The sequence below is a fragment of the Theobroma cacao genome, chromosome 1, assembly GCF_000208745.1.
Source record: "Theobroma cacao cultivar B97-61/B2 chromosome 1, Criollo_cocoa_genome_V2, whole genome shotgun sequence".
Taxonomy (NCBI): Eukaryota; Viridiplantae; Streptophyta; class Magnoliopsida; order Malvales; family Malvaceae; genus Theobroma; species Theobroma cacao.
This window is the reverse complement of record NC_030850.1, coordinates 1917504-1987552: the sequence shown is the minus strand read 5'-3', so window position 1 is coordinate 1987552 and position 70049 is coordinate 1917504. Positions and strand designations below refer to the sequence as shown.

At 34.9% G+C, this 70049-nt stretch overlaps 11 protein-coding genes across 20 annotated transcripts in view; 4 read left to right on the top strand and 7 right to left on the bottom strand.

The window, feature by feature from the left end:
* The window catches only part of LOC18611010 (BEL1-like homeodomain protein 2), a 7129-nt gene extending 6944 nt beyond the window's left edge, over window positions 1-185 (bottom strand). Inside the window, exon 1 of the mRNA XM_007047008.2 lies at window positions 1-185. This exon is cut by the window's left edge and continues 220 nt beyond it. The gene's annotated coding sequence lies outside the window, so the exon portion shown is untranslated.
* On the top strand, window positions 22783-28319 carry LOC18611006 (protein DA1-related 1). Of its 6 annotated transcripts, none has more exons than XM_018114013.1 (13): window positions 22815-22897; window positions 23103-23269; window positions 23910-24052; window positions 24289-24379; window positions 25113-25434; window positions 25911-26031; window positions 26165-26248; window positions 26630-26749; window positions 26874-27086; window positions 27185-27247; window positions 27358-27476; window positions 27555-27613; window positions 27703-28319. In XM_018114013.1, the coding sequence occupies exons 3-13, from the start codon at window positions 23951-23953 to the stop codon at window positions 28050-28052; spliced, it is 1644 nt and encodes a 547-aa protein (XP_017969502.1). In that variant the 5' UTR covers window positions 22815-22897; window positions 23103-23269; window positions 23910-23950; the 3' UTR covers window positions 28053-28319. The 6 variants fall into 6 exon arrangements, with proteins under 6 accessions (XP_007047062.2, XP_017969502.1, XP_007047058.2 ...); XM_007046996.2 differs by adding an exon at window positions 23374-23522 and having other exon boundaries at window positions 22815-23269; XM_007047000.2 differs by lacking the exon at window positions 23103-23269 and having other exon boundaries at window positions 22783-22897.
* LOC18611005 (pentatricopeptide repeat-containing protein At5g66631) lies at window positions 28695-31159 on the top strand. The gene has a single exon (XM_007046993.2). The coding sequence runs from the start codon at window positions 29007-29009 to the stop codon at window positions 30954-30956; it is 1950 nt and encodes a 649-aa protein (XP_007047055.2). The 5' UTR covers window positions 28695-29006; the 3' UTR covers window positions 30957-31159.
* On the top strand, window positions 32275-34592 carry LOC18611004 (serine/threonine receptor-like kinase NFP). The gene has a single exon (XM_018114238.1). The coding sequence runs from the start codon at window positions 32447-32449 to the stop codon at window positions 34358-34360; it is 1914 nt and encodes a 637-aa protein (XP_017969727.1). The 5' UTR covers window positions 32275-32446; the 3' UTR covers window positions 34361-34592.
* On the bottom strand, window positions 34581-36620 carry LOC18611003 (lysM domain receptor-like kinase 4). The gene has a single exon (XM_018114239.1). The coding sequence runs from the start codon at window positions 36513-36515 to the stop codon at window positions 34611-34613; it is 1905 nt and encodes a 634-aa protein (XP_017969728.1). The 5' UTR covers window positions 36516-36620; the 3' UTR covers window positions 34581-34610.
* LOC18611002 (lysM domain receptor-like kinase 4) lies at window positions 37392-39640 on the bottom strand. The gene has a single exon (XM_007046990.2). It carries the CDS (start codon window positions 39527-39529, stop codon window positions 37589-37591), a length of 1941 nt encoding a protein of 646 aa, XP_007047052.2. The 5' UTR covers window positions 39530-39640; the 3' UTR covers window positions 37392-37588.
* Window positions 40425-42768, bottom strand: LOC18611001 (cold-regulated 413 plasma membrane protein 4). The gene is made up of 4 exons (XM_007046987.2): window positions 42308-42768; window positions 41017-41124; window positions 40856-40926; window positions 40425-40749 (listed from the first exon to the last, which is right to left on the bottom strand). Exons 1-4 carry the CDS (start codon window positions 42400-42402, stop codon window positions 40523-40525), a joined length of 501 nt encoding a protein of 166 aa, XP_007047049.1. The 5' UTR covers window positions 42403-42768; the 3' UTR covers window positions 40425-40522.
* Window positions 44501-45632, bottom strand: LOC18611000 (probable calcium-binding protein CML41). The gene has a single exon (XM_018113995.1). It carries the CDS (start codon window positions 45454-45456, stop codon window positions 44911-44913), a length of 546 nt encoding a protein of 181 aa, XP_017969484.1. The 5' UTR covers window positions 45457-45632; the 3' UTR covers window positions 44501-44910.
* Window positions 51155-55205, top strand: LOC18610999 (probable vacuolar amino acid transporter YPQ3). Of its 5 annotated transcripts, none has more exons than XM_018114604.1 (12): window positions 51156-51455; window positions 51582-51624; window positions 51873-51899; window positions 53183-53281; window positions 53392-53495; window positions 53597-53768; window positions 54011-54115; window positions 54205-54294; window positions 54407-54427; window positions 54506-54564; window positions 54656-54746; window positions 54863-55205. In XM_018114604.1, the coding sequence occupies exons 1-12, from the start codon at window positions 51232-51234 to the stop codon at window positions 54965-54967; spliced, it is 1140 nt and encodes a 379-aa protein (XP_017970093.1). In that variant the 5' UTR covers window positions 51156-51231; the 3' UTR covers window positions 54968-55205. The 5 variants fall into 5 exon arrangements, 3 of the variants coding, with proteins under 3 accessions (XP_017970093.1, XP_007047037.2, XP_007047042.2); XM_007046975.2 differs by having other exon boundaries at window positions 54199-54294; XR_001926331.1 differs by lacking the exon at window positions 54506-54564 and having other exon boundaries at window positions 51155-51455; window positions 54631-54746.
* Window positions 59097-60657, bottom strand: LOC18610998 (probable galacturonosyltransferase-like 1). The gene has a single exon (XM_018113864.1). It carries the CDS (start codon window positions 60386-60388, stop codon window positions 59324-59326), a length of 1065 nt encoding a protein of 354 aa, XP_017969353.1. The 5' UTR covers window positions 60389-60657; the 3' UTR covers window positions 59097-59323.
* On the bottom strand, window positions 66288-67812 carry LOC18610997 (E3 ubiquitin-protein ligase RNF185). Its single transcript, XM_007046973.2, has 2 exons — window positions 67627-67812; window positions 66288-67181 (listed from the first exon to the last, which is right to left on the bottom strand). The coding sequence occupies exon 2, from the start codon at window positions 67168-67170 to the stop codon at window positions 66493-66495; it is 678 nt and encodes a 225-aa protein (XP_007047035.1). The 5' UTR covers window positions 67171-67181; window positions 67627-67812; the 3' UTR covers window positions 66288-66492.

Here is a 70049-nt window from a genome sequence, read left to right as displayed (position 1 = left end):
GTTTTTTTCTTTCTTTTTTTTTTTTTTTTTTTTTTGTAATCACTCTTGTTGCAAGGAAAGGTGAAATATAATGAAGGAATAACAATAATTAACCAAAAAAAAGAAAAATAAATTTAAAATGGAAGTGGGGAAGGAAAATGGAGGCTGAGACAACAACTGATATCTCTCCCCCCAAAGAGAGGAGGGCAAAAAACAGAAAAGGAGAAGAGGTCGCTATTCTTTCTTCTTCACCACTTTTTACTCTCCAATATTTTATTATTATTATTATTACTATAATTTTGTTCTTCAAATGGACGACAAGGAAGTTAAAAAAGGGTGTTAAATTAAAATGTGACATTTGGTAATAATATAATATTAAGTTGAGGAAAAAAAAAACAAAGACTTGAGTTTCAATTTTTTTTAATTATTGGGAGAAGGTGGGTTTGAATTTTACTTCTTAGATAAGAAATTATGTATCAATTAATGAGATAAATATTTTTTATTTAAAAAATTTAGATTAGGGGTATATTTTGAATTTTTTTTAAATTAGATGTAAAATAACCTTCAAATAAAAAAAATAAAAATTTTATGTTGGAAAAAGTCGGCTATTATTGTAATTTTAATAGACGTCCTTTGGAAACCAACGCAAACTACGGAATAAAATAAAGATAAGGGTCAGTACAAAGTCATCTCAATGATCCAAACTACCACCATCCCTTTTATATGTTCAATTTACCAAAATACCCTAACTAATCATTATATATATTCATTGATATCAATAGTTGGTAAGGGCAAATAGGTCATTTTGAGATGCTTTTTTATTTTTTGCATTAATATCAGAAACAAAGCTCAGAGAGAGAGAGAGAGAGAGGATGAGAAAGAAATAAAAAAATATAGGGAGAAAGGAATGGAGATTTTTTTAAGAGTTTTTATTTGATACATTGTGAGTATATAGATTTTATGTATTATCAGCAAATCAAATTTAAAAATTCAGTATTTTTAAAAATATTTATTAAAAAAAATAAAAAAGGTTACAGGCCGAGGATGGGTGGCACGTGCCGAAGGGCTGGGGCTGAAGACAAGTTAGGTTTATGTGGGGGGGTTCGTAAGGTCTGAAAAGCACACGTAACTGCTTTCTGGTTTGGCGATGGGCATGTTTTGAGTAACCTTTTACTCATGTTTTTTGATTTCTACTTATGTTTTTTTGTTTTCTTTTTCTCTTTCAGTCCCGTGAGTTTTAATTATCTNGTAGTTTAATTATCTCTTCTACTTCCTTTCTCATATATATATATATATATATATATATATAAGTAGAGTACCCTAATTTATGATAGACAATCATTTTATTTTAATTTTGTCCTCGTTCGTCAATAAGATTTACATTTTATTATGATAGTATTTGAATTAGAGACCACTTTGATCATTTAATTACATCGATTTACTCCTCTCTTGCATGGTTGTAACTACAAAACGTTTTTATTTCTTTTCGTATTATTTATTACTGATTTTTCATTTCAATGTCATGGAATAAATGGTTGATTCTAACGTATTTGGGGGTATGGTAGGGCTATAAACAATATGGGACTCGTATCATGGAAGATGATAATCTTGCACTCATTTATGAGATAATAATGATGCTATTAATTGATTATCAAGAAAAAGACATTTGTTTTTCCCGTTAACACCAAGTTATTATATTTTTTATCTAAAAATATTTCAAAGTAAAATTTTTAATACACCATGGGAGAGTATGTCTTTTAAGATCATCTTAAAAAGAGATTAAACTAAATAGAATATGAAAATACCCTTGATTATATTACGAAAAATGAAGTTATTAGTACTTCATATTTATCACTTCTTACAACAAAAGCTATGAATATGTTTCTTTTCTTTATAATTACATTTTTTTTCTATTATCCCTCCAAATTCATCTTTCTATATATACCAAAGGGATATTTACCTTTTAACAAGGGAAAAAAAAAAGAAAAGAAAAAGTCGGCAAAAACTTATCGTAGAGATTTTCCATCATGTGAGAAATGCTATTTGTCTAATATTAGTTCTATTTCTAAACAAAACTATTATTATATAACACATAAATATTTAGTTCATTAGTTGATTTATGATTTATTTACTTAAAAAGTAAGGTTCAAATCTCTCTTTTTTTCAATTTAAAAAAAAACTATTACTATATATACCTCTTAGCTAATAATTAATGATAACCAAGTAACTTTAATTTGCCATTTTTCTTGTTTCACATGTATGGGCATTCATGTTATTTTGATTTACCATTTTTCTTGTATCACATGTGTGGGCATTCATATTATTTTGGAGGGATATGGAGAGAGAGAGAGAGAAGAGGTGGAGATAATAATTGATGAACAATGAATAACCTCCCATGTTGGTTTTCCAGCCTATTCTATATTTACAATTTAAGGATATATATAATAATTAACCCCCTTTTCTATTTAACAGCAATATATATATTCTAGAATATCAGTACATGTAAGTATAAAAATTTAATTCACGTAGGCCAGGATATAGGTGACTTGGAAGTATTAATAAATACAATGGCCATGCTCCCCAACCTTTCAGTCCCAACTTGGGGTCTCTCTTTTTGTTTCTTTAAAATAATTTTCCCCCAAATGTTTGGCATCTACTGTTTCTATATAGTGTCAGATTTCATGCATTAGTTTTAAACTTTAAAGTGGTATATGATCTCATGCAGCATTTTGGGTTTCTTTTTCTCTTCTTTTTAAATATATATATATATTAGCTAGGTTTGGTGATTTGCCATGAGAGAGAGGAGACATATCCAGTTTCTGGTTGAGAGATTCCAATGCAAAGCAGCACTATGTTTGTCCACCCTGTAATCAACTATGGACTAAGCTGTCTATTAAAACCTACAAGCCTTTTTTGTCAGGATATTTCGACTACCATCATATACCCAAATGCATATGGAAGTTTGGGTCTTAGTCAATCTGTGACATGAAATTTTGTACCTAAAAATAGAACCATTTATTCCATAATTATTAGAGTGACAAAAATGGATGCTTCACAATTCCATATAATGCCAAATCTAATTTATTCCATAAGCTAGAGGAGCCAAAAAAAATTAAAAAAAAAAGAAGAAAAATGTTGTCGTGAAGGTTTATGACATATTAATTGTTTATATGTTTGAGAAACAAGAATATATATACCATGGGTCAAATTTCAATCTCTATCCAAACTCCTATTCCTCTCTTATTACTTGAGCTTGGTTTATAATACATTATTGATTATATCACCCAAAAAAAGAAGGAATTGATTTAGATATGAAAGATCTTTAACTTATTGGCATACATTATAAGTAATTAATAATTCACATCACATTCAAATAAGTGGAGATGTAGAATTATATTAAAAGACAGATCTAAGCATCATCATAATTTTGACAATTATAGGAAAGCAATATTATTATAAAATTTGCATAAAACTACTAATTATTGTGTCGTAAAAGAAGTAAACTGAATCGGTTTATTGATCGTGAAAGATCTTTAGCTTAGTGGCTAAATAACGTCGTGCTCAAATAAATAGTTGTAAGTTTAGACACAAGTATATAAATATAAGCTTTGATGTCGTGAGATAGTAGAATCTATTTAATAAGAAATAAATGACAATAGATAACATGATAGGGTTTTTTTTTTAATAGACGAAAGAGAGAAAATGTTACTTCTTGGAATCAAATACTTGTAATCATAGTTTAAAACAAATTGAAATTGAATTTTTTATATTATTTTTGTTAAAATTTTCAATGGAAATAAACAAATTGATACAAAGTTAATAATTTAAATATAAGACTTATTTCTATTAAACAATATATCATTGGAAGTATACAGATGAAACAACCTTTACCTAAATTTCATTTGAAAAAAAGAAAAAAAAAACCAAGACAAAGAAAGCAATCGTGAAGCATGGAGGACCATTTGCATCAATTCAAACATGAATAAATTATAATGTATAATGAAAAATCTATGACGTGCTGGTATTGAAGTCAAGGAAGCTGCAAGGTAAAATGATATTTGACTTTCAAAATAAAAGAAAAATATAGTAACAGGTCTAGGCAGTTTCTTCTTTGTATGGCTAACCAGTCTTCTTGTCACCATCCCTTTTACATTTAATTATATTATCGGAACAAGGTTTCTTCTCAATAATTTCATGGAAATTTTCACATATATAATAATTATTAGTCTATGGTTTCACCAACAAAATACAATACATTGTTTTCTTTCAAAACAAGCATGACTTTAAATTAAAAAATTGGAGAGAGAAAAAAATCATAAAAAGTGAGAAAATGTTCTTTTTCTCTCCTAGTTCATTTGCCACTCAAGACTTAACATTCAATCGAAAATTAAAAAATTAAAAAATTAAAAAACAAAACCCATTTTCATTTTGGGTTTTGCTTTGTTTATTCAACTGCAAACCAGATTGAATGTTGACAGGCCAACTTTCTTTTCTTTTTTCTTTTTTTTTTAATATATATATATATATATATTTTCCATCTATAAAATCTGTCGTCTTTTTGGGGGAAGGGTCACGTGAATCCCACCCCTCCGATCACACGCTTGACAGCCCTCCACTTTTTCATGATTGATGAAAAATCAGATCAATCTCATCTGCCCCAACTCACGTGTGAAAGTCGGCTCCACGCACGTGTCCCTCTCTTTGCAAATTTAATGTTACCATGCAGCTCCAAAAGGGAAAAATTTTCCTTCCCAAAACTTTTGTTGTCCTTGCTTAACTTTATTATTCTCATGTACACGTCCCCTTTGCCTGGCAAGAGGAAAGCTACAGAAAGATAGCAGCAAGCTATCTCAGCTCGCATCGATTGAGGGGCTCAAAATCCTGAAATGAAAATATCAAGCAAAGCACCCATCAAACAATTACAGATTGCTATTTTGCATCAATTTGTGTTTCATTATTGTACATTTTGCCCCCAAAAATGTGGCATGCAGAGCAAGGTTTCATCATGCTGTCTCAGGAAAACTTTAGTTCTGATCGAGTACCCTGCACCTTCAGGCGTGTAAACTGTATCTCAGACAAGCTTGGAATGGAAATGGTTTGATGATTTTGAACTTGGTCGAACAGTGGGAAAGAGCCATCAAAACTTCAAAAAGATATATGTGTACATGTTTTTTATTTTTCTGAATTTATGGACCTAAAGATGGCAACGTCAATTGAGAATCTCATAATCTATAGCAGACAAAAAACCATGTGATCAGATATTAAAATCTTTATCTACTTATACGGGACCGAATGAGATTGATGTGAACTCTCCATTTAAGCTCCTTGTTGTGGAAACAGTACGGTCTAAATTGTTTGCACCCAGTTCAATCAGGCTAGCTCTCTGTGGTTGGCTTGCATCAAATTTATTGTTTCCATTCTAATATTTTCACAAGGATTAATGATGAAGGAGAGATGGGGAATCCCACAAGTTAATCGTGCCAACATTTTCCCCTTCAATTTGATGAACGAAGCCAACATCAAACTCATTATGTCGTAATAAAACACACAGTGATTGGAGGGACGTACGCCCCCCATGATTCGATCCGTGATTTATCGTCCCTGCAATGTTTTATTATTTTCCACTGATAAATGATTGTAACAGAAATTCGACATTCTCTTCACATTTTTTGCTTTTCTGTTGAGTCAGATACTGAGCATCAGATCAGAAGAAAACTGGCCGGTATGGTACTGCATATGGTTCAATAATGCATGCATATATATGGTTATCATCGATGTGATTTTCATTTAACGTGGCAGTTGTTTTCGCCGCACTTGTTTTGCAACTAGTACAGTACGTTTTCAGCGTCATAACTTGTTCATAGCAAAGGTTTAGGTAGCTGTTAGGGGTTGATGAAATGGAGAGATCATTCATCGATCATGGTGATCTGCTATTTACAATTTTGTTTCAAAAGCACCACCATGAACTACCATCAGTTGAGCAAAAGGGTTTTATGTAAGTTTCTGAAATATGTATTGATAAGTAAGCTAGATGATCTTAGATTAATTTTCCATATATTCCAAAGTTATGTAGCTTTAGGAAGTGAGTCCCACATAAATTAACTTAGGGTCTTAATTAATTAGAAGACATGTGATCAGACCTGCACCAGTACTTTGGCGTTGTTGAATTCATTAACTACAGTTAGGTGCAGTGCAGGCCGGCTAAGCTTTTTCTGTACCACGACTTAAGGAATCCTCGGTGTATGATTTATCAGTTATCATTGTCTCCCCTCACGGCCCACGCCATGCATGGGAGTTCAGTGCTAGCTATACGCATGCAAAAATATCAGAAAACTTGAACCATCGTCTTTCAGCTATGGTTATGAACCGAAGTATGACCCTGCAACCAGGAATTGAAGCCTCTAGAGCCAATTTGCTGGCTCGTTATTAAGGAATAATAAATCTTAAACGGACATTTCCCGGATCCGGAAAGAGGGGGTTGCATGCTAAACATGTCGTTTTGTAGTTTTTATACCGACAGAAACTTGCACCCATTTGCATTACTTTTCATACAAGTGCAGCCAAAATGGACTAGAAAACATGTTTCTTGATCAGCCAAAAGAGGGAAAGACATATCAACCGTATGCATCCTGCATTTTCCATGCTGAAAGGAACTGGATTTAACCTCTTTGAGTTATTTGCTTTGGCATTTTGCATTTGTTTCATTGCATGTACAGTAGTACATTATAATTATCAATACAACAAAGCCGTTCATTTGCAGTCATTCAAGTACTGATCCCAGCAAGAACTGCAATTAACCATCATACTTGATAGAATACGGAAAGATTCTTATGAAGCTCACTGTTTCAGACCGTTTTCCTAGTTAAAACTCGGTGCTTCATGATCACTCGTTGTTATTGATTCATCATTTGATGTTGAAATCCCTAAAACGTGACGAGACAAATCATTTTCATCAACATGCCCCAGAAAACAGACAACTGCAACGTGCTTAACAGTAGGAGAAAAGGGCATGATTGCAGGCAGTCACATTTTTCTTGATGATTTCTGATAGAAACTTTCTGCTGTTGGCATGCACTCATTCCGGTTCAATGTTGGTGCAACGGTGTATCAATAAAATGGTTGCAGCCCTGTATCTGATAGAAGCAGGCGGGGGTATTGTCGGAGAAAGATGGCGGTAGATGTGAAACTCAGAGATGTTGATGGCGGAATATGCAGTACAATGATAGGGGCAGATATTACATGTTCTTTTTCAGTTAATAATCAAAATTTCAGTCTGTTTCTGCTTCGGTCACAAGGCAGGACGCTGACCTCTAGTTTGTTTTCTACGCCCTATATGATCTGCAAACGGCCTTAAAACGAACCTATAATGAAACCACGATAATGCTTTAAAGTTTAAAACATGCTCTTTAATTTCTTCAATGGGTTAAATTCTTTTTGTTTCTCTTTTGGGCTCCTTTTCCAGTTGGCTAAAAATTCTTCTACTTTACTGGTTTTAATCCAATGGTAAACCAATCTCAATCACTATACACTGACTGGACATATACCCCAAGATCCAGAAAAAAAATTTTAATGCCTCAATTTCGAGCCTGATCGGTATCAGAGGCCGACACAACACTGCCTGCTAATTAAATTCTCAAAACGATTTCCTCTCATTTCCTCATTTACAACAACTGGAAATGTCTCTATTAATTGGAAAGAGATGTCGTCCATTGCTTGCCAGTCATATTACTTTTATCACTGCAATTTGCATATTTTGGATGGTGACATTGTTGTCCTCGAGTTGTCTCCAGATGGTTTTTCTCCATTGAAATAATTAATATATATGTATCATCAAAAATTGTTTTGTTGTTGCGTACTCTTGAAACACCTGCAATGGAGTTTAAATGCTTCAATGTTTTATGCAAATCTAGACATATTCAGATGCAGTTGGCAAAGCTTAATCAATGTTTTTCACAGCCCATTTGCAGCTGTAATATATATTAGCCGCAAAACCTGACCCTTACCGTAATTAATTGCAGTGTTCCATGCAGTGCATACATTATTCATTTTCTTGTCAAGAAACTTGATTAAATTTCCCTGTGTTTGTCAATACATAATGATTTTATGGGTTGTCGTCTCTCAAGTTTTCTTGTCAATGAACACCATGATGAGCAATACCTTCGTAAACGCAATCTTATCCTCCTGATCAGAATCCAAGAAACCTGCAGGAAACCCACATGCACGAAAAATTTGCTCCCCTGTGCTTGTATTCACCGGTTGGAAATGATGCCTATGTGTTCATTTGCAATTATTGCTTTTTGGCTTCTCTCTAATTCTAGACAGGTGGGGACTCATCGTCAAAAGTATGTTTTAATTTTGTAACTAAAATTCAAGTAAAATCGTAGTTTTTAAATATTTAAACTCAACATTAAATATATGTATCAATTTTTTTTCATTGAAACCGATATTTGAAATTCAAATCTCCCTTCTCCGAATAAATAATACTATAATTAACCAATGTTAATCGACATCGATTTTATCTTTTTTTTGTTTTTACTTTTGAATTATATGATAGGATCCTAAGTTAAGGCATTTTTGTTGGTTGATATATAAGTCCTAATGTGGCATGAACTCCTTTTTTCTATTTTCAATGACAATTCCATTCAAAAAAGTTGGTACAAATATAGTCACGGTAAGAATAGTGAGATTATCTTTGCTTTGGTATTTGAAGTAACGAGGTTTAATTGATTAAGATATATATGAGAAGAGATTTGATTTTAATTAAATTATTAGCAAAGTTCCATAATAACTTGAAATTTAAAATTATTAAACGTTAAAATTAAATTAACTTGTTTTATAAATTTATTTTACGAAAAGAGAAAAAAAGAGATTACGAGTTTGAATTTACACTAATACTAATGCACCGAATCTCAACAAAACTCCGCAATTAAATGTGTTTCCATGAGACTAGACATAAAAGAAGTAATCTCTTAAGAAATTCACATGTTGCATCACTTTGCTTTAATTAAAAAGAAAAGGTGATTTACATATATACAAAGCTATCAACACACCCCATTGTTTACAAGGTCCTTGAGCTTCCTATCTTTGCTGTATAAGAGACTAAGAGCTAATATGTAAGATGAGGTCATCAGTTTTGCTCGTTTTTCACATGGCTGGCAAAAGGGTATGTGCAACAGCTAGCCTACATGATCCAAGCAAGAAAGCCTAGCTAGTTAATGAATGCATAGCATCTTTTTGCCTTTTTCATATTCACTATACAATTTGTCTTTTAAATAAAAGTTAAAATTTTCTGGTTTTCGACTCAAGTCCCGTAACATTCCTTTGAAAAATTATATGTCGATTCGTTGATTGATATTTTTTTATATATATAAAATATAACTGGAACGTCGTGAAACATCAATTCGCTTATATGTATAGCGAGAGAGATGGAAGAAAAAAACAAAATAAAAAGATTTATCTGCCATGCAAAAGAAATGGTAGGATAAGTTGATAGTGGCCTGTCCAAATAGCAAAGGATAGAATATCAAAAGAGATTTTGATTTAACAAAACTGGCAACAGTGGTGATGACAACAACAAAACGGTGCAAAACGATAGCGTTTGACCACGAGCAGCTTTTCAAGGACTAGGGAATCAGGCTCGTTGCCAAGGAGAAGAAAACGAATGAGGATTCCCAGGGGACAGATAGTATAATATTAAATAAAAAAATTTTGTATTTTTTTAAAGAAATAAAAATAAAAAAGGGAAAAGGAAAAGGAGGAAAAAGAATTTAATTTAAATTGAAATTAAAAAGGAAGAAAGGAGGTAAAGATTTATATAAAGAAGGTACGAAGAGAGGGAAGTAGTTGTACGAGGAAGCGTCAACGCCAAATTTGTAACTGTCTCTGTGGTGGAAAAGGAAGTGACGCAGAGCAAAAGGCTTTCTCTCCTCCACAATTCCAAAAGCGAAAAAATTAAAACTTAAAATAAATAAAATTCATAAATCTAATTGAAATTTGGTCTTCTCTTTGTCTCTTTTTTTTTGGGTTTATGTCAATCAAAATTGTTCCCTTCCTTTTCTCTTGATGCTTCATCCTCTCTGTCTCTCTCTTTCTCTTCTTTTTTTCTTCAATTCTCTAACTTTTGTGCACATTTGCATACCAATTAATTACAAAGGGGAGGGGAGGGGAGGGGGGGGTGACCACAACTTTCACTTTTGTGCTTTGGGGAATTGGGAATTTGGGATTAGTTCCCCCTTTGGACATTCTCTTTTTCCTCTTCAGTTAAATCCTTTTCCTTTAATATTTTAAAGCCCATTGAATTTTGTGAAAGCAACCATTAAAATTAAAATCACCTACCTACCAAACCCTTGAGAATAAATATTACAAGTTGGATTTGCCCTCTCTTTTATTTATTTTTTTAAAAAAATTGAACTCGATGGTTTTTTTAATGGAAGATATAAAAATCTATTATAAATATTTGATAATCCAATAAAAATTAAAGATTAAAAAAATTATTATTTTTATATCCATGTCATTTGTATATCGTCGAAAAGTCTAACACAATATCATAAATTTAATTAAGTACTTCAATTAACCCCAAATCGTAAACCACTTAATGTGGAAAAAGGGTGCATGGTTTAGTTCAGGCTGCTACTAATCCAAATAATTCAAGGTTAATTTCATGTGAGGTCAATTACTTATGGCCAAATTTGCCTAAGGTTAGAATAAAAGGAATTAATTATTAGTGGCGGTATACTCATATTACCGACGACTTCTGCAATTAAAAACTCTTTAACTTTAAAGTCTCAAATAAAACAAAACATTTTTTTAATACTAATATTGCACACGTAATAGCATGGAAAAAAAAAATTGATGGTGGCCTAAAATCAATTTTTTGTCCTGTCCTGGGGCTGGGATTGAGGGCAGCCGAGGTTTTTTCCCCTTAAAAAATATTCAAGTTAAAGTACAATAATTAAGGAATTAATTAAATAAATGTATTCTTAATAAAGTAACTCTCATATTATTATTCCTATAATCTATCTCCGCTCTATCTTTATCGACGCTAAAGGAAAGAAATATTAAAATTTGATTGCATTGAATAAAAGTAACAATCAATGAAATTAGATAATTGTGGTGTATCTTGTTAAAATGAATTTCAATACTGTGCGATATTTGTTTTCAAAAGAAGTATACAAGGTGTTTTAATCTCACACTATAACAAATTTGACTTAAACAACATATTTTTAAAATATATTACTAAAAATATTTTTAATAATACTTTTTTTATATTTTTTAGAACATTTTTGTAGATATAACTTTAATATATAAATTTTTATATGCATTGTAAATAAAATGTAATGATAGAAATTGCATATACTTACAAAGATGATATTTTTTATATTACTATTAAATGTGAAAAAAGTGAAGTTTAAAGTTTAAATAACTGTACTTTTTAACATTTTACTATAAAAAAATATATTACTTCAAAAAGTGATTAAAATTTAATTTTTTATGATGTCACATCGAACAAGTAAAAAATTCGTGGATGGTTTATAAACATAAACATTAAAATTAGTGTATGTGTAATTTTTTTTTTTTTTTAGACGAGATTTACTGGGGAAATAAGCAACTGAAAACACTAGACAAATATAAGGCAAGGTTGAGGCATGTCCCCAAATGACTATGATGCATCGACATAGGTCAAGTCTTCTTTCCAGGTTTGGAGGCACCTGGTTTTCATATCTTCCATGGATTTTAATGTCCAGCCTTGCTTATGATTCTCCAAATCGAGAGGGACCTAGTGTTATTCATGTCGGATGTCACTCCTCCAACATTTAATATACCTTTTTACGTGTTTCCTCTTATGGATAATTGAATAAAATTACCTAAACCACTTATAATACCAATTTACGGCTATCAGATCTCATCTAGTACAGTTTTTTTTTTTATTAATTTTTTTGCATAAATTTATAATGATAAGAATTTAAAATTTAATTTTAAAAAAATCTTGTATAATTTTTTGACAGATTCATAGTATGAAGATAAGGATTTAATATTAAAATCTAACTTGTGAAGCTTGTGCTTTCGGGTGTCGTAATATCTTATCTTATATTTTATCTAGTAACATTACAAACAATAAAATGACGTGTGTTATAGTAGTAGTAATAGTTATGCAAAAGCTTTACTTAAATTAAATATATGTATAATTAGAATGCAATCATATCCCAATTGCTTGTTTGTACAACAAATCATCGACAATAATTATTTGAAAAAGGGGGAAACCCCCCTCCCTCTCACCTAATGATGTTTATGCCTCAACCAACTGTTTTCTCCAAATCAAGTATCTTTAGATACTATTAACATAATAATATGATTTTTTTTCTGTTGTCTTAAAAATTAAGCCCCTCTCTCTCTCTCTCTCTCTTTGTCACGACTCTTACACCACCAAACCAAACCTCTAAAGCTTTTAATTTTTTTTTTTTGTTGTGAATGATTCAGTCTCCAATTCCATTGGTCGAGGAAGCTGAAACCCCAACCCTTTGTCGTTTTTGTTTTCTTTAATAGCACCCAACCCAAGCCAACCCCTTTTGCTAGTTAATGCGTGTACTACGAGAAACTGATTAGAAAATTATCAAAATGTTGTGGAATTCAAAGGTGCTATTCTTGTCATGCTAGATTGTTTGTTTATGTTTGAGAAGGAAACAAAGGAACAGAGAGAGAGAGAGAGAGAGAGAGGGAAACAAACGAAAACGTCAGGAATTCTTAGGTACAATTTGGTCAGATCCAATATGGTATCATGTCAGATTGCATTTTATATAGTGTACTATTTAATTATTATAATCACTATTGAACATTATCTCGTACGCATGATGCTTTGATTTAAGACTGAGCAATTTGTACGTTTGCTATAAAACGGATAGAAATTATAGATATAGGGGCCACTTCTTCTATGTCTTAATCATATTTAAGGAAATAAACTTGAAGGACGTCGCATACCATACCTCTCTCTCTCATGTTACATAAATTAAGATATATGTTAAAATGGTTTGATTTATATATTTTCTGTTGTCCGATATGATATTCTGTATTTATATATATATACTGCAGCTTAATCTATTAATGCAAAATGAAATTTTTTCATGTTTTGGAATTCGGAGAAATAGACAGAACCATAGTGATCACAAATATAATGTCATGTTTAATAAAAACAAAGTACAAAGAGTAAGAAGACAATACGTACATATTCATTGGATCTGGCATTTCCTAACACTCGTAATATATGGAACTTGAATCTTTGAAAAGGACTAAGATTAGATATGAACAAATGCAATTAATGTGATGAACTAAATTCCACTTATAATCTAGAGACTCTGGGTCTGGGGGATCTGTTTGTATACCTAGAAAATATCAGAAAATAAGACAAGTAGGGTTCCATATGGACGGATCATCATAAGGGTGAGTTGTTTTTTTCTTGGGACTTGAGAACCAAAACCGGCCCATGTCTTTCTCCAGTGGGTCACTTTCGTCGCAGATGATTACATTAACTAAGGGACCAAACATTCTCATGGCATGGCTCCCACCCTTTACGAGATAATTTTACTTCCTTTTTCTTTTGTTATAGTAGCATACCATTACTTTTCTTTTTCAACTTACACCTTTCCCTTTGTAATTGACCATGATCATTGATCCAGGTTTGTAGATAAAATTGAAATGGAGAAGGGGAGGGGGGAAAAAAGGAAAAAAAGCAATTGGTGGTGAGTCTTTCGGTTTTGGACGCCTTATGGACATGGCCCCATGTTGGAAAACGACCTGAAGTAATTGAAAAGCATAGCACTTCTGATACAGAAATGGGAGCTCTCTCATAATATATGAAAGAGCATATATCTCCAAAGGTGGTCCTAAATTCGCATAAGGGGGTCCACGTGGCACGGCCGGCAAAGTGTGGCCGCGGCCACGTGGGAGCCGTGGTCCATGCAGATATCAAGGTGTTTGGATAGCAACATGTGTCGATAAAAGATAGGTGACAGGCTGTTCATAGAGAGTGATTTTTTCTTTCTTCTCTTTTTGATTATGAGATGAGGAAATGGGGGTCGATAGTGGTGGGTATGGGGGGAGTGTTGGTGGAGTGATTTGCAGCCTTGCAAGGTGGGAACTTGAATTTTTTATTTTTCATCAGTCCAAGGCTAAAGACTAAAGACTAGAAAAGCTCTTTTTGAGCTTTTGGCATGGACCTATGTGGGTTGCACTTGTCGTACAACTTGCATAAGCTCCGTTACCAGCTCCTTTCCTAACAGTCAATTTTTCCATACACTTCTCACGTTTTTGGGGAATTGCTAAAGTTTTGATGTAGAAATGGAGGAGAACTTAGATTTGATGTGTGCTTCTCATTTCCATATGCCTAGCTAACACTTGGAAATTAATGATTCTTTATTCTCTCAAATTACAATTAACCACTTGCTGAAAAGGGTAGATAGACCTTCCTAAAGAGGAATGGGTTCATGTAAGGAAACAAAAGAAAGAAAAGTATAAAAGCTCATTATTACATGTTTAGGGTAATTACTTTACATTTGACATAATTGCATACTGAATTTCTAGCCCCTGAACCAGTTGCAGTGAGAGAGTTTCTTGATTATGATGAACATACAAATTTATTCTTTATCATATGAGTCAAACTAATAACTCCTAATCATTGGTAGAGACATTGATCATTCTTCTGAAAGGAAAAGGAATCATGGGTTTTAATTTAAATAATACATAATTCAACAGTAGCCTTCTCCTTCTTCTCTATTTGTTTTTTTTGTTTTTTGGTGATTCAAGGATTTAAGCGTGCAGCCAAATTGAATGCTACTTTCATGATTTCAATCTTACAAGTGGGCCTTAAGCATCTTCATGTAATATATATTTTTTGTCCCAATATAGCCTGTGGGTCAAGCACACAATAAGTATAAGAATCTGGTGACTGCGAAATTGAATGAAATTGTAATTTAAATAATATCTATGTAGTTGGGAATAGTAAATGCTCTGCCCTTTTGATAGAATCATTGAACTTTGTAATGTGAATCACTATTAGCCATTAAAATATGTCCCAATTTTTATGTACCATAAAAAATATAGTTACTATATTCTTACCAAAAGAATAACAATTAATGTATTTTCATGAAAGTTTTCCCAAATGTTTTCTTGCCAATTTTTTCCTTCTTATTTCAACAAGAGGCCTATGCCAGTTAACATGTGGGCTAAACCAAGCCTGTATTGTTTTGGGGATCTTTCTCTTTTTGGGCTTAGATTTTATGGATGGGAAAAGTCCAACTACAAATTCATGAAATGGGCTTTGTTTTTCTTTTTCATGTGGAAGAAGTATGGGCTTTTCATGGAATGCATTTTCGTTATTTTTAATTGTTAGGGATATACTCTAAAAAATCACCCTCACCATAATCTTAAAATTAAAATGTTCAATTTTATTTATAAAATCTGATGTCAAAATCTTACATAAAAATAATTATTACTTTTGCAAGTTCAATTATGTGATGAGTATGATGTCTTGAAGAAAAAGTTTTATTTTAAAGGATTGGCAATGGTAGGTGTACTATTACCAACTTCAAATTATATATGAGGTTCCGTGATAAATTATTCACTAACATGAGATATGAAAAATAAATTCTCTACCCCTTCGGTGTCCGTTTATAAATTTACGTCACGTGTTTAATAAATTTTTTATTTTAATATTATTTTGCAGCTGCTGTTAAAGTTATGCTTAGAGATTTAGGGGTTAGAGTTTTAATAATATAAGACTTAACATGAGAGGTAAAATTATAGAAACAAGATCAAATGAAAGACAAGTAGGAGATATCTAAAAAAATACTTATAATGAAAACAGAAGGAAAACGAAAAATAGCAAAACCATAAGAATCTCTATTAGTTTGCAAAAGCAAAACAGGAAAAAAAGAAAAAAAAAGAAAAGAAAAATTTTACTAGAATTATGACAGATATTTAGGGCAAAAGTTTCGATTCCTCCGCATTAGTGTCAACATTGGCCACGCAAAGCCGCAACAATAACTTGATCAGACAAGCTCGAACGTAAGCAGATAATTTTTTGTGTTTAGGTTTTCTAGTCCCTGCTGCCGCATGTTTGTCATCGGACGACAAGTACTGCTCCTTCTGCTTCTCCACAAGCCACTTCTTTGTTCTTTGTATCACAGTTTCTTTCTTCTTGGTGAAGCGGTAGCTTCTCAGGTATCTCTGCCTCATCAGATATCGTTCGTTGCTCCATTGATCAGTACTCCTTGGTTTAACGGCAGTTCGGATGTCTGCGCTGTTCAAGTTCACCATCATCCTTTCCTGGTCCCTTTGCTCCTCCCCCTGCCTGTAAAGTTTCCGCAGCTTCTTCTTCTGATATTCTCCTCTGGGATTTCCTTCACTAGCGAGGAGTACTACTTTTTTTTTTTTTAAAAAAAATTAATATATATATATATATATATAGCCCTAGATTATTACTATATATATACACTTGCCCTAGACTTAGATATTGATTTTCCTGAAAGGACTAGATTGCCCTTTTCCTACATAGCAACTATATATTTTTCATCAGATGAAAACAATTTTTCTGCCTTTTTTTTTTTTTGGGCTAAGTTGAAGATATTGACCAAGCAATCAAAAGGTTACAAAACTAATCAACAGAAAGCAAAGAAGAAAACATTGTTCTATGCAAGTACCAAAAACAAACCGATAATAACCGTCCAAAGGTGAAAATAAAGATCAAACACTAAAAAGACAAATTAAAATTAATACAAAAGATGAAGCAAAAAACACTGCTTTCATTCCCAACTACGAAGGTTTTTTTTTTTTTTCTGCCCTTTTCTTTTTGTTATTCTCATAGTACTACTTAAGACTGCTTTGTATTGTAAAGCACAAAAGGATAGGTTTGCAAAATTTTTCAAATCGCCATAGGTTTATGGATGTGTGGAACGATCCATTGAAAGTTTGATATATATCTTGTAGACTATTAGTTATGATATGAGATCAATTGGATAATTAAGCTAAATTAGTCCATTCGGATAGTCTTCTAACTCTAAACTATAAATTAGAATCTCATGCTAGGATAAGATTTGATTGGAGAATTGACGACACTTTAATCATGCTTACATATTGAAAGATTGATTAGGCTAGTGGCAGTACCAAGTACTACTTATGTTTATTCCCATTTTTGTGGTGGAATAAGAGCTTTATTCTAGAAAATTGCATGCAGATTGCTGATTATAAATTGATCGATTTTTCTCAAAACTTTAAAGAGGAAATCAATTAGAGTGAATTTCTGAATGGTTGAAATCAGAAGTCAAATTTGGAGAAACACAAGTTCACTAATTCTGTTCCAAATTGGGTGCACGATATATGCTAATGAGACTTTACAATATTCCTTTTATTTTATTCGTTTTCATGAGTATCACATGTTTCGAATTCTTTCCCGCACTATATAAAATTGCTTCGTCAGTATCTAATATGCCAAGTTGACATGTAAACAGTTTAGTCTAGGAAAATTGCTATGCCTAAGTACCCCATTAATATGGATATTGCAAGAGAAAATTGAAGGGAAAAACAGCCTGCCTTACCTTAGCAGTTGCAGCAGTAACTTGCCTAAATGGCAATGAGAAAACTGTCACCGGAAACTTGATATCCTGCTTTTTCACTAGATAGAAATCGGATAGAAAGGTTGGCAATTTGGGCTACTTTTCTATTCCATTCTAACATCAACTTTTGCCATGCAAACAAAGCAACAACTTCAAACAGGCTTCAATGTAGGAGGAAGAAATAGAACCGCCACCAGGATTATTACTGCCCTTAGATTTGTTATCCTCCCTTGTCTGCTTATACTTCCTGCGCTCCTCCTTCAACCACTTCTTCGTTCTTTGCACGACATTCTCTTTCTTGATGGTAAAGGGATAGCTTCTCAGGTACCTTTGCCTCATCAGATATCTCTCCTTGCTGCATCCGGAGCTTAGTTTGATAGGTTCTCGTACGTCTGTGCAGCTTGCTGAACGTCTCGAAGTCGCCATCTTCCGTTTTTGTCTTCTCCTTCTGAACAATTTGCTACACCAGGATTTCACTATAATCCCTACTTCAGTAATTTAACCGAACAAGGCTTTGCATTCCGCGTATATGTGAGAGAATAATCCTTTTCCTGAAAGTACTGCGAGTCCTTCTCCAGCAAGTATGCTGTTTCCCAGTCCGACTCCTGATAGAGGAAAAAGAAGAAGTAGAGAGGAAAGTTCTAACTCTGTGACTTGTGGTCAAATAACGAAATATTATATTTAAATTGCAAAATTTTAAGAATTGGGGAATTAGATTTTTTCCTTTTTCTCCATGTTGGAAGTTAATTTAAACATTAAACCTTTTGCGAAAAATGTTCCCCGATCATGGACAACCAGCAATTATGCTTTAATGCCGTCAGTTTTTACCTTGATTTGCACCCAAATTACCGTCGATTCTTGCATAATTTTTACTTTGGTTTATTTCTTTTTCCACTATAAGAGTATCATAAATTTTTTTTTTTTTAAAAAGAAGGCATCCACATACATAGTGAAACTTACTAATACTTCTTACATAGTTTTACAGGATAAAATATAAAAACTTCCTTAAAATCATAATTAATTTCAAATAATTGCAAAAAATACAAAAATATCTTAATCTAATTTAATTAAATAATTATGAAACTACTTTTTATTAAACATTTATCAATTTAAAAAATAAAAGACACATAATGATGAAAAAAATAAATTATTCAGAATTATTTTATTAACAATTCAAAAAATTTCATAATTTTGAAGTGAAAAAAAATCTTAAAAAATTAAGTAATAATATAATCCATAAATCAAGCTACGGTTCTGGAAAATATAATCCATAAACTTGATATGTTAGTTTAATATGGGCCAAAAACAACATTGAGAGAAATAGACATCAAGAGCACAAGGAAATCTAATTATAGAGAAACTAGTTTTTACCTTTCAAGCCTTCTATTTATGGAAAATTTTAAGGAACAACAATCTCATTGCTTTAAGGAAGGGATGTATGGAAAGTTTAAAATCCTTCCAAACTTCAATGCTTTCTTGTGGTTATCTTTTATGAACCTGTATACCAATGAAAACAGTTTATGATTTCGAAGGAAATTTCGTGGTTGGAGGAACGTTGCTAATGCCCAATTGATGCCATGCTGAAGTCGAGGATGGTAACCCACTTAGATTTTACCTAATACTAGAGTTGGACTCTTTGGGGAAGGAATTCTAGACCGGTGGGGGTGTTGTTATTCGGCTGTCTTCCTAATTCGGCCCAGCTTGTTGTCCAACAATGTGCTTCTATGATGTGGCTTTATGGATTCTCTGGGTAGCTAGAGATGGAATTGTGATCGAAAGGAGGAATGAGAAATAAATGATTTGGTTGCTTTGGATAAGGACAGTGAATTGGTGGGTAGGGCCAACACAAGTCTCATCTCCACGTGTTTCAAGATTCTTTGGTTGCAATAAAGATGCCCGATGGAATCTCCCCAATTCTGATTTTCTAAAGATCAAGGTAGATGGTTCCATTGGAGGAAAGCCAAGCCCCTCGAGGAATAGCTCTTGAAATTACTTTCAAGTCACTTTTGTTTGACAAAAGTCTTTAATTATTGAATCAGATTCAAAAGAATGCTATTATTTGGATCCTGGATAGATACTTGCAATATGCCATGAAAGTATTGGAAACTTTTTCAACAAATTGTCATGATTCGTGATTGCATTGAGTGTGTTTTCTTTTAAAATATTGTTAATAAAGCTAATTATTGTGTAGACCCTTTTGCGAAATTGGGGATGGATAGAGCTGTTATGTTTGTGGCTTGGAATTGAGGTGAAAGTTCCTAATGGTATGGCTTTATGCTTTGTTTCGTGAAGGGGTATTGACCTTGTTCTGTTGTTTCCACTGTGTTGGGAGAACAGTTTGAATGGAATGATTGGGTACAAATTGGGTACTTTTCCCTTCGTTTCTTTTCCCTGTTGATGTGTCTCAGTTGCTGCAATATGTTTGTAGTAGGCGTGCCCCCTTGTATCCTTCTGACACATTAATAAAATGATTTGGATTAGCAACAAAGAAGAAAAAAACAGCGACAGGGTAGCTGCATATAGAACATGCTATAGATCAACTAGCTAGAACCTCTTGATGGTTCAATTGTCATCCCTTTTTCTCATTACTACGATGCTAAAGAATCTATGCTTCTTGTCAAAGGTGACCGTGGTTGCTAACATAGCTTTAAGTTGGCTTGTGTGTTGCTTGCCTGTGTCAAACAGAAATATTTTAGTCGGCTGCACCAAAAAAGGCCAAAGGGTGTTCCATTATTTGTGCGATGAAAGCAGTCGCCAAATTCGATTTCTTTTTCTGCATAACAACAACTTACAAAACGCCAGACGCCCTCCCCCCGGCCACAGCTTCGTGGGGCAGCTGCCATGATTTCAATCCAGAAACCAATCACATACCCCCTTTGAAAGCTCCAACTTACTGACTACTACCTAGATTCTACATTGCATCTTTATTTTCTGTTGTACAATCTTGAAAAAGCTATTCAACATTTCAATGGATAAGATATATATTAAAATAATAGTTGGTTTAGAAATAGAAAAAGGGTGTGCATTCATTTCCTTACGCAGATATTACTTAAGCTAAGGGTCATCAAAGCCTTTCCACTTTGCAGCACTGGGGTTTATCAATTGTACAGGCAATGAGTGTTTAGCTTTTCATTTGGCCATAATATAACAACTTGACTAATGGAAAAGAGATTAGTGCCATTCAATCAGCTAATAGACACGAGGGGTAGGGCCAGGGGGCCATGGCATTTTACATGGAAAAGCTACAAAAGAACCTAGAGTGGTCGGCTGAGGATGCTTTGGTTTTTGGGGGTGGGTGAATTGATTTTTTTTTATCATTCTTTTTTTGTGGTTTCCCAGAGATCCTAACTAATGAAATTAGGACAAGTAAATGGGGAAAAAAGGGGGAAAAACAAAAGCTGAAAAAGGAAAAAAAGGATGCTTCAGAATGTGCTTGGCTCATTTCCAAACAAAATGGTCAAGATTCCAAGGTAAGATATGGGCATAAATACCCAAAGCTTGGTGATGATGGGATGAGTTGATGCCTTATGCCCTAAGGACTTGCTACTTGTTGTTGTGTTGTTATGTTTGGCTTTGGGGTTGAAAGTGGTGGACAATCCCATGATTGTTTAGCCCACCAATGTCCTCCAGATCCTTCCCTTCTGGTGGAAGCACAGTTCCAAATACTGAATCCAATTTGCGCCCCCACCCCTCCTTTTTTTTTTTTTATAAATAATTTAATCCAAAAGTAAAACAATTTTAAATATGATAAGAACAACTCTTTGAACATAAGATTCTCCAAAAAAGCATGTTGCCCTTTGTTACAAATGCGAGAAGAAAATGAGATATTTAATGTAATCCCAACCAAGTAAATACCCAATTATTAAGTCAAAAGTACCCTATTGTTCAGTCAAGAGGCACCTAATTGACACCTCCTTGAGGTAGTGAAAGGACGAGAGAATGATATTTTTGAACAAAATCTTGTATCTATCAACAGAAAAATGAATACAAGAAGGTTGAAAAGGATAATGCATGTCAATTTTTAGAAGTTGAAATATATTCCTTTGCAACAAGACCTTGAATTTTGAACATGGCTTCTCTTCCATGAATATAATAAGCATTCTGAGTCATTGATTCCTGAAGGAACAGTCTCTTTTCCATCTTACCCTTTCTTTTTTTTTTTTGGTTGGTACCTTTCCCTAAATGCATAATAATTTGATTGAAAGACACCATTTGGGAATTGAACAAGGTTTTATTATTGAAGTTACCATTTGGGAATTGAACAAGGTTTTATTATTGAAGTTATCTGCTTTGACACTTCATCAATTAGCACCTAATTAACTGCACTCAATAAAATAAAAGCTACATGAAAGCTACACAGCTATGTCCAACTACCCAAGCAAGAAAACTATCACCTAATCTTATAATAAACCTATAAAAATTAGTAATACAGCAAGTTTTGAATGAAATGACATATTTGAAGAAGCACCTGACTGATGAAATTTTAGCTGTCTCTAGTTTCATGACACATGCAAAAGAGAGCTGCGGTCTGTGGATACATGAATTAACAGAGTAAACAAAAGTAGCATGCACAAGCATAATCATTGAAAACTTTTTTTTTTTTAAAAAAGATCTATGTATACAGATAATTTGATTATCATAAAAACTTTTTTATGGACAATAAATCATTTCAAAGTATATTACTTTATATAATATACCATTTAGTCTTCTAAGCTTTATTTAGAAAGAAAAAAGGAGTGGGATATAAAAAGTGAAGGGTGTCCTTCTCACACTAGTGAGAGTGATCACAATTTTTTGACATGGGGTTGTAATATACATATCTTACTACTATTTTTTCACCTGTTCCTTAAAAGATTGCATTTACCATAAAGGATTTTGAGTTTTTTAAATTAAAAATAGGGGTGACACTCTGATTTTGTTTGCCACTTGGCATGGTGTCATTTTATGGGGCAATGACCAAAGAGTGGGGTAACTGACTGACTGGGGGGGCAAACTAGAGACAGCAATAAACCAGAGTAAGTACAGAGTAACTGCAAGTCCCACTACTTACAACCACAAAGGAAGCTCAAGAAATCAAGACATGAAATCCTAAACCACCCCCCCCCCCCCCTCCCCCCTCCTCTCTCTCTCCTTGTCATCTTTTCAACAAGAAAAGCTGAAGTGTCTTTGACGTGTAGTGGAGTGTGGTGGAAAATGGGCATAACATAAAGGACCCACATGCTAAGGCAAGAAAATGTAACAATTCAACAAACCCATCTGGGTTTTGGTACCTCTAATCTTCAAAAAACCAATCTTTTTGGTGATTTTTAAGGAAGGTAAACATCATTCAGCACATGACATTATTTCCAATTTTCCAAGCCAACTTTCACTGTTTTCCATCTTTTTTTTGTCCTTTTAAAGAACTGGTTGTTGCTTAGGATTCAAGTTCTCTTTTTAATTCATCTCTTTGCTTTCCCTTTTCTCTATCTTATCTTTCACTAAGAATTGGTTATCTAACTTTTTCCTTTGTCACAATAAAAGAAAAAGGCTCTGTTTTTTCTTGCTAGCTGATGGCAATTAAGGGTCCAACTTGGAATAACCTTTTGTCTCCCGTAATTTGGTGACTGTGCATTAAATTTGGTGCTGTTTCTGATCTGGGGATTCATCAGATTCTATTGTTTCTGCATATTCTTCATTCTTTTTTTCTGGTTAGTCTTTCATACTTTTTAACTTTTCTTATATTCACTCCAGTGGCAACTGTTTCATATCATTTTAATTCAGTAATTGAATAGCTGGATTTGTTTTCCCTCAGTAATATTGGTTGCGGATGTTTCCAGTTTCCTGATATTGATATGAATATGAGATGTGGTTACATTAAGGCCACTGAGAGCCACACATGTGTGAATTCTGGGGAATTGAATTCTGATACATGGGGAAAAGTTACTTGATTGGGAATTCCAGGTTGTAATTCAGAAAATTTTTCAATGCTTTTGGGTTCGTTTAATTACTCGGAAACTTAAATTATGGTTTCTCTTTCAGTTTGATGCTTTTGGCCAAAGCTGGTATTGCTATCTCAACGGTTTCTCTTTTGTTTTTCTTTCTTTATTTAAATTATTTTCGTCAAAAATAGATTTGTGAAGGGATAGAATTAATGGCCTTGACAGTAAGTTGAGATAATGCCTCCCAAAGTGGAAGTGCCTTTCCATGTTCCACAAGAATGATATCTAAAACAAAGTAAACAGCATTTGTTTACTAATTATGGTTTCTTTCCATCTTTAGTTATAAACATGCTTCCTTTTTTCCTTTTGTAATTGTTTCTGCTGTCCTTAATGGATGACTTGGGTGCAGGCAACAGGCTGCCGGTTGGGTAGCGAATAGCATTTCACATAATGGGTTGGCTGACCAAGATTCTTAAAGGTTCAAGTAATAAAGGTCGATATTATGGGAGACATGGAGATGATAGAACTTGGGATGAGCCTCGCCGTTCAGAAGTAATGTTCTGCTCTTTATAAATTTTTGCCGGTTGCTTGTGTTTATCTCTCATTGATTCTGCTGTTATTTTCTTAAATGCAGTTGGATGGTATGATAAAATTTAGATGTTACAACTTTGTTTATGCATGTAATGTCATGCTTTACAAACCTCTGTCTGCAAGATCCTGGTTCATCATTCCTATGAGGTTTTTCTAGTGTTAACTCTGTAAGTCTTTGTTGGAAAACTTGGATGCAGGAAGACTCAGATGGTTTTGACAAAGGTGAAATTGATTGTGCTATTGCACTTTCCCTTTCAGAAGGAGATGCAAAAGGCAAGAAAGTGATAGGTATGGTTGCATGAGTGAAGTACTGGTCATGCCTATTAACAGTGTGCTTAACTAGTAAAAAGGTGACTCAGATGGTTTTGACAAAGGAAAAAATGATTGTGCTATAGCAGTCCCCTTCAACCCTCTAATATTTAATCCTTGTTTTCTGAAAAATAATCTTTTGGCAGTATCCAAATTGCTTCAGATGGTTGGAAATTTGTATTCTGCGTAGTTATTTCTGGTTGAAACCACACATTCAAAGATTTTGAACTGGGGAACTGGGATGATGATGTCATTTCCTTCTTGAGTGTCATAGGGGCCATTTGGGAAAATTTACAACCAGTTTAATTTGTTTCTAAACTAGTGGTAAAATATTTTATAGTGCAAATGTGAATTGATTTGAAACAAAATCTTTAAGTAGTGAACTGATTCTGTTTCTGTAAGAAAATTGCCAAAGCAGACAAATATTAGAATTGGCTCCATTATATCCTGCTGAAAAGTTTTTGAATGTGTGAGATATCCATATCCATAATGAATTAATAGAAAAATTTTTTTTTTTGAGAAGTAAACAAATAGAACTTTTCATCTTCTCTAGGGGCTGGACAAAAAGAAAAAAAATGAAAACCAAAGGGTCATTGTTCTCGTACCAGTTTCTCTGTCAGGATTAGGGGGTAGATTCAAATTGGTTCCTGGGTTTTAATATGTTAGAAATTTATTTTTATATTAAATCTCATGTTTCCCATTCACTTGGTAGAAGATGAATCTGAACCGGAGGAGGAATCTGACAAGGATGATCGAGATGCTAAAGCTTATGTAGAGAAGGAGGATGACCAATATGCCGAAGCTCATGGGAAGAAGGAAGAAGACATATATGCTAAAGCTCATGTCGAGGACGATGATGACTACTATGCCAAAGTGCAACAGGAAGAAGATGAAGAACGTGCTAAAGTTCAATTGGAAGAAGACGAACAGCTTGCTAAGGCTATTCAAGAAAGTTTGAGTGTGGAGTCTCCACCTCGTTACGGTCATGGGGGCTTATTTTCACCTTATCCATTCTTCTTCCCAGCTAGTTACAGGTAATGTAGTCGTACTAATTCTTTCTTCATGAAATTCGTATTGGTTTTCAAATTGACTAGTGTAGAAGAAGGAAGCTAATATATACTTACATACGATGTTGGCGAAGTCATAAAACCTGCATAAGGCTTGGTTGCAGGCATAGATATCAGACCTATTAACACAGACAAACACAACTATTTTTTGTGCCTGTTAGCACTAAGCAGTTGATACCCATATTTCAGTTGTTAGAGAACTTCCTTTAGTCACAAAATCTGGTTTTCTTTTGGAATAAAATGGGTAAAGTATGGTCTGACTTTACTGTGTTTAACATGAAGATTAAAAAATTGTTAGTGTAGTACTTCTTATGCAACATTACCACTTGCATGCAAGACTTGCAAATATATAATCATAACACATTGTCTCTTGAAGTTTTTTGAGTTTATTCACATGTATCATATGAAACCTGACTTCATTTACATAATCATGCTGCTTGCAGAATCTGTGCTGGTTGCAACGCTGAGATTGGTCATGGACGATACCTGAGTTGCATGGGTGCTGTTTGGCATCCAGAATGTTTTCGCTGCCATGCTTGTGGCCAGCCAATTAATGATTATGAGGTCTAAATCTCATCTAGTTTATCGATATTTTAATTCAAAGATATTAAACATAGTGCTTCAGTCATTCTCGTACATTTTAATTGTATTGAGTTTATGGGCATGGCCTAATTTTAAGTTTCTTCCCTGGTGATAGTTTTCAGTGTCTGGGAATCGCCCTTTTCATAAGTCCTGCTATAAGGAGCAGCATCATCCAAAATGTGATGTTTGCAAGAAATTTGTAAGTGCTAAACCCATCTCAGGGTCTTATCAACCTTATTTATTTTGCATAAGCAGGTTTTCTTATCTGATCTCCTTATCCAATATATCATTAAATATTCCTATTAGCCCATCAAAAGCTACTGGATCTGAGAACTCCTGATCAAGTGTCCTTAGACAGCTTGTTGTCTGCTGTATGAGCCAGCTGCTCAATGTCTAAGCCACTGTTCATGTGTTATTTTTAGATTTTTAATGATATATGATATTTCCAAGGCCGTGGTGTTTCAAGGTTAAGGCTATCTCTTACTTACTTTAAGCATTAATTTTTTGAACATCCAGTTATTTTTTCTCTGCCTGTCAGAGTAGCTGACCTTGTTTCTTTTTCCTTTTTCCTTTTTTACAGATTCCGACAAATCCAGCTGGTCTTATTGAGTACAGGGCACATCCCTACTGGATGCAAAAGTACTGCCCCTCGCATGAGCGTGATGGCACTCCTCGCTGTTGTAGCTGTGAAAGAGTGGAGGTGAGTTGAAAGAATGAACCCTTTTTCTTTAAGAAAGGGAACAAAGAGAAGGGAGCTGCATCCTTTTGTAGATTTTTAATAAAAATTACATCGTTAGTTTCTTAAAGCCTTGCAATGCTTGCAGCCAACGGATGCAAAATATATATCACTGGATGATGGTCGGAAGCTGTGTCTAGAGTGTCTAGATTCTGCAATAATGGATACTCATGAATGCCAACCTCTTTACCTTGAAATCCAAGAATTTTATGAAGGATTAAATATGAAAGTGGAACAACAGGTTCCTCTACTTTTGGTTGAGAGGCAAGCTCTAAATGAGGCCATGGAGGGAGAAAAGAATGTGAGGCTTAAACATTGAAAGTTTTATTTATCAGAGGTAATGACCTTTGCCTTGTTTCTTTATCATCTCATTTACCATAATGTCATAACTGTTGGCAGGGGCATCATCACTTACCAGAAACTAGAGGACTCTGCTTGTCAGAAGAACAGACTGTTACCACAGTACGATTTTCCCTTCAGATTCTTACATATTAACTCCAGCAGTTCAGTTTTGTCAAGATGCCTTCTTGTTTAATTGGTGATTTCCACAATTATTTGATTCAAATTTCCAGGTCTTAAGGAGGCCAAGGATTGGGGCAGGCTATCGGTTCATAGACATGATAACTGAGCCTTACAGGCTAACTCGTCGATGTGAAGTTACAGCTATTCTCATTTTGTATGGCCTTCCAAGGTATTATCTTTTGTTTCCTTTCTGTGCGGTATTTCTATCCAAAGTTTCAGACTTATTTGTACCTTTGATATGATACAGGTTGCTGACAGGATCGATCCTAGCTCATGAGATGATGCACGCCTGGCTTAGGCTTAAAGGTGTTAATTTGTTCCACTAGTCCATGATCAATGTTTGCATTTTTATGATGGTAAGGTAGGGATTATTAACAGAGTGGGATCTTTGACAGGTTATCCCAGTCTGAGTCCAGAAGTTGAGGAAGGTATATGTCAGGTTCTGGCTCACATGTGGTTGGACTCCGAGATCTATGCTGCATCGGGAAGTGGCGTTGCTTCATCCTCATCATCATCTTCTTCTTCATCATCTTCACCATCATCATCGTCCTCATCAACATCATCAAAGAAAGGCAAGCGCTCTGATTTCGAGAAGAAACTCGGTGGTTTTTTTAAGCACCAGATAGAATCAGATACATCCACAGCTTATGGAGAGGGATTTAGGCAAGGTGATCGAGCAGTGACCAAGTACGGCCTTAAAAGAACCCTTGATCATATTCGGATGACCGGAAGCTTTCCTTACTGATTTTCAAAGTGAACAAATAACCGGTCTTCCCCTTTACATCATTCAAGAACCGGGTTCCTATCTTATTAAATCTTATACCATCCAAAGCCTTACAGATTAATATATGATAGAACTGAATAAGCAAAATGAAAATGTCCATTTGCGACTACTGTAATTTTTCTCCCTCACGTAGTATGTTACTAGTTACTGCACTGTACTTCAGTACTGGTGACCATAAGCAATAGAATACCACAAATACATATATAGTATTTCACATTGTGCACCTTTTATTTTTCTTTTCCTGACCAGCATCTCTGGGATTTTCCTGCCATTTCTTAGCTGCCTTGCAAACATGAAGAAATATTGAACCATTTTTTTATTAAAATATTACACAAAATATTGATATGTAATGATATCAAGAACCTTCATGGTGTAGAATGTATTTAAAAATATAAAGAAATTTTAAAAGGTTTATAAACAGGAACGTTGTATATTCAATTAGGTTAGTTTTTTTGGGAGAGGGTAGTGATCTTATAACAAGTGATATCAGTACAGATTCAATCTTGATTCAATTCTTCAATTCTACTTCAAGCACTTTTGAGGAGGTTGGTGTTGCGTGGGTGAAGATGTCACGCCTATAAAGAAATAAGCAAAGTACATTTATAACTGGTGTACACTCTATCAAGTTAACCTTTTGAGAAGGTAATGACACAAGGGTAGAGGCTACCTTGAACCCATAATTTAAAGGAACCCATTTTTTATTCAAGCCCGATCCAAACCATTGAACTCGCAGTTTTAACAGAACCCTGCATATTTTTTTCCATGTTGGCGGGAAGTACGACAACCCTTGAAACTTTGTCGGTGTAAATTGATAAAAAATTTGATGCGCACAAAGTGTTTGCATTTATGTTACAGCCATAAGCCAAGACCCAAAGCTAGCTCTTTTAATCATTCCCCAATCTCTCATTTGATACAATGGCAATGTGTTTTAAACAGTTCTCGCCTGGTAAAAACTTGTTTAGCCTCTTGAACCAACAGGTTCGATCCTTTGCACGTGATCCATTCCCCAACAAACTCACCCATTACCTTCATCGAGCCAAACTCATTGACTCTATCCGACTCGCTCTTCGTTCCGACTCTCCTAACTCGCTCAATCCTCTTCTCCAAACTCGCCTTCTTGATTCCTTCGTTGTCACTAACGCTCTTCGTTCTGCTCCTTCAGCAGACTCTGCTGTTTCGCTTATTGAAAACCTTGAGCAAGTTCCAAACTTCGACCATTCCCAGAATACCATTTTTGCTTTTGCAACTGTTCTTGCAAAGTTCAAGCGAAAGGATGAACTTAAAGCGTTGATTGTTGACATTAAAGGTGGAAAATTTAACCATGTTAAAGTCAGTTTTATGAACCTTTTGTTTTGGTATGCTACTGTTGGGGACCTTGAAGAAGTTTTAAGTACATGGGAAGAGTATCGGAGTGAGGAAAATCGACTATCGACAGAGGCTCATAACATTCTCATGGGGCTTTATGCTCAAAAGGGTATGAATTTGGAGGCTGTGGAGGCTTTTCGGGGTATGATTGATGAAGGTGTGATTCCAAATTCAAGGACTTACACAATTTTAATAGAGCATCTTGTGAGGTTAGAGAAGTTGGATGCAGCTATGGAAGTGTTTAGTGTGTTGCCTTTAATTAGAATCAAGAGGACTTTAAAACAGTATTCAGTTTTAATTGAAGGGTTTGTTGGTGGAGAACAGTTTGATGTGGTGAAACGTTTGCTTAAGGAAATGAAAGAGGATGGGAAGTTACCTGGACGAGCAATGCGTGTGTATTTAGAACGAATGAAAGAGGCGGGATGTGTTGATGAGACTGATGAGTTTCTTGTAGAAATGTTGCCTGACGGAAGGATCAAGAGCATAGGTTCTTGTGAGGATAGTAGTGATGAGGATGAGAATGAGGATGATGATATGAACGAAGGAGTTGATGTTCATAAGGTTGAGTTGAAACCATGGTTAGATCCAAAAGCTTTGGCAAATGCCTTAAAAGAATGGGTGCCTGAAGTGGTAGCTGTACTAGAGGATGCTAAATTTGTGTGGACTAGTAGGTTGGTTTGCAAAGTTCTTAGGAATTTCAGTTCAGCTGAGACAGCTTGGAATTTCTTCTGTTGGGTCGCTTCTCAGCCAGGATTCACTCATGATATCTACACAGTGCAAAGAATGATGACCCTACTGGCACGTCATGGAAATGTTGAATTGGTCAATAAACTTATAAACAAAGTACGGAGGGAGGGAATGAGATTGCCTTTCAGCACCATCAGGTTGCTTATTGAATTCTATGGCATTTCAAAGAATGCTGATGCTGCCTTGAAGGTCTTCCATGATGATAGAACACTCTGTGGTCCCATATCAAAGTTCAATCTAATGCTTTTGTATTCTTCTCTCTTGAGGGCATTAACAAAGTGTCAGAGAAATTCCGATGCCCTGGATGTACTTGATGAGATGATTTTAAATGGTATTTGCCCAGATATTCAGACATTTTCTGGGTTGCTATATCACTTTGCACTACAGGGCAATATCAAAACTGTCCAGCAACTATTTTCGATGGTTAGGCAGAGTGGCTTGGAACCAGATGCCTATATGTATAAGTTGCTAATCCAAGCTTATTGCAAGTGTCAGAGAGCTGCACTTGCATGGAGAGTTTTTGAAGACATGAGGAATTCAAATCTAATGCCTGATTCTGCCACAAAAGACTTGCTTGTGAAGAGTCTTTGGCAAGAAGGCAGGCGAAAAGAGGCTGTTACTGTAGAAGAGAGGTATGAGGATAATGATGGAATCCTTCCACTGGCATTACGTGGTCATGTATGGACAGTTAGCTCTGAAGATCTCACTAGAGTTTATAGTATTTATTCTAACAGTGTTACAGCCACTACATAGAGTTGAATAATTATCTTCTACAAAGCAAAGCATTTAGCAGCATGGTCTTATTGGGTTGCCAACCCCTACCCCACCATTTTTTTTTTACTTCCTGCAGGCAGGAAACTGCATTAGTGCTTTTTTATCTTTTGGTGTATCTGGGTTGCAAACCTGTTGGAACAGATTATCAAATGAAATTTGACAGATAAAACTGGCTCAGCAAATGAAGGCAAAATCTTTCTCAAAACTCTTAGTGTAATCATTGTGAAATCAGTGGCACCATATTATTTTTCTGGAATTGCAGATTTTCAGGACCATAGGCAAAATCTGAATTTTACTGCATTACAGTGTTCAAAGTATCTTCATATTTCTGTTGCACTGAAGATGCAGGTAGAATTTGTCTGTTAATAATTTTATTCATCTCTGGCTTTGAACTAGCTAATATTCAGGGAAAGCAAGATCTTTTAGGGCCCCTTCCCCCCCCACCCCACCCTTTTTTTTATCATATTTGGCATTATTCAGTTCACGTGATTGGATTGTATATTGTTAGTAGTGTTATTCTTTTCCTTTTTTTTTAATGATTTGAACAAAAGAATTGAAAATAAATTCAGGGTTATACTACTATCTCTTAAGTTGGAAAGCAACCTTTTGACATCTTCTACTGGCCAACTGTCTGGATGTAAGAAACAATAAGGGACGAGATCATGACTAGGGGGAAATCGTGAGGGGAAAGGAGGAAGAAAATTATGTTGAAAGGGATGATAAAAGGAAAAAGGAACTTATACTGTGTACTGAAGTGAGCTAAGGGCGCCAAAGGTAATAAAAACCTGCAGAACTATTTCTTTTCTTCTTTTCTAATAATAAAGCTGGCTCATTTTGTTTGTTTATCTCTGTTCTTTGTCTGTGCTGGTTGTATCTATTGATCCAGAAAGGCAGAAGGCTAAGTTCCCGTTACTGGACGTTTCCAGCAAGCCAAACTGTAAGCATTTCTGTGGGCAACTTAAGTCCCTCATGTAGGATTTAATGCTAGTAGATTTTGTCAGTTTTCATCATTGAGATGCAATTAGTGTACAGTGCAAGACCAACTAGAATATTCTCTCAATCAATTTTAAATGTATACTGATGCGGGAGTTGTCATTTTAGTTAGCTCATATAGGTCAGCTTACTTACTTTTTTTGTGGGATTGCAACCGCTTGCCGTCCTGACTTGGGTAATTGCATTAAACTAATCTGACACTAATCAAAAGATTCCTACCAGAAATTGAAGTATAATCCAGAAAATGCTGGAAGTAATAGAAGTTTTGTCATCTTTGATTTTCTTCTGTGTTATGGAGGAGAAGAAAACCATGTTATCATTTAAGATCAAAGCTAGAGACAAGGGCCACTTGGATTTTTAGTTGAAAAACTTATTTATTCATATGGAAAGCTACATGTTAACAAAATAGCAATGATTTTTAGCTTTTCCATCAACCTTAAGTGAGACAACCTAAGACTTTTTTCATCGTAGCACCTATGAAATATACTGCTTCAGGGCCTAATGCACTAATAAGCTTGACTCACAGCTTGTTATCAATGGCAATTTCTGTGCTCTCTCTCAAATCCATGCAAGTTCTATTTTTTATACTTAACTACTTTTTTGCCTCCTATATCAGTGCTCAGTCACCACATACCAATGGTGCAGACTTTTCCTGCTCGAAGTCATCCACCTCATGCTCAACATATGCTGCGTATTTTTCCCAGGAACCAGACTTTTTGGACCTGCAAAAGATATCTGATCTGTTTGGAACCAGTCCCCCAGAGACAGCAAGAGCAAGTAACTTGGCTTCTGTGGATACCCAGTTGTTCCCAGGCCAACTATTGTTGGTACCCATAACCTGTGGTTGCACCCGGAAGCATTACTTTGCCAATATCACTTACAACATCAAGCCTGGTGACACCTTCTACATAGTTTCAACCACTACTTTTGAGAATCTCACCAATTACACTGCAGTGGAAGACATGAACCCCGATCGAGATCCAAGAAAATTGAAGGTTGGTGACAAAGTGGTATTTCCTTTGTTCTGCAAGTGCCCTTCCAAAGACCATGGGAATGGAAGTACTGAATTTTTTATTAGCTATGTGTGGCAACCCAATGATAGTGTTTGGAGTGTAAGTGCTAAGTTTAATGCATCACCACTAGATATCGTTGATGAAAATAAGTTAAATAGTTACCAGAATATTAGCTTGGTGGTAATTCCTCCATTGATGATCCCTGTGTTGAAATTGCCGGTTCTCTCTCAAACTCACCTCTCTCCTTTGAGAGGAAACAAATCCAAACATCCGAGGATCCTGATTGTTGTTATAAGCACAGTAGGCTCTTTGTTTGTTTTCCTTTTAGCAGCTTGGTTAACTTATGAGAGAAAGAAGATTTTTAAGCGCAATGGTTCCTCTTTGGAGACGGTTGGTTTGATTACAGAGAAGGCACTTACAAAAAGTCAAAGTTTCCAGCCACAGATCATACAAAACAAGCTATTGCCTGGAGTTTCTGGCTACTTAGGCAAGCCCGTCATGTATGAGGTTGACGTGATTATGGTAGCAACCATGAACCTCAATGAGCACTGCAGGATTGGAGGATCCGTGTACAGGGCCATTATTGATGGGAAACTGTTAGCCATAAAGAAAACAAAGGATGATGTTACAGAGGAACTAAAGATTTTACAGAAAGTAAATCATGCAAATCTGGTGAAGTTAATGGGTGTCTCAGCTGATTCAGATGGCAATTGCTTCTTGGTTTATGAATATGCTGAAAATGGATCACTGGATAAGTGGTTGCATCCAAAATCTTCATCTTCCTCAAGCCATGTAGCCTTTCTCACCTGGAGCCAGAGGTTGCATGTAGCACTTGATGTGGCCAATGGCCTGCAATACATGCATGAACACACTCAACCAAACATCGTCCACAGGGATATCAGAACAAGTAATATACTTCTTGACTCCACGTTTAGGGCCAAGATTGCTAATTTCTTCATGGCTAGAACCACTACAAATAATGTAATGCCAAAAGTGGATGTTTTTGCGTTTGGGGTTGTACTATTAGAGTTGCTCTCAGGAAAGGAAGCCATGGCAACAAAAGAAAATGGTGAGATTTTCTTGTTGTGGAAGAATCTAAGGGAAGTCTTAGAAATTGACGAGAAGAAGGAGAAGAGGCTAAGGACATGGATGGATCCAAACTTGGAGAGCTTTTATCCCATTGATGGTGCTCTAAGCTTGGTAACACTGGCCATGGCCTGCACACAAGAGAATCCTCTGGCTAGGCCAAGCATGGCGGAAATCGTCTTTAGCCTTTCTGTTCTTATTCAGTCATCTTTTGAGACATCGGAAGGCTCTTGGGCTTCAGGGATAGAAACAGAACTTGCTCAAATCATCAATCCAGTCATAGCTCGTTGACAGTTGCAGTAAATCCCTAGGTTCATTTCATGTAATATCCAGTATGGAATGATCTAATGTACAGGTTTTGCTTGGTTTTCAGTTTTGAAGATGTTTGGCTTGTGTTTTATGTGAAGAACAAGAGCAATAGTACAATTGTTAAACCTCAAACAGGTCCATGTAATCTATGTACACAATTTACAGAAGAATTAAGCTTGTGTATTATTGAAACTGGAATGAAGAATACTACTTGTATATATAGTTTCTGCTTTTAACGCCACTCTGAAGAAAAGGATTCTGATCGCTGTGCATCCAGTTGAATCCTCAACAGATATGAAACAACTTCAGCCATGCTCAGTCTGATTTCTGGTTCTTCTGCCAAGCAGTTGATGCTCAATTTGACCATTCGACGAGCAAGTTCCTTCCAGAGGTGTCCTTTCAGGCTAGGATCTAATAAACCATCAAGTTCAGCATCTGCATTTTCTCCTTTCATAATTGTTAATATTGCTTCTGATAATAGTACCTCCTTTCCATCCTGCTTAAAAACAGCTTCCTTTCCTGTAATCAGTTCCAGCAGGAGAACCCCAAAGGCATATATATCCATTTCAGGTGTCACCAAGCCATACTCCATATATTCAGGTGCCATGTAGCCCTTTGTTCCCAGAGAACTCCACATTAATGACTTTCTGCTTTCTTCTCTTTCTGCTGATCGTGCAAGACTGAAGTTCGCAATCTTAGCCCTCAAATCTCCATCGAGTAGCACGTTGGCACTGCAAATATCCTTATGCACATAGGCTGGAGAAGTGAAGTTGTGAAGATAGTGAAGCCCATTAGCAACATCTAAAGCAATCTGAATTCTGTAATTCCAAATATGAAATCTTTGACAACTCTTCTTTTGAAGCCACTCCTTTAGAGAACCATTCTCCATGAACTCATAAACAAGGTAGAAAACACCAGAGTGCTCACAAGCCCCGCGAAGGCTTATTAGATTGAAATGATTAATCCGTTTCAGCAAACTTACCTCCTTATCTACATCTTTGCTCATTTTTTTAATGGCCAGTGATTCTCCATTGAGAACACCTCTATAAACCGAACCACCCATCTTGTATTTGTGGCTGAAATCTTCAGTGGCCACCTCTAGTTCTTCAAAGTCATAAACTTTCAAACTTTGATCTATGCTAACTACGAAATCCTTGGGTAACTCCCATTTCTTTCTCCCCAGTTGAAGTTTTCGGGCAGCCTCCCTTGTTTTCTTCCTATGATGTAGTAAGACCACCAACAGAAGGCAGAGGACTAGCAAGGAAATTCCAATTCCAATCCAAGCAATTGGTCCTTTCCTTGAAGTTCTCTTCAAATTTATTGGAGTGAAGGGAGAAGAATAGGGTGGCTGCGGAAAGTGAATTATTGTTTGCGAGCTTGAGGGTTTGGTTGACAGTGGAACAAGAACTGTTGTAAAGGGAAAAATAACTGCATCATCTAAATCAATTCCATTTGCATCAGCCACACTTATTGTACTAGAATTGAATCTCTTACTAATATCATAAACAGTATCCCCCCAATCAACCACATAAGTCAATAGAAATTTAGTACCATTTGAAGTTTGATTGATTGTAGGACAAGCACATCTAAGTGGTACTTTCAAAACTAAACCAGCTTGCAAGCTTGAACCACCATAGACATTCTCCTGCAAAAGAGATTTGCAGGTGGACAACCCCTGATAGGTATTGTTGGCAATCGAAAAATAAGTGTCGTGCATACTTGGAATGATGTAAGAGGTGTTGGCCTGATAGTACTGACCTGAACATGAACAATTCACTGGAACAATCACCTCTTTGTTTGGAGGCAAGATTGTAGAAAGTGAAATATTGTTGATATAAGCGAGCTCCAAAGGATCTGCAGACGTAAGATTTGAGATGGTCGAGACTGAATTATAAGGAGGTTGAGATTTGAAGATGAGAAAGGCCTGGCAGGATAGCTTTTGACCGTTGCAAGTGTAAAGAAAAGCTGAAGATGGCCCTGTTTCATTGCTAGCATCACAGTCCATCACTGAGTTTCCTGAATAACTTTGTTGAGCATGGAGCTTTGGCATGAAAATACCGAAGAATATGAAGAAACTGAGCAGAAACTGATCCATGCCAGGAAGGTGAGAAGGTTTATAGATATGTCTGAGAAACATTCATATGTTTGCACAGATGGAAAAAACAACAAAATAAAAATCTGTTGACTTAAATGTGCTAAATACTGGACTTTACCTGGAAGATCAACCCCTCAGGCACTTCAATTATTTAAGATTTTCCAGTTGGTATAAAGATTAGACCAACTCTAAATAAATGAAAATGACTTAAAAATTAAGAAGAGGAATCGTTAAACAGCGTTGAAGTTTTCCCTTTATGAAAGCAAGCAGTTGGGTTAACAATCTGAAGTAACCTTCTATTATTAATTCAGGAGTCATGAAAATGATAGAAATATAAGATAAGATTAAAAAAATGGAGGATAATAGTATCTAGTTACTATATTATGAGAATTTAATTACAGTTTCACATGGGATGGAAAACCCGACTTCATATGATTCAGTATTCAACCTATTGGGTCAGCATAGCTATTTTACTGATATAGATTTTATGAGTAAAAATGGGGATTGGTTGGTTTGAAAAAGAATTCCATGCCTTCCACAAATGACTGGTTCTCATCAAGCTAAGAGACGTTTAACAAAACATCATTTTTATTGTTCTTATTGTGAACCATACCTATGCATTAGGTGAGTACATTCCAGCCTGCTAATCATCTTTTTTCAATATTTAATAAGATAAATTGTCTGTTGATGCATTTGTCAGGTTGTTCATTGGAGTTCTAGGCAAAATCCAAATACCGGGATCCTGAGAAATTCTCACTTAAATTGGTTTTTTAGATATTGCAGATGGTGACCGCCATGGTTATATATCCAATCAGATGCTTCATTTGTACACGTTTAAATTGCTTAGTATCTTTTAAAAGCAACGTAGGGAACAACTAATTATCATGGCAAACTGTTCAAATATATCTGGAAAATGAATAGCAAAAAAGAAGAACTGCAAGTGCAGCCATTGCAGATGTGAATTAACTCAACTCATGGTGCAGCCAACTAGAAAATGAGGGAGACAGGGTTTGGCAGAGAAGGCCATAAAACTTGCAAAAACTTGATAAAAAAATAAAATAGAAGCTAAAAGCTAACTAAAAGTAACTCAAGATTCCATTTCAGCCACGGTGCCATCAGTAGCTCCCACTAGATGCTTGAGACCACGACATGTTGCTTGATGAATCCCTCGATGAGGTGGTCAGAATTCTTGACAGAGACTGCACAATTTCTTGCATAGCTGGGCGAGCAGTTGGATCTTTCTTTAAGCAAGTATTTATCAATTTGACAACAAGTATGGCAAGTTCTGAAGGATAATTCTCTAGCATGAAGGGGTCAATGAAATGCTTCAAACTCTCCTCTCCATCTTTCTCATGAAGCACATTGCTTAAGATGTCTGATAAGTTCATGTATTCCTCACCATAGAATGCAGCAGCCTCCTTCCCGGTTATTATTTCCAACAAAAGAACCCCGAATGCGTAAACATCAAGCTTTGTGGAGACAAAGCCATTTTCCACATACTCAGGAGCCATGTAACCCTTTGTCCCAACAATGTGCCTTGTCAAGGCAAATTGGCCCTCACGCCCTTCCGTTGCCCTTGCAAGAGCAAAGTTTGCAATCTTAGCCCTGAAATCACCATCAAGAAGAACATTACTGCATTTCAAGTCCTTGTGGACATGAGGAGGATTGGTGAAGCTATGGAGGTAGTTTAGTCCTGTGGCTACATCTAATGCAATCTGAATTCTCTGCTTCCAGCTTAAGTATTTTCCGCTGTTGTCGTTGTGAAAGATCCAATCGCTCAATGCTCCATTGACGGCATACTCATAGACCAGATACCAGTGCCCATCTTGGAAACAAACTCCAGAAAGGCGAATAAGATTTGAGTGGTTGACCTTGTTCAATAATTCTATCTCCTTTGACACATCTCCATGTACTTTCTTAATAGCAGCAAAATCACCTTTAATTACACCGCGGTAAACTGATCCTTTAATCTGACAGCTGGGGCTGAAGTTATCTGTTGCAACCTGCAATTCTTCAAATTTGTACAGCTTGAGATTGAGAGATTGAGCTATATTTGACATACTATCCAAGACGTCCTGGGACTCATCATCCAACTTTTTCTTCAATGGTTTTCCATGAGCTTCAAAACTTTCTGAGGTGATGATCAAGTCAGGTTTCTTCTTGCTTTTACGGAAGAACACACAAAAAATCACTGCGCCAACAACCAATATAAGAGCACCTCCCCCAAGAACACCAACAAGAATATAAATCCATGTTTTGTTTGAGCTTCCACTGGGAGAAGGTGGAGGTGGAGGTGGAGGTGGAGATGAAGGTGGGGGTGCGGGTGGAGAGGGCACTGTGATTTTAGACGGTGGGTCCTGAAGGGGAACCAAAAGTGTGGTGAAGAAATTAATGGTGGGATCGGAAAGCTCATTAGCTTCAAGAGTCTTTGCGGTATCTGCCCCAAACAACTGACTAATACCTGGAACACTATCACCTTCAGCAATTAGGTAGCTCAACAGATAGTTAATTCCTGCATCAGTTTGATTCTTTGTGGGACAAGCACATCTAAGAGGAACCGTTATTCTCAATCCAATGGTCAAACTTTGAGAAGGAATATCAGGCTGCTGGTTCTGTATAGCTTGACATGTTGAGAGGGCTTGGAAGGTGTTATTTGCAATCAAAAGGTAGCCGTCCCCACTCTGAACAGTATAGGTTGTGTTTACCTGATAGTAGTCACCAGAACATGAGCAGTTGACAGGAACTATCACCATCTGGTTTGTTTCAAATGACGCGGTCTCAGAAACCTCATTTATCTCAGCAATTTGAGATGGGTCAGAAGACAAGAGATTGGATATTGATGCAACGGTATTGAATGAGGGTTGGGATCTGAAAATCAGGTAACTTTGGCAACTCCTGTTTAAGCCATTACAGGTGTAACCAAGAACAGAATCTGAAGTATCTGGATTTGTGCAATCTGTTGTTTTTCGTCCAACATAAGGCTGCTGAGCGTGTATCAAGCAGCTACAACAAAATAAGGAGAGGGTAAAGAGAGAAATGAGAGAGAAAGAACCCATTGCCAATGTAGGATGTGCAAAAATGTTCCTTGATGGGTGAATATATTTGTTTTGGCAAAACCTGTAGAACTGAATAATTGTCTAAGAAGCCTGCAGGTTGAATTTGTAAGAGGATACTAAACAGGGTGGTTGACTGAAACATCCAGGAAATACCTTTTCCAAGCTTGAAATAACCCAGCCTTCAGACACGTAACATCTGGGAAAAGTGTGATATAGAATCACAAAGTTGACTTTTCTTTTGATACGAAATTTGCATTTCAGATATTAAATGCTGGTGACAAGTAATGCATTTCTGCGCTGACCAAACCCCACCCTTTTTCTTCCCCGTCCCTCGGTTGCATAAAAACAAAAGAAGAGATTTTTCTTGTGTCTATCGGCGGCGGCTAATGGTTGGTCAAATGAGACTGCCAAAGCAGCCATAAAGTTCAACCACTCAAACCATGACGCAGCGCGGCAGCGGATGCCAATATGCCTATGTTCCTTCTTTTTGAAGTTCAAAGTCAGGCTCTAAGTCTATTGAAAGGCAAAATGGAGCAAGGAGGTCAGCCGACATCAGGGTGCCAAAATCATCAAAAGGTTCTTTCGGCTCATCGCTTCAGTTACAGTATAGTAAATAATTGAGCTTTTGACTTAGCCAATGACCCAAGTTTCTCCTGCCTCTGATGTGGGTAAATAAATCTAATGAGGGAAATCTCAACCAAGCAGACATTTTGACAATGCTAACAATGAAGTTCTTGCAAGTGTTAGGGGTATAACAGCTTGTTTTTGGTGATACATGAGTAAAACTTGTTGCCCTGCTTCAAGAATCCCACCTTTTCTTCTTTAGGAAACATGTTTTTTCCCTTTTAGCAAGGCTATTTATAGAAGAATTAAGTAGCTGAAGCTCCCAAAACAATTGATCGAAAAAATTGTTCCTCATTTGGAGCTATAAGCAAGCTTTACGATGAAGTCACAAAGAAAAAAAGGTTCTCCAAATGGTTCTTTTCAATACTTTTAACTAGCAACATACAATATTGTAAAGAAGAATAAGAAAGCTACACCAAACCAATAACCAAAGCAATGACAATTACATTGGCAATTCTCCAATCCTCCAATTCCACAAATTTCTGTCAGGACAAGTAAAATTAAAATTATGAGACACAAGATGCCAGGTACAATGTCATCTCGCAATCTATCCGCCAGCCAATCAGGTGTAATGACAAATAGAATGAAACGGGCAACTGTTACATACAACAAACAGAAATCTTTATCAGAGGGAAAATGTGCTCATATTATTACCCCAAATATATTAACAATCAACTGATTTGTAAAAATCTTGGTTCTAACCTGGAAAGGTTCGAGGAAAAAACAGGTTTGCAGCAACAGAAAGAAATGCAACCCAGCAACCAAATTGCCCTCTGCATCATTAGTGGAGAAATTTCAGTAAAATATAACACTATAAAACAGAAGCTAATCAACCGAAATAAATGTTGAGTATCCAAAAGCACCTTAAGATTTTGAAGAGTACGGTTGGAAAACTAGTGAAGAGATATAATACTAGGAGGTTAGTCTGCATGTGTGATCTCCGTCCTGTTCGGTTCATGAGTAATAAAAATCTGTAGGGAAAACATTTAATGTACAAATGTTTGAATAAGAAAACAGTGTAAACAGCAGAGTGAGTGTTACAGAATCCTAGAAATGGCTCACTGATGGAACTGAAGCCTTCTTATCCAAAACAGAAATCATGGACAAAGAATATTTTGAATGAGATGTTACTCAAATATGTCGGCTTACTTCTTGGCATCTTATTCAAGAATGTCCAGGTCAGGCATGAGCATAAGTGAATGATGGGGGCAACAAGAAGGAAGACAAGATCTAACAACTATTCCTGGGATTATTTCGGAAATGTTAGTACTTCTCCAGTTAAAACTGAGTCTATTTTCATGTTTGTTTACGTTATAATTCTCCAGGTTTAGTTTGTTTGAGCATTATCAAGGATCTAGAGTCAAATGGACTTAAAATAAACGTCATACTTGCAGTTTTATGCTTGTGTTGGTCAATGATTCCCAGTCATATTAGAAATAGATTATGAGACCTCCTCTGTTGTTTTACTGATTTGGAGTCCCAAGTCTTATACGCGTCAGGAGAACATTGTACTGATTTAGAACAGAGAATAATAAAACTTTCCCAACAAAATTTGCTTCCAAATAAGGTTTGATAGCCGGCATCTCTTCTATCTTTCTGGTGATCTGCCTCTGTTATCTCCTTCTATCTATTTCCTGCTTATTCTATTTGCCAGCACATTAGATTCTGATACTAAACTCTTTCCCACTATTTCAGCATCCTCAAAGCCCTCAAAACCTAACCTTTTATCTTATCCTTGCTAGAATTTTAAACCACAAACCATCCCTCAAACATACAGTCTTAAACCTGAAACACAGAAAAATGTAGCTGAATTATCAATAAAATTTACATGTCTTTGATCTATTCAAAGTTTCAAGAGAATAAGCATCATTGGCTCTACAGCCAAAAACACAGTAACCCCACCAATTCACCAACAGAACCATTCATCTCTAACATAAAAAACAACCCAAAACGACTTTTCATCTACAATTAAAGAGAAATAACTCATCTTACTCAATCATACTACCAAATTCAACATCTTTGAACCATTCTTGGAACCAAAGAAAAGCTAACTTTACCAACCCCATTAATAAACCATTAAAAAAATAAAGACAATGGATGCAATAATATGGGAAAAGAACCTAAATTAAGAAAGCAAGAACTGGGTTGTCTCACAAAGCAAAAACGGTGCCACCCCATTGAAAAGCAGATCGAGCCCGAGTGGATCCAAAATCCGAATTTGCGAAATTAGAGACCACTTCCATCTCCATGTTTGCCAATCCTAGAGTTCCCAATTTTTCCTTTTGCTTTAATGTTTATCTTAATATCAAAAGAATGCTTGACTAAAACTCCTGTCTTTTCATTCCACTGAGCTTTGGCAATACGCTGCTGGCTTTGTCTCCTGTTGGCTGTTGCTTTTGACATCGTGGTTCATGGGTCGGGGTATCCAAACTCCAAATTGTCTACCCGCAGCAGTTGTCAGGAAATGTGCCACGTGGCAGATACGTACCCCTTGGATTTCTGATCTCTGGTTCTTGATACAGTTCCTCGTACATTCGAATTTCCATCTTCGGATATTCCATTCAACAAAGGAAGCTCCAACCTGTGGGGTTGAACACAAGCATCAAACACGGGAAAAGAAGCAAGGAAATTAATGAAAGATTCCTTCAAGTTGGGCCAATGACTGCCCGGTGTCTTACCGTTTCGGCTCTTTTTACTAATCCGGGCCCTAAGCCCATTTATTGTCAAGCAAAACTTTTTTTTTTTTACCTTTTTTTCAAGTTAAAATTCATTGAGTCAAAAGCAAGGATGATAAAAAAAAATCATTCTTAACAAGATTATATCCACTATAATTACTTATATTTTTCTATGATTATTTAACTATGATCTTAAATGTTTGGATCCATCAATTTTTTGTTGGAGTTTGCTTGGCTGTTAAATTATAAATCCGATCGATTCTGTATTAAATAATTTATATTTTTTAGAAATTAAGAGAAACAATTAAGATAAGTCAAAATGGGTTGAATTTGTTATAACAAGAAAAAATTAGGGTTGAGTTGTGAATTGCAAGTATTCATCGTCTCATCGAATTAACAAAACTTTTAACATAAAATTTTTATTTTAATAAATATATATTTGATATGCTATCAATGTATTTGTTTTAAAATTAATTTGACAAAGTGATAAATCAATGTTTTATAACATAAAACGGAGCTCACCCTAAAATATCAATAATATGATAAATCTAAGTATGAATTCTCTTTTCTTTCGATAAGTTCATATGAGCTTTCATCTCGTTAATTAACAATACCTATTGTCTCTTATATGTAGGTGTATCCGTACTTTCCTTATTAAATCTATTCAACAGAGAGTGAACTTCGATTTTTTTTTTTTTTGTCAAGTGCATAATCTTTTAAAATTATGTTGACAAAGACATTAGCAGGTCAAGCTCTACCCAACTTTGAAGCAAACAAATTAATTCCAGCGGCCACCCAGACGCACATGCAAAACCCATGGGCACTTTGGAAAGTTGCAGTTGGACGTCAAAGGACAATTTGCCATCACTTTCTTCTCAGTCTCACACTTTGCACACGACCTTCGTAACTAATGATGAAAAGAAATCATTAAGGAACAGAAAATGTGTCGACGACACACGTTTTGCTTCCTTTCTCTCGTGTTAAATAAAAAAAGAAACAAATACTGAAAGAAAGTCAATTATCAGCACCTTCAGCATGTTTAATTCGGATAAAATTTTATTGCAGTTGCGGATTCAGAGTTCAGCTTGGCACCAGCCCACAATGTTTGATTTAATTTTTCTAAAATATACTGTGGGAATTGCCTAAATTTTACGGTTTTTGAAATCAGTTTGATGCTTCACGGATTGTCCATGAGGAAAAAAAAAAATCGATGTTCACCTCATCTATAGTCAATCGATTTTATATTAAAAAAACTTAACATGGTATCAAAATATGCATATCTCTGTTATTATCTCTTTCGTGATAAATACCCTTTGTAATAAATTGTCATGTGTTAAGTTCATTATCTTTAAAAAAAAAAATTAAATAATAATAATAAATTTTCACATCTATTAAGTTGAAGATATATTAAGTACATAAATATAATAAATTAGTTTTAAACCTAATACTGGTCTGCCTTTGCCTTTGCTTTCTCCAAAACTATATGCCAAAATAGTTTGCTTCAGCTTTAAGGGTTTTTGCAGATAGCATGGTAAGGCTCTTTCAGAGTTCAAGACGACAATATACATGTGCTGTTTCTCATGGTCATACAAGTGCAACTTAGTCGGCAACCTCACCTTGTCTAAGAACAAATTAAGAGTGGAGAATAATTATCAAGAATATTCTACAGACCCAAACTATATATGCTTTGTTTCCACAAAACGTAAAGAAGGTAATTAACCATTAATTATTACAATTCCTGCATGTTTAGGCCTAAACTCTTGCTTTGCTGGTAATTAACAACAAATTTGCTTTTGCTCAAATGGAGAAAAAAAACACAAAAAGGCACAGAATCTGTGCACTCATGTACATCTTGTCCTTGGAAAACTAATAATAGTGGTACATATGCAAAGAGACAGTACCATTTTTCTTTTTCAAAATGATACGATGTGTCAAATTTTATAAATGAATATTAATTAATTTTCGCGATTTATTAAAATCATATTATTTGAGTGTCATATCATTTTACAAAAAAAAAAATCATACATCTCTTAATACAGTTACTAGTATTATTAATATTGTTCACAGATTATAAGATTAAGCTTAAGCCATCATTTGGTGAAACTCGTGAAAATCAAGCACCCCATTACCATCAATATCATATACCTGAATCATGGCAACACACTCATCATAAGATCTTGCATCCCCAAGGCGATTCAACATCCTTTGCAACCCTTTGGGAGTGATGCACCCCGATCCTTTCTCCAATTCATACATCTCGAAGGCCTTCTTCAGATCATCATCGCCATCGCGGGCATCTCTTTTCACCAGCTTCAAGAAATCTTGATAGTCTAACATGCTGTCGCCGTCCGAGTCTAGATCATTGATCACCCCTTGAGCATCCTCGTGTGACATGTACTCTCCAATGGATCCAAAGTAAGCCCTAAGTTCCAGGGCAGAGATTTTCCCATCCCCATCACTATCAAAATAGCGAAACACTTCCTTCATCTCGTCTCCCTCATGTGACGTTGGGGATGGTCCAAAGGAGCTCGAGGTTGAACTAGACTTGGACCGGCGGCGGTGAAGGCTTAACCTAAGGGACTTGTTAGAGAACCACTTGGAAGCCTTGGAAACTTTAGCAGTCGCCATGTTGAAGATGGGAATCTAGCCTAGTTTCAAGGAAATTAGCAAGAGTTCAACAGGTTAAATAAAGGAGGAAAAATCTCTAAAAAATATTTTTTCCATGATGATACCATAGAATGCTCGCTTTAGAGAAATTGCAGAGAAGCGTGGAAGATGAAAAATATTGATATAAACGTATCATTCTTTTTTTATTTCTCTTTAGGAAAGTGCATGGCAGTTTCCTAAAGGACCCCAAAATTGATTGACCACTGTCCTTTCCAGTAAAAAGCCAACTCTCTTTAAATGTTGTGCAAATAAAGTTCTTCCATATGTTCATTAATGAAACTCCTTGCACTATAAAATAATCAACCCTTATCTATTAATTGTTTTCCTTCCTTTAATATTTTGAAATGAAAAAAAAATGTCCAATTCACTTAATTATTTGATTTAATTGGTCATTTTCGTTAGTTATCAAAATTATATGGTATTTTCTTATAGAACAAGAGAGAGATATTGATAACCAAGTTATAATATAGTCATTCCTAAAACTTGAACCGCACTTTATTCTAAGAGTGAGTTGAAGAGTTTCCTTCCTGAAAGGATAGAGTTTAGGTAGAGTTAATTGGAAGTTAAATGATATGATTTCATTTAATTGACCAATACAAGTTTGCCTAACAAATTTAGGTAAGTTGGTGCATTCTTGTCTAGACCCAATTCGTTAAGTTAGATATCGGAAATGGAAAATCAACCATTGCCTAACACGAAATATACACGCACTCTTAAATTTTAAAATAGTATATTTTAATATTTAATTCAATAATAAATACATGTATATTTTCTTTGAATACTTTAAACATTTAAATTTTTAATTGACGTAACATTAACTTTTTTTTCTTTCGAAAAATGATTTTTTTATTTGAACAATTTGTAATTTTTTAAAATATTTATATTCTTTTACATATCTTAGTATATATGTTAACATCAATATATCATAAAATGATTCATAATATTATTTAATTAGTAATTAATATTAATTATTTTTTTGTTTATATTAATCATAATATTGTTGAAATAACCAATTACGCTTTTCAATAATTTATTTTTAGATATAGCTTATAAAATGAAATTAATAGTTAATTATTTTGTTTAATGATAAGTGTATGTGTTTCCCTATCAAAGAGTTGGTTTCTAATCTTCCTTCTAAAAAAGATAAGTATGAATATGATTTCAATATATCATATCACTTCTCGTAAGATTCATATATATTATTTTTATGTTACACATTCTCCACTTTCATGTCTGTCTTTCTTGACAATATAAAAATAGTAGTGTGAAATGAATTATCTATTAATCTATTTAAATAAAACATATAAACATATTACATTGTTTAAAAATAAAATAAAATAAAATTTAACATTTATATTATAATGAAATAGCATTAATTATATATATTTATTTTTATTAACATGAAACTAATAGTTAATTCATATTCTTTTTATTTAATAATTCATATGTGTTTTTATCAAATATATATTATTTTGTTTAATTAAGTGTGTATTTTTATGCCACACTTATCTGTTAGTAGACTTCTTTTTTTCTTTTTTTTTTCCTTTTTTCTTTCTTTTTTAATGCATTAAAATAAAATAAAGCCTAAGGAGCCTTAATTGGGTGACCGTTGGTATAGATGGAAACTTGGATTTAATTCTGCGGCATTAATATCAGCAAAAAGGTATTCGTGGGCCAGTTGGCATCTTTAAAGGTCTAACAAGAAATAGACTTTGTTATTATTTATGTATTATATTAATGCATTATATATATTATATATAAAATTTATGAATATTGAACTTAAAAATAAGTGTACTTATTTAATTAATATGGAGTCCAAATATACATTTCTCTCTTTTTTCAATTATACTTGGAAAAAAATGTTTAAATATATATGTAACAAGGTCATTATATTTTTTTTCCAAAAAATTAATCGATTAGGTGCGCGGGACTCATTTATAAATTCTAAAAGTTTTCCTACCTGTCCAATGCCAAATTAAAATATCTTCTTTTTTTTTTTTTAAATGTCTATAGTATGACTTCTTCCCTATTCAATCCGGATGATATGTTATCTCCGTTAATCATTTAGCCTACCTTCCTTCTGAAAGTTCTTCACATAAGTTGATTTTAAATTAAATCTATTCTAATGTTATTTTATTACGAAATTATCATTCTAAAAAATTTAATTTATTGAGATATACAACGATTATATTTATAAATTGTCTAAAATTTTATTTACTTATCTGACATGATTGAAACATATAATACCTTCATTCGAAATCCTAGCTCAAGAACAAGATAATTTTGCCTGTGAAAGAGTTGTCCAACGTCCTGAAGTCGCAAACCTACCTGACCAACTCGAGGAAATAAATTTGGAATCGTTCTTCTCGGCTGGTCCAAAGATCGAGAAGGAAGAGAAAACGTAAAGTGGGCTGCCCACTGTTCTGGGAAGCAGAGCACCCTTTCGTTTTTATGTGAACTATTGGGCTTAATAATTTGATAGCTAACAGGCCATCAAGCCCTGCCAGAAAGCACATGAAGGTGAAAGTTAAAGACAGAATAAATCAGAATTGAAGCCTGCTGTTTCTTCGAATGGATGTGAAAAACTTCTGGCTGAATGTGCATGGAATGCTCAATGCTGCCAACAACGCTTATTAAGAAAGAAAAAGAACCCAGAAAAGAAGAAGAGGTCGCCATCGTGCTGACTAATATAATCATAAGATGGAAGAGAGGCAGACACGAGCATTGATGGAGTAGATAAGAAGCAGACATTGACGTAAATGCAAAGTCATTATTTTATACATATTCTCATGCGTTGTCACTTGCCAAGGAGATTGCCTGCCTACCCTCCTCCCATCTTGATGTTCTTTTGTTTTTTTTATAGCCAAAAGACAGTGCGAATGCGATTGAAATTAATGTAGTTAATCTTTAATCTAAAGCGAAAAAAAAAAGTAACCAAAGACAGAATTTTTTAGTGCTACAAAGAAAAAGGGAGTGTCTACATACCTATTCACAACAAGTATCAATTAAGGTGCATAACCATGAGGTCAAAATTGGACAACCAGAGTACTTATAATATATAAAATGGAAATAGAACTTTCTAGCAACAGCCAGGAAGGAGGAAATTCATTGAATTAAAAAAATAACATCAAACATCGTATGGTAATGATATTCTTTGGTGAAAGGGATGTGGATAGGAAGGAATTGATTGTGGAACGGTGCTGCGAGATTAACTTATTTTGTAATAAGCTTTTCTAATAAAAAACCCATTTTGTAATAAGAAATGTAGTTTAAATTTTTTTTTTGTTAAGTTAGATTATTTGTTTAAATTGATGATATAATTGTATTAGATCCAAATATTCATCTTTTAAGAATCATTGGAATGATGTTTTGTGAGATTATTCGTTTTTTCACATTTATCGTAAAATCAATTAGTATATCAATAGGATGGCTACACACCATGATAATATTAAGTTTACATGTTTTTTATTCTTCCCCAAATAGCAGTGTTACATATTTATTTGCATAATGTCTAAGAATAGTTTCACTTAAAATGATATAAGTTGTTTTATTTTCATTCTTAATATATAAGAAAAATAATGAAAAACTTACGAAATAAACCTTTACCAAAAAAATATAATTTTTTTGGACAGAAATTTTTGGGTTCATATAATTTGCAAGGTGGGAAACTTTGATATTATCAAAGTTTATACTACTATTTTCTAATCACCCATTAAGCCACAGTAGTTTAATGTACAATCTTATTGACTTTTCAATATACCTCCAAATTCTTGTCGAATTTTTGTAGTGGAAATTGACAAAGACCCAGCCAGACCTTTTCTAGTAGAAAGCTGAGAAGAAAAGCCCCAACGGGACAGCAAAGGCGGCCTTGGGGCCAAAAGGGGGTTGCAGATAGAATTGAAAACCTTATCGAACCCAAGACCAGGATAGACATGATGACTCTGGCAAACGCGAAAAACATTAGGCTACGTGTAACTACTTTTCAGACAACTTGCAGCGGACCGTCGCCGTTGCTGTCGTTTTCCATCCGTGTTATGGATTAAGATGTTTGTTATTTTTCGCTTTATTAGAGATCAGAACGAAGATCCCAGTTCTAGCTGACACGTCATCTCCGGTTCCTGTGAAAATTTTGAAGGGGCAAACTCGACTTTGCCTATTAGCAGTTCTGCCCCAGTGCCATGATTAACAGAACCTCATTTCTCAGCTGGACTGTAAACATTTGCTTTGTTTCCTTAGATTTGTTTTTCCTGAGAATGAACCTGGATGATTTTCAGGACCATGTTCAAGTAAGTGAATGAAGTAAATCAAAAGTTGTCTTGTCAGCTTTGCAGCATTGAACGTGGCCAGAATAATGTGTTAGGTTCATGAGGCTCTGCATGCAGAGAAGAGAGATGAGACTGTACGAAGTACCCCTGCAATAGGCGGATTGAGCTTCTGTTGACACGTTGGTGATATCGATTCAGTGTTTTGCTCGTTATGATATCTTAAAATGTACAAATCTTTCAGCATTTAGCTTGTATTTCCTTTCATAGAAAGCTAGGTTTATTATTTACCAGGCCAGATTTATATAGTACTAGTAGTAGTACTCAATTACCGTATTAAAGAATTAATGTTCACATCATTGATAAGAATGATTGGTAATGGTTTACATTTTTAAATTCCAATTTTTGAAGCCATTCCCCTTATTCTCTTGATTAGATCACCGAATGATCATTTTGAAAAAAATTAAAATAGTTATTATTGATTTCTTGTATTAATAATAAAAAAAAATTACTTTTCACAATTAACTTGATCTCTTTTTTTTTTTTTGGTTTTTAAAATACAAATGGGATTACCTTTTGCATCTAAACTTGGATAGTGTGAGTTAGTAGTTAGATGATAGAAAATTATTGCCCACATAAAGCACAGTGGAGCACAGATTTGCAAAAGGTGAACCAACCCACAGACTTGAATGTTGTCAGCTATATATATATTACTAAGTATGAATTGGTGCAATGTGGATGGAAATTGAGGGCAAAGTTAAAGAATTTGATAAAAGAATTGTCAAGTCGCATGGATTATCTCTCACTAGAATTGTAATTATATCAGACCGTATCTTATTTTAAAAGCAAATATTGTTTTTGATTGAGTGATCGAAGCCTCACAATACGATCTTCATTAATACAGATTGCTGACTAAGGGTCAAAACCATATCAGTCAAAGCTCTCTGGATCTTACCATATATTTATTGTGAAAATCAGAGGCAAGAAGGGTCATGTAGGGAAATTACATAACTTCCAATGACATAAAAATGTCATCACATTCTGACACCAATCGTTCTCATTCTCTCCTTCCTGTTGTAATTTTGTGATGAATTTGGACCGTCTGCTAACGTTTTACTTACATATGGTCGTGAGAGGAATATGCGTTCATAAAATGCATGCAAAGAAATGATGCTGTTGTTTTTCACTTTTGAGTTGAAACGAATGTGAAGCATCCTGTGTAAGAATATGCGGACGAGAGGCCATCTAAACTGTGAAAGCGCTATCACCATTGACACCAAAAACGACAACAATGTAAGATACCTAGTCTTGTATGAGATAATTAGTTTTGTTTAATAATAAAACCTACTTTTGGACCCTTTCATTTTATATTTCTATATATATAAAGGCTAGCTTTTCTTTATCCACAAAACAGACCAACTTAATACAGTGTAGCACGCTTGTTGTGATAGGAAGAAAAAAGAGAGAGTTGGCTATGTCTCACGCTTATTGTGTGAAGGAAAACAAGCCCTGCGTTCGATGGGTTGAGAGACACTTCAAAGACTGTCTTTGCAATCTAAAGGATGATTTCTCTTTCGCTTTTGGGCTAGTTAGCCTAGTCTGCTGGGGAGTTGCAGAGATCCCTCAAATCATCACCAACTTCAAAACCAAGTCCAGCCATGGAGTCTCCCTTCTTTTTCTCCTTACTTGGGTTGCTGGGTTCGATTTCTTCTCCCCCCGAAACCACAAAACCATCACCCTCATTTCTTAATGACCCAAAGAATGTTCGATTCCTGTTTTTTTATTTATGTTTATGATTATTCTTCTTCTTTTTATTTGTTGCAGTGATGTGTTCAATCTTGTTGGATGTCTTCTGGAACCTGCAACGGTGAGTTTTTTCTTTTTCAGGCTTTGGTAAATTGAATTGGGAGAGCCATAGAAAGCATTAGTGTGCCTTTCGTGGTCCAAAAACCTGAAGCCAAGTGGAAAATTTTGGTTGGCTCTGGTTAAAACCACCCTTTTGTTTTTATCAACATAGATGCTCTCTTTCAACTTGTCCACTGCCGTAGTTTCAGAAAAATTTATATTCATCAGTCCCAATTGAAAATTTTTCATTTTTAAATTTTGTGGATGCAGTTGCCGACTCAGTTCTACACAGCTCTGGTATACTACTGACGCCTTCTGTGTAGGTTTACATTTTTCATTTCATAAATGAGCCTTTCCTCTATTTGGGTTAAAGGCAAATGGCCCTACTCAACAGCATGGGTTTATTGGTCAAGTTCTCTTGAGTAGACCTGTCAAAATGAGCTTGATTCGTTGGATCGATTTATTTTATATTGAATATAGATTGAGTTGAGTTTAAAAATTTAAGTTTATATTAAAATCGGATTTAAAAGGATCAATCCATCATATCAATGGGTTGAGGTAGGTTTGGGCAGGTAAGCAATATGGATAAAAAAAATTAATAATTTTAATTAATTTAATAATTTTATATATTTAATTATATAAAATTAATAATTTAATTATTAATGGTATTGATTATTTTATATTTTTTAATATTTACTTATCAAATTAATAATTTTAATTTAGATTAAAACTTGTTATCTTTTTTTTTTTAATAATGAATATTAGATGATAAATTGATAATGATTCATACCTTCAGACATCATTGCTGTCTAAACAAGATTTAAATATTTTGCTTGAGGATAAGGATTGAGGAGGATATAAATGAGTCTTGAAGTTTTTATTATTTAGTTATATACGTATGTTTAACAGATGGTAGTTTGTATTAAAGATTTCAACTTTATTTATGTAATTTATTTGTTTATTTATATTTGGTGTAATTTATTTGTTTGTAATATGTTTTTATTATTTAATTTATTGATTAAATCGTAAAATAATTTTATTGATTGAAAATTTGTTCAGTAAAATTATAAAAATGATTTTTTTTCAAAAAAATATTTTTTTTAAAAATGGACTGACCTAACTTGACTCATGGGCTTACAAGGGATAGATTGGGTTGAGATTTTAATGGCTCGTGTAAAAAGGAACTATCCCGGCCCAACTTGTATTTTCTCATCCTACAAAAGCTTTGGTCGGATTGAGTCAGGCCAGTTCATATTGACACGTCTACTCTTGAGGCCCACTCAATGCATGACCATACCTTGGGTTGCATTGGATTGGGACTTTCATCTAACCTTTAGCCCAATTCCACATTAAAATGAAAGACCCAAGCATGTTTGCCAATTGCTAGCAAATAGTCAATACCTATTGACCCATCAATCGATTCATAAGGATAAGTTCAGAGATTTAGAAAGAAGCCAACAAGATGAGAAGTATATCCAGTTACCAACTTGGCTAATTTTGTAAAATTGTCTCACATATTTTTGATTTCATGTTAAACTACAACAATGATTATTAGCTAATTGCCTGGTTTTCATTGTCAGCTCTATACAACAAGTACTTTGGTTCTAGTATTGCAGACTATATACTATGATAATGTCTACAGGTGGTGGAAATGTAGACGGATCAAAACTGACAATATGGTATACATCTTGCTTTCCTAACACATTCTGGTCTTTACATGATTTTATTGCAGACCACAAATTTTGTTTCTGAGAAACATGGTTTCACGAATATGGTTGTGTAATGTTAGGTTGAAGACGAGAAAAAACCTTTGAAGCCTGGCAAAGCTGATTCAGGCATTCCCATACCTAAGCCCTCACCAAAAGCCAATCCTCGCGGGGAGTTTTACTACACGTAATAAACTTTCTTCTTACATTTTTTTTTTTGTTGAAGATTTATTTCATAATTCTTGTATTGAGGAAAGCTAATTCCTCTGAGACATTCCATTGTTTCAGGTCAGCTAGATCTCTGGCTGGCAGTGGTACTTCACCTTTTCGAACATATATGAGGGTAGCTAAGAGTGGTCCTTCAGCTATGGAACTTGACAGCGATTCGTCATCAGAAGATGAAGCAGCTCCAGTTGCATTCAAAAAGTCTGGTACCCAACCTAGGCCAATCCCAAGAGCCGTGAGTCTTCAACTTGCTAAATGACTTTGTAGCTAGCTGAAACAAGAGAACTATCTCATTCTTCGATTTGTGCCCGCATATTTGATGATTCGAAAACATTAAAATGCTGCAACTTTTTCACTTTTTCTCTTGAAAGACTGGTTGAATAACATTGATATGTTTAATAGTTTAAATTTCATTTTTCTGTGATTTATTTTAGTTTCGGCTTTCTCATATGAGTGATGGCAGCATTCATCTTTCAGGCTGCAAGTTATGGTACATTTCTAGCTGCCTCTGTCAACTTACCTCTAGGAAGTAAGGCGTGGATGGAAGCACGCACAGGTTTTACTAGTAGAAGACTATTACAGGTATCCTTCCTGGTTAATTCTAACTCATATTCAACAGAAATTGGCCCCTATAAATTACCTCTAATCATTAGTCTCTGTCGCAGGAACAGAGTATGGAGCACAGCGCCTTCGGTCAATGGCTGGGATGGCTAATGGCTGCCATATACATGGGAGGCCGAATCCCTCAGATATGGTTAAATGTAAGCAAGCATTGAGCTAAATTAAGTAGTAGCTATTACAAAATCTGCATACATTTCTCTCTTACCAATTCTTCCGGTTCCTTATCAAATCATTGCTCTTTTTTTTTACCAGATCAAAAGAGGGACTGTGGAGGTAATACTCTTAACTATATATTTTTACTGCTTCTAAAAGCATCTAGGTTGATTCACTAGATATCTGGAAATTGCATAGGGCTTGAATCCTCTCATGTTCATCTTTGCGCTGATAGCTAACGCTACTTATGTGGCAAGGTTAGCTCTGTTTTAAACTTGTCTATTTATATTTTACTTCATTCTGCAACAATTCGCTTGTCTCAGGCTCTTCTTTTGAATGTCTGCACAGCATTCTAGTGAGAACCACTGAATGGGAAAGCATTAAGGCTAATATGCCATGGTTGCTGGATGCTGCAGTTTGCGTGGCACTCGACTTATTTGTATCCTTTGCTTATTTTTCTCACATAAACATAACTTTTTCCCCTGACAATTCAATCATCCCAACAGTTATTGCTTGCTTACACTGCCATTGAACCTTAACATTCTGCATAAACAGATCATATTGCAGTACGTTTATTACAAATATTTCAGAAAGACAAATAGCAGTGACGGAGAAGACTATGGAGACTACATGGAAGCAAGTAAAGAAGTTGTGCCATGATTGGACATTGCAATAATCATCTGAATGACCCAAATCTTTGGAGTTGAACTTCCCCTACGTACCTTGCTAGTATATGGTTGCAGTGTAAGCTCATGCTTTTGTAGGACGACATGTTTCAATCATCAAACTGAAACTTTTGTTTTTTGGTGGCGTTTTTGATTAGTCAATTAACAACCTTAATGGAGTCATCTTTTATCAGCTAATCTGCTATAATTCAAGAACTGGCCATGCAAGACTCCTTTTTTGTCTTCTATATAGTCAATTAGACATATAGTTACTTTTCAAAAAAAAAAAATTAGACATAGAGTTAAAGCTAATTCTTCATGGAGATCTGGTTTTTGATCCATCAACAAATTTTAAGGTTTCCAATGGTGATCTTGTTTTATGATGTTTGAATATATGTTAAGGCACATTTGCACATGATGAATATGAAATATTCATACAAATCTCTTTTTCCTTTTTGCTTTTGTTTTTTTGGTCATAAATTTTTCTCTCGGCCACCTCCAAAAAGAACGTGGAAACGAAGATTTGGGCCATCAAATGGGCGTTATTTGGACGGCTGTTAGCTCCCCATATATTTACTTGGGCCATATTGAAAAGACTTAAACCATAGAAATTAGTCTATTTTGCATAATATATTAAAAAATATTAAATATATATTACTCTTCCCTCTCATTTTGCTTGTTCTTATTTAATTTTCAAGGAATTATTTTTTAAGTTTATTTTATATTAAAATTTTAATATTTTTTAAATTTGATGTACCATAATTTTTAATGCCGAAAAGTAAAAAAAAAAAGTCATAAAAATAATTTTAAAATATAAAAAGTTAGAAAAATAGGTATTCAAAAATAGAAAGAAGCCATAATTTTGGAACACTTGGAAAAGAAAAGATGAACAAAGAAAGAAAAGTAGTAATTTCTATTGCTCCTTTTTTTTTTTTGAAAGGTGGGTAATTAATTTCTATTGCTCCTAATTACTAAATAATATACATAGATATAAATAAAAGACTAAAACAACAACATTAAAAACAAGAAAAAAATCAAAATCAAATCCTGTCTTGTTAAATTAACAATGAAAAACCAATTCTATTTAAGCATGTTTTATTCACAAATATACCCAACGAGGAGCTGAAACATCAACATCAAACAATTCTTAAACGAGTATTAAAATTTATAGTCTAGCACAAATTAGATTGCCTTTGATCTACTCCCTTCAGCAAAGAGATTGAAACTCATATAAACTTGCAAAGACTGAGTCCGAAATCCATCACGGGGAGCCACACCAACATATCACATGTGCTGTAATCTTCAACATGAAGTGACCAATTGGTTAAACTTAAGCCCTCAGATCATTGGTGATTTACTTCATTATACTTTAATGAGTTGTCAGGGTTCTGCTTTGGCCCGGCCCCCCATCTCTGATTCCTTCATTCCTTCTCACATGGAAGCACGAACCTGTCAATCAAACAGGATTGCAATTTCATAAATATTCAAATAATGTACATAAGAATTTCACTGAAAAAATGGAATTAAAATTGTAACAGGTTTGAAGATTTGTTTCCTTCATTTCATAATGGCTAATTTGGGCCTGTTAGCCATTGGTCTTTGCCTTGCCTTTCCCTCTTTCAAAGTTTTTGGTTGGTTAATTAGTTCATGTCAGTCTGTTCCACGTTACCACTAAAGACCAAAACCAAGTCAGGCTAACAATGATTACATTAAAATAAATTCACATTTCAGATATAATTGTATAATCCCTTCCTTCACCTTGTTCATATTTCCTAGGTTAGATCTTATTACATACACAGCTTGATAAGTTGACTGTTGAGTCTGTAAGTGATCAAGTTTATAAATCCCGAAGAGTTGACCCCTTAAACCCATATGCAGAGAGATCGATAGGCAGGCCATAGTAATTAGACTGTCAGAAACTTAATTCTTCGCCTAGCTTTATAGTTTGTTATTTATTTGGTCCATAGCACAAGGCAGCTAACCATGTTTCCAGGGCTACAAGTCTGTAACTTCCGTGGCTTGAAGCTCCAAAGTCTGATTCCTGGTTTGGAAGATAGGAAACTCTCCTTCGGAAAAGGATTATTGAAAGAAAGAGAAAGAGGGCAATGGGAATCAGACGGGAGCAAAGCCTCCAGCTGCTAAAAACAAGAAAATCATTAAAAAAAAAAACTCCTTATTTTATTTATTTAAAGTCAAAATAATATCAACATGAAAAGAAGATAACGCGTTTACTGTTCTATTTTTTAAAGATTTTATTTATAACAATAATTAACGTAAAATTTATTTTATTACCATGAATAATTTGTTAAAAATGGCCAAATCAGACCTATCAATTTAGCTCTTTGTCACGTCAATAGAAATCTTTCAACTCAGGCTTGGCTGGGTGGGTTCTGGGACTGGTCAGAGATTGAATTCAGAACATAGATTTTTAAGCTTTGAGGGGGGAAGAAAAAGGAAAAGAACAAATCATTTGCCAGCCAAAAATCCACAAGTACTGCAATAAACCAGATAAAATGGGAGAGAAATTCCACAACCACGTGATTTTTTTTATGGGAAAAAAAGATTACTCTACCTAATTAATGGCTTCTAACCTGTAAGGTTAGGTCAAAAAACTCAAAATGCTCAACGCTTTTCCTTTCAAAGAAGTCAATTGGATTATACTTCTGTCGTACGATCAAATGGAGTACCCATGTAAAACAGAATTTTGTGTACATTTTTTTACTTATTTTGGGGTGGACTACAGCTTCTGGAGGACCTCAAAACGAGTTTTGGACTGAGAGAGATTATTATTTAGTCAAAGTACTGCGATTTTGGCATATATGGTGGTTAGTGCAAGATTTGCCTCACTTGTTTATTTCCCATTCTCTAATTGAGACACAATTATATTAATATTATGCCATAAAAGATTTTCCCAAATCACAAAAAAAGGGAGAATATTTTTTTAACGGGAAATTTTGTCGAAAATCTATTGAAAATCTCAAAGTAAACCCTTTATTTTATAGTGACTTTTGCTTAACAAAAGATGAACAAAATTAATGGAGTGTACCTAATGATTTTTTTTTTTTGGAAAGACTGGACTGTACCTAATGATTAAGTATATGTTTAACAACAATTAGCTGTCAAAGGATCGTACTGATTTCATATCATTGAAAAAGTCTTAAGAGCAGCTCCAAACTCATTCTTGCTAAGTAATTTGGTCACCAAATCTTCAATTTCACCTTCAACCTCAAATTTTTGTATCAACATAATTTAGTGCCTTTTTTGGAGAATAAACCCTAGGCCATGTGATGAAAGGCAAAATGGAAAAATAAAGAAAAAACAAACAAACAACTAAAGGCTTTGATCATGTGTCTGTTGGGACCCCATAATTTTTTTCCTCTACAATGACAGCTTAATTTGCGGTGTAAATAGAGATTTGGGTATATGACCTCGGCAAGGAAAAAGCCTTGTAATATGTAATGAAGCCCTTTGCTTCGGCTAATCATCATGGGAAAATGCTACCAAGTATTTTGTTTTTTAGGCAGTCTTGAACCTAAGCAATAGCCCATCAATCATCATCATTTTGGTCAAAGTATGAAAGGTAAATGTTAGGCTTTGGCAGGACAATGGACACCAAAAGAAAAGGAGAGAAAGCACAAACACACACACACAAGAAAAAAAAAAAAAAAGCTAAAGTGATATAGTAAATGAATTGAAGCTAGTTATGGCTATTGTAAAAGTATCCCATGATAAAGCTTTCCTCTTCAAATATAGAAAGAAAACAAACTACAGTGATCATGGGCATGTAGGTAAACAAATGGAAAATCATTTACTGCACGTGTATGAAATTCAAAAGTGTCTTAAATTGTGCAGTAAAACAAGGTGCAGTCCATTCGACCAGACATGGCACCAACATCATATAGTTTTCAAAATTTCACAATCAATGCCCGGGATTTTTGCAAGTTATTATCGGAGAAAGATGTCGATGCAATAAGAGGGAAAAAGAAAGGAAAAGAAAGCGATGAACATGGAAATTTTTTGATCTTGTTTCTCTTGTTTAGTAGCCGTAACTGTGATATATTTATATATATATATATATATATATATATATATATACTGTTCTCAGATACATAGATCAAAAAAAGGAAAAAAAAAAGATTGTAAGATTGTTAATGGTCTCTGCTGTATAGTCTATGAACACCTCCCCCCACCCTTCTCTTGATCATCTGCCACAGAGATCTTAATTTTAACACTCAGATCTCTGTTCTCCTAAGTTCTATGGCATCATTGAAGCTAAAAATCTCAGCCCAGAAAGGGAAAAGGACCCAGCCAAAAATATATATATGTTTATTGTAGAACATAAACCAAAATTCTAAGACTCCAAAGCAAAGGGTGCTTGCATCAGATCATAAGGAGCCCATAAAGCATCCAAAGGGCAAGGCCTGTTGGCATCTAGTCTCACCCAAGGCTTCCCTTTCCCACTCCAATGCAACAAACTAACAGGACCAGGATGCAAATCCCTACATAATCCTCTATAATTATCGCCTCCGAGTCCATGTTGGTTCCATCTGTGATCAACAGGGGCTATGTTTCCTGCAAAGACAAGTAAAAACGGTGGCAAAGACCCCAACTCATAGATCCTCATTCTCTTTTGAAGCTCCATCCATTCAATTATCTTTGTAGTGTAATCTCCTTCACGCCATCTTTGCATGTCTATCACCATCACCCCGGTGTTAAAATAACAAGCTTTTCTTCCAGCAAATGTTAAAGACAATGTAGGGTTGGACCAGAAGGTTGGGGTGAAGTAGGAAGTGAAGTTGGCGTTGCAGTACTCGGGTGCAGCTAAAACCGAGTTGTCTCCAAGTGGAGTTGCGGCGAGTTTAGCAATGTCATCGACGAGGACGAGGTCGGAGTCTAAGTAAACGACGCGGCGGAGACATGGAGGGAGGATGTTGGCGAGGTAGTTGCGGGCGTAGTTGAGAGGGCAGTCGAGTGCCGAGCGGATGGAGGTGGAAATGAGGCCTGAGACGGCAGAGGAGGCGTAAGGGTAGATTTGGAATTTAAGGGAAGGGAAGGAGTGGGAGATTTTGTGACGGAGGTGGTGGTGGTTGGCGGTGGAGGAGGCAATGAAGTGGAAGAGGATGTTTTGAGGGCAGGAAGAGTGCTGAAGGACGGAGAGAATGGCAGCCATTGAACCACGTAAGTAGGCCGCGTCTAGGGTCATTGCCACGTGAACACCTTCATCGGAGCACATATCGCTGGCGCCACTACTGTCAAGGGAGCGGCAGCTCGGAGAGTTATAAAATTGCGGGGCTTCTTTGAATCTATGGTAAGCGGTAGTAGCGGCAGCATTGGTGGCCGAGGCGAGGAGGAAGAATAGGAGGAGGAGATGGTGTCGGTGAAGGTGATGTGGTGGGAATAGTGCAAGTTTGGACATCTTCGTGGTGGGAAGGGAAGAGGATATTACAAATTAGGAAGAGTTGGGAGAGTTAGATTGCGGGTTTTAACCTTTTTTTCAGACTGGGGAGGGGGACACATCAATGATTTCTACTGTGTGTCCTTTGAACCCACGTTGGCTGAAAAAAGGGTGCTGCTAGGAAGCTGAGGCAAAAGGTTTTTGAACCATTAATTTAGTCTTTGCCTTCACATTTCTTTCTTCCATTTTTGAACTTGCCGCTCTCATTCTCCTCTTTCTTTGACACAAACTGTTTAGTATTTTACTTTAATGGGGTCTCAAACAGGGTATACCATATCAAATCTTTATAGAGAATATACGAATACTTTTATATCTTATGTTCAAATTTTGGTATGCTTTCACTATTGAAATCAAGATCTGCTAATTTAAATGTGGTAAAACTTTGAAGAATTTGCCAAGATCTGCTAATTTATGACTTAGTTTTTTTTACTGTGACAACCAACAAAGGACAGATTATTTAACTTGGGTTTTCCTTCCAAGATCTTACAATGACATACCAACGATTTGGTTGAGCCATCCAGGTCTAGGAAAGCTCCAGCACAGCACATTGCCTTTGAATCTAAGGATTTGCATGTTTAGTGGAAGCATGATCCATGTTTATCAGCCTTTTTGTTGCATATCCTCAACCATTTATTTCCCTCATTTACCTTCTTCGATAACATTTGGCTTAATTTTGATGAGACAATCAAAACCCAAACTCTTGATTTTGATGGCTTCATTTCTCTTATTGGAGCACTGATTTTTTTTTCTCTGATTTGATCCTGATATTCCGTGGAGCATTTAATGCAGAGGCCTACCTGTGGCTATTCGTGTCTCATGGTTAAAGGCACTGGGGCAATTCAATTAACTAAAATTAATGTAAAAAATATATAAATATAAAATAAGGACACATCACCTTATTGTACGGCCAGATCTGCTTCAACACTTAATCGGCGGGTGAGAGAGAACAAAAATGAAGATGCCACGTAGCTGAAATGAGGTGGGTCCATACAGTGCCACCTAGCAAGACATAGAGGGAAAAAAGATGGGTCCCATTGTTGGAAAGATTATGGTGTTCATTAATGGATAGGGACATGGAAACTAGAAATTGGTGGAAAGTGCTTCCCTAACTACACATTTTGCCCTTCCATCTCTCCGTATCTAACTTGTGATCGTGTGACAATATGAGGTCCAGACAGGGGCTCCCCTTGTTGCTTAGATATAAAAGAAAAAGGCTTCTAGTTTTGGCCATAGATTTGGATCCACCATCTTCCATATATATATATATAATAAAAATAATAATAATAATAATTTCTATTTTTTCTTATATGATATAAGTGGAAAAATCATATTTAAAGTTTGAATGCAACTATGCATAATTATATTTAATATATTCAAACGTATAAATTAAATTACTCTTGAAAAAAAAAATGAATTCATCAACATTGCTTGAAAAAAATTATTCAATAGTGATAATCAAATTGTATGTAAATCACTTTACATTTTAAAAAAAAAAGCACGTGTTTAAAAATTGAGTATATTTTATACCATTGATTTTAATATAAAACTTGGGATAAGAATAGTTAAAGGCATCTTACCATTTACTTGTATACATGAGGTTTCTACTATTATTAAAACCAAAACCCTATAGGCAAGAATGCTTTCGTTTAACAAGCTACTCTTGTACCAGCAATGATAGTGTTCTTTAATGAAAGCCTTTTCCTCTTAGCAAACCAAAATTAAAAAGAGGAACCATGGAGGTTTATGTGAAGATTAAGAGAAATTAGATTAAAGAGGGGAAAATGGAGAAAAAAAAAGAAAAAGAAAAAGAAAAGAAGGGAGGAAACATCCTCCACTGTATATCATTGAATAGCATGTGCACCTCACATGCTCCTCAAATAAGTTATTTTGCCCTTTATTAACAGAAATGATGGGAAATGCTTCCTCTTTCCATTATTAGAGTTTCATTGAAGCAAAATATTTAAAACCGAAGGAAGCATGTGCTATACACATGACAAACTCCCTCAAGTCCATACACACCTTCCAATTATAAGGGTGACCCTAGCGTTCTTTCCCTCTCATTTTCTTTCCTCTTGTTTCCAAAAAAATCGAACCCCATGCGATCCTTTTCCACTGATTGACATTACTCTTCTTCTGTCGGCCCTGCGACTTCTTTATTATTTTGAAAACTATGTTTTATCTCTCTCTGTCTCTGTCTCTGTCTCTGTCTCTCTCTCTATATATATATATATATTTATATATAGAGTATATTTATGTATCCGATTTCAATATCTTCAATTTTTCTAAAATTATATATGTATTTAAAGAGTCGAACGTCCATGTCTATAACTTTTCAATTATACCTTTTTTCTTTCTTTCACCTTTCTTTACTGTGGATCTACACAATATATATATATTTGTGTTGATCATAGCTGCGGCAGCACTGTTTATCACCGACAGCAGATGATGGATGAAGGAAAAGAAAGTCAGCTTAAAGCGGCGATCCCAATATTATAATCCTCTCAACTCTCAAGCTTTGTCTGTTTGCTAGTTATTGACGGTACAATTTACCTGGTACGCGTTATTCCAAAAGTCGTATGTTTCGTAGAGGTTTGGATTTTTTTGTATTACTAATATATGTATTACTTTCTTTTGCTCCCCCCCTCTCTCCCTTTTGCTTTGTATGGTAGTATAATAATACCATTAACGAGTTGCCAACCGTGCCTTCCATTAATAAATGAAGTTCAAAGTTCTAACAGTTTTTAATATATTTTTCTCAACTTTATTTTGACTTTTCTAGTGAATACCCGATGACATGTGAGCAATTTTGAACTGGAAATTTGTAAAGGTATTCTCGCTCGTTAAAGAAAAGTAGATTCCAAAGGTAGAATAGGAAAGGAGAAAATGAGACAGATTTAACAAGGTTTATACAAACTGACTCCCTCACTCACAAAACAAGTAATCTTGGATGATATTTTGAGTGTGTTTTTTTAAACTAAAGATTTAAAGATATTACGAATCAATTAAAGTATATATAGTTTATGTTAAATCTTTAAGACGAATATCAAATTTAAAATGAATTGATAATAATTGAAGTGATGTGAGATTTTTTATCATCATATGTAAAGAAATAATGAACTTATCACGTGATAATTTATTATTAAAAAAACAATAATAAGAGAGGTTGTATCGATTTCGATATTATATCAAATTTTTAAACATATATCTAATTTAATCAGTTGATAATAAGTAGAATGCCTCTTACTATATTTGTACCCTTAACTTCTTTTAATTTTAATAGGATTTAGATTTGTTTATCTCCATTTTAATATATAGTTTGATTTATTAGATATATAATATTCTTGTGTCAAAAGGACAAAAAAGAAAAAGGGTTTGGAAGGGTAAAGGAATTAAAGTTCAATTGACAGCCCGCAATATTGAAGAGGCTTATATCTTTGACAGGACAAGCTGGCGAAATGGACCATATCAATGACTTCCATTCAACAACTAGTTGCAGAGAAGCTTAAATGCATCAGCACAGTAACTTTGGTAAGGGGCCACCATTGAAGAATACATATCAAAGAAACCGTACAATCTAAAGATACAGATATAGAAAATTATGAGTCAAAGAAAAGACTGGAATTGAACTACACGGTGTTACGGTAGAAGAAGAGATGGACAGCAGCCAGCTCCCAAGCGTTTACTCGAAATTCCCCCGTCCTTTCCATTGATTTTGACACGGTTTGGTGCATGACATGGAATGGAAAATTACTTTTGAAATATCGATCCAATGTGAACCAGCTGACCTTTTTCACAAATAATATATTGCAAGTAAACTGAAAAAACAAAAAGTGACATACATGATGGCCTGGGGGAACCTGCATTAGCTACATAATTAAACCTAACAAAGGACTTAATTAAACACATCTAGAGATGAGAGGAAGTTCATGACGCCATTTTTCTGACTCAGGTATCTTGTTCTTTCATTTTTGTGAATATTTCTATCACTGTGGCCGCCAATTAATTAAGCTTGAATTTAAGCACAAGGCTGCTTTACATGAGTGCTTTATCGTTAAACTTGTGCTGGGCTAATAATAGGATTCCGCACCAGAAATTTCCAGGATACTACTATTTTCTTAGACCCATCCTTTCCAATGGTCCCAGCTTTCCCAGAAAAACCAATCAACGGCCCTGAGTTGATTTTTCTTAAAATTAGTTAATAATAGATGAAGAGACTCTTAATTTAATTGATGTGATATAAAATATCTTTTATCATCATTTCAATATTCTCTATCACGTAAAAGTGACACAAATTTATCAAGTGAAGCTGAAGATGAAAACTTGCGGTCCATGAGCATAACCTAACCTTTGACAAGGGCAACAGACCGCTTTAACTGCTGGGTATACAGAATTTATTCGTTTCCATGTGGTAGGAGAGGAAGTGCTTTGCCGTGGTTAAATTGCTCGATTTCAAGCATTAGACTGAAACTGTTAGGAACTTCCTTTCTCAACCACGACAATGCAAAATCCAGACAGTGGAGCTGAGCAATAAATATCCTTAGTGCAAGACAGTGATCTTTTGACGTTGGAACTACGTGCAGAATCAATGTTTCAAAGGACCAACTTTATTAAGATTTCATTTTTCTCCGTACTTGAGAAAACAATAAATACGTTTCAGGAATTCCTACCACCAAGGCCATGGTTCGATGAATGAATCGCATGAGCTATTATGGGTTCCCTGCCCTACCATGTGGATACACATCTCAGTCTCCTACTAAATGCAAACATCAGAACAGTCCATGATTCAACAAAGTTGTGGCTGAAAAAAAAACACTAGATATTCAAAACTTAGTTTCAAGTTTGAACATAGAGTGCTTATACTAAAAGTTTTCCATGTGTTAAACTTGAGTAAAAGGCAAGGGGAGACACCTAGCTTTGATGAACACGGAACTGTTGCAGTCTTGCAGACAGACACAAGAATTTGAGGACAGCGCACAGTACAAACTTACAAACATTTGGGCTGGCATTTCCCCACTAGCAGCAATCATGTTCACTATCATGGCCCATTCGATACAAACAGCCCAATTCGAGCCTGTTGCTCGATGTTGGTTAGATGAATTTGTGTTCTATCAAAACGACGTCCATTGTTTCTTTAGAAGCAAGAACTATGTTTGAGTGCCAGACACAAGCTCGTTTGCAATATAAAAAAAATCTGATCAATCCAGAATGTCCAATAATTGGCTAATCGGAGACCTACATCCATGTCCAACACCGATAGTGTACAATAATTGGATGACACAAATAGGAAAACGATTGTTCCTGTTTGACTTAACAACAGCGTAATAATGCCTCAACTTAAGGATTTGAGTTTGATCTGATAAATTAAATTATCATGTTTGACTTAATAATGAATTAATGATCTAAGACTCCAGTAAAAGTATTTCCAAAAACTTAAACCAGCCACTAGTCAATAAACCTACTGATGTGGAGGAAGTTTTCATTATCAAAAGGGTGTTCCAGAGAAAGTGAATCCAAAAATAGGGAAAAAAAATGGTCAGTGCAACACTATATCTGGGGACAATAGCCAAAGGAGAAACAGTTTGCCAACCTTAAAAAGCATTAACATCAAAAATTGACTCTCTCTCCATTGACAACAATATTTCTCAGGACATGTCACCTGTTTTCAACTCTGTTATTGGACAAGATGTTGGCTGCAATTAGCATCCCACGTAGAACATATAATTTTCACTAATACACGAACAAGAACAATTACTTCTCCATGCCACACAGTTTCATAAGCTATGCTCAATAACTTCTTCAACAGCAAGTGATCATATTATAGTAACCGGCTTTGGAGCAGGCAAACAACACATTGTCTCCATGTATAAAGAAAACTTTGACCAGTTTACTTTGAAAGAGAAATTAAGACAGGTATAAGTTGTTGCCGATGCTAAATGAAACAAAAGTGACAGTATCATATGGACAAGTTTTTGTCAAGCACAAAACATAATCACCAATGAAGCTTGCATATTTACAGACACAGACACTAAATAAGGAGCATTGACTAAGCTTAAATGGAAACTAATTCACCAATAAAGCAGAGCAAGGACCACAAAGACCCCGATCAACAAAAGAAGATTCTTCAAAACATTATCTGCTTGGTGTCCTCGAGTTGTTGGCTGGGGAAATCCTTGAGCATGACGACCATGAAATGAATTGAAGCCATAAGGAAATCCTGAAGTTGTTCCATACACAGTAGCATCTGGAAATCCATGAAACTGAATGTTAAACAAGGATGGCAATAGGCCTCCAAATCCCATCGTGAAGTTACCAATCCTTGCAGTTGCCATGGGAACAAAACCACCCATTAGTCCAAAACCATAATTGGCAAACTGATTTGTTTCTGCGGGAGGAGGAGCAGTTGCTGGTCTTTGCCCAGCAGGGCGGTTTGGGATTTCCATGCCTGGATATGATTTTGAACGTGGATCAGTCTGGTTTTTGCCCCTGCCGTAAAGAGGAACGAGTTTTTCCTCTTGTATGAGGGCCTTGCAGACTGGGCATTCTTGACAATGCGAGTGATGATGCAGCCATCGGTATAGGCATGGCCAACAGAAGAGATGGCCGCAAAGAGTGACAATAGGATCTTGAGCTAATTCGAAGCAGATATTGCATTCAAAATCACCAGCATCATTAGCATTATTACTACCCGAGCAAGATGGACTTGGGGGCGGTATGCTTGTTGATTCCCCAAACCCATTCGCCATCCCTTGCACACCTAACACAATAAATCAACGAAATCATAAAAACAATGCGGACACAATTAAAAGAGGCTTAAATCCAAAATTCAAGTTCTGGAATCCAAATCACAACTTTCAATCAACCAAATAAGCTCAGCTCAAAAGCCATTCCCAATATCTTGAAAAAAAACCCTAGAAAATTTTAGACGCAACTAACCACATACCATAAAACTCCTAAAATCGAATCTTTTTTAAATAGTTCATCAAATTATCCCATAAACGACCTTAATCCAAACAATTTTATTAGTCTAAAAAAGGAAATCTCTAATCTAAATTCAGAAAAATAAATCAAATCAAAATAAACTTTTTCTATTCGAAATCACAATCAATTCAAAACCCAGGAACAATAAGATCGCATACATTATAAATCAACAATAACAAATTTAAGATCAAAGAATTGGGCCCAAGAAAAAAAAAACTAACCTGAGAATTGAAGGAACTGAATGGATCAAGGTTTATTTTTCTTTTATTTTGTTAAATTTTTGGGAAGGGGTGGAGTCAAGGGAGAGACAGGTATTAATGGGAAGTTAGGCAATTTGGGGAAGATTCGAGGGTTTTCGAATTCTTGCTCGTTGTTTCGTCTAAGCCCAATTTTGGGTAGGAAGTGGTAAATTGGAGAATTTATTTTTAATTTTATATCTGAAAAAATGAAAAAGAAAATCAGTGATTGGGTCACGTGGTATTTCACCTACTTTTCGCTTGGAATAATTTGGTAAATTGGAATGACTAAGGGGAAAACAAAAAAGGATTTGACTTCAATCTTTACACAACTTAAAATTTGATTTAGTCCTCCAATAATAAAAAAATTAATTTCAATTAGATGGAAATAAAAAATTATAAGTGTGTTAGTATATTATTTGAAAAATAGATTGAATTTTTAGAAAGTTTTAAGTGTTAAGATAATTTACAAATTAATTAATTAAAATTATTATTCAATTAAGATTATATTATAATATCGTTAATAGGTTAGAATTAAATTATGACTAGGATTAATTTTATATGTAATCATAAATAATAATTTTTTTGTAAAATATATATTTTATACAATATAAGAATTCTTTTCTTGTAACTTTAAATAATAAAAATTTTTCCCAAATTACGTTTATATATGTAACTAAGTCCCATTCTTTCATTGAATTTAAATAAAAAATTATTTTTTGATTTATATTCACACAAACATTTAATTTTAACAAAAAAATTAATAATCATTAAATTCAGTATTAATAAAAGTTTTTATTTACATGATATATGATGTAATAATTGATGTAACCCCATGATATATGACGTTATAATTAATGTAAATTGGAACAGAAAACGTTAGATGATTTTACGTCTGATCGGTTATTAATTTAAGATCAAAGATTTAAATGAATGCTGATCAAAAGATAAAAACCCTTTTTGATATACTAAAAAACAAAATGTTATGTCCTAGACTTTTTTTTATTATTTAAATCTTTTAGAAAAGGACTGAAGTTGATTTGACAATGCCTTTTCCCAAATAAATTATACTTTGCTTGAAAAGTTGATTGAATGATAGGGAAATTGCATGGAAAAACACCCAACCCACTCAAATTAAAATGAATAATTAGGAAGAAAATGCCTTTTTCCGTTCAATCCCGGAGTTCATTTTATTTTATGTGACCAAAAGTTGGCCCATAGCTTAGCCCAGAGCCTCAGCCAGCCATTGAAAATAAACCATTAAACCTCCTTCAACAACATTTTTTGTATACTATTTATTTCTTGAATAAATATTGCTGGAGTTATGCAACAGAGAGTAAATATTTTCCATTGAGGAGCAATCCCATGGTACAGTCTCTTTCAAAAGAAAGCAACTCATCCTAGCAGTTTGAGAGAGAAGAAAAGTACAGTAAAAGAAAGGTAGATAGCAAATTTATGCTGCTTGAAATGAAACAGCATGCTCCTATTGCATGACCCTGAATTGCTGAAACAACTGTTTTTTTTTTATCGTTTGATTAGAGAGCTGAGTGTTAGGTCAGTTGGCACAAAATAATAGACTTTCTTGCACGGGTAAACTACCACCTCAGGCAGGAAATTCAGTTCCACCTGACTCTATATTAATAACCTAGTCTAACCCTTTAACTGTTCTTTGCCATTTTTCTTAGCCAATATTTGATATAGCATTGGCAAAGCTGACATTCCATAGTCTATGGCGTTCTAAAAGCTATTTTCTTTATATCTTTTTTCTTGTTTTAAATTCTTATTGTCTCAGTCGGGGTAGGTGAGGCACAAAACATTGAAGAGAAACTATGATTGACTTCATGTAATTGAATATTACTAGTTACAATCAAAAGTCCTGTACTGACTTTGTTTACTGATCATCTGTCTTCATATGTTTTAGTCTCATTCATCATCATAATTTATCATAATCCGTTTGGATTTTGCTTAAAAACTTTGTTATCTGATGTTTAGAGCTTGATCAGGTTCACCAAAAACTTAATTTGTTAAGACTTTGCTGGAGAATTTTATTCACATTTTTGGTGAATTTTCGGCAGAATGAGACAAGAAGCTAAAATACGCATCACGGCATCAACTCCTCCACCATGATTCCAGTCATTGCAAACTTGGGAGGTTTCTATACTTGTGACTTGTCAACACTATTCAAAGTCTTCAACCAAATGTACCTTTCTCATCAAAACAGGAGGACCCCGTATGGTAAACGCAGTTATAATTGTAAAGCAATTTTGCTTTTGCAAAGGTTCTCTTTATTAGTCTACAAACAACTGCTCCATTACTGTCAATATCATTCAATTCGGTTCGTTTGGCCCTTTTTAATGAAACTTTTGCAATCTCAAATGGTGATATATGTTATCTGATCAATAACAATT

Excerpts from the sequence above, each read along its gene's own strand:
- LOC18611006 (XM_007047000.2), top strand. The coding sequence starts at position 23,951 with ATGGGTTGGCTGACCAAGATTCTTAAAGGTTCAAGTAATAAAGGTCGA. Across the intron at positions 24,053-24,288 it reads ATGAGCCTCGCCGTTCAGAA|GAAGACTCAGATGGTTTTGA; the intron begins GTAATGTTCTGC and ends ACTTGGATGCAG. Across the intron at positions 27,087-27,184 it reads CCATGGAGGGAGAAAAGAAT|GGGCATCATCACTTACCAGA; the intron begins GTGAGGCTTAAA and ends AACTGTTGGCAG.
- LOC18611005 (XM_007046993.2), top strand. The coding sequence starts at position 29,007 with ATGGCAATGTGTTTTAAACAGTTCTCGCCTGGTAAAAACTTGTTTAGC.
- LOC18611004 (XM_018114238.1), top strand. The coding sequence starts at position 32,447 with ATGAAATATACTGCTTCAGGGCCTAATGCACTAATAAGCTTGACTCAC.
- LOC18611003 (XM_018114239.1), bottom strand. The coding sequence starts at position 36,515 with ATGTTTCTCAGACATATCTATAAACCTTCTCACCTTCCTGGCATGGAT.
- LOC18611002 (XM_007046990.2), bottom strand. The coding sequence starts at position 39,529 with ATGGGTTCTTTCTCTCTCATTTCTCTCTTTACCCTCTCCTTATTTTGT.
- LOC18611001 (XM_007046987.2), bottom strand. The coding sequence starts at position 42,402 with ATGGAGATGGAAGTGGTCTCTAATTTCGCAAATTCGGATTTTGGATCC. Across the intron at positions 41,125-42,307 it reads GGTGGCACCGTTTTTGCTTT|ATTTTTATTACTCATGAACC; the intron begins GTGAGACAACCC and ends TTTTCCCTACAG. Across the intron at positions 40,750-40,855 it reads TTTTCCTCGAACCTTTCCAG|TTGCCCGTTTCATTCTATTT; the intron begins GTTAGAACCAAG and ends TGTATGTAACAG.
- LOC18611000 (XM_018113995.1), bottom strand. The coding sequence starts at position 45,456 with ATGGCGACTGCTAAAGTTTCCAAGGCTTCCAAGTGGTTCTCTAACAAG.
- LOC18610999 (XM_007046975.2), top strand. The coding sequence starts at position 51,232 with ATGTCTCACGCTTATTGTGTGAAGGAAAACAAGCCCTGCGTTCGATGG. Across the intron at positions 53,769-54,010 it reads CTAGGCCAATCCCAAGAGCC|GCTGCAAGTTATGGTACATT; the intron begins GTGAGTCTTCAA and ends TTCATCTTTCAG. Across the intron at positions 54,295-54,406 it reads TCCCTCAGATATGGTTAAAT|ATCAAAAGAGGGACTGTGGA; the intron begins GTAAGCAAGCAT and ends TTTTTTTACCAG.
- LOC18610998 (XM_018113864.1), bottom strand. The coding sequence starts at position 60,388 with ATGTCCAAACTTGCACTATTCCCACCACATCACCTTCACCGACACCAT.
- LOC18610997 (XM_007046973.2), bottom strand. The coding sequence starts at position 67,170 with ATGGCGAATGGGTTTGGGGAATCAACAAGCATACCGCCCCCAAGTCCA.